This window comes from Nelumbo lutea, chromosome 2 (genome assembly GCF_056320005.1).
Source record: "Nelumbo lutea isolate HS-2025 chromosome 2, American lotus-T2T, whole genome shotgun sequence".
Lineage (NCBI taxonomy): Eukaryota > Viridiplantae > Streptophyta > Magnoliopsida > Proteales > Nelumbonaceae > Nelumbo > Nelumbo lutea.
This window is the reverse complement of record NC_142685.1, coordinates 109,810,559-109,877,543: the sequence shown is the minus strand read 5'-3', so window position 1 is coordinate 109,877,543 and position 66,985 is coordinate 109,810,559. Positions and strand designations below refer to the sequence as shown.

The window sequence follows — 66,985 nt, the reverse complement described above, 5'->3', positions numbered from 1 at the left end:
AAGAAAGGTAAAGATGGCACCAGATTTACGTGGTTTGGTCAAAGTGACCTACATCCATAGGAGAAGAAAGAAAAACATGTTTATTCATGTCCTTGATGAGAGAACTACAAACTGACCACCTTACTAGTGCCGAAATGCCTTTAACAAAGCCTTGAAGCACTCAAAAAAAGGGCATAGATGACTGCTTTGAGCTAGTGTGAGAGAAACCCTTAATGGCAGCAAAGAAGAAGAAGAATGATCCAAACAGAGTAGGAGCAAATCTTGTCAGAAGATGGTGATGAAGTTCTCCCAATCTTTTCAGCCTTCTAATGCTCTCTCTCCATACACATACTACCCCTAGGAGGCACCCCTTTTATAGAAGAAAATAGGGAAGTGGAGAAGTCACAATAAGTGTAGCAGTTTTTGGTGGTGTAATTGTGACTGTTACAACATTCATCTCAAAAGATAAATGCAATAGTTTTTTGTGGTGTAATTGTGACTGTTACAATATTCATACCAAAAGATAAATGTATCAGTTTTGGTGGTGAAATTGAGACTGTTACAACATTCATACCAAAAGATAAATGTAGCAGTTTTGGTGGTATAATTGAGGCTATTGAATTACTTAGCCATACCAAACATCAACAGTTTAGAATCGTTGCTGCCTGGTAGGATGTTTCCTGGAGCAATAGTAACGTTTTCTGTTTGGTATCAATGCTCCAGGAAACGTTTTCTGCACTAGTACCCATTATCCAATGTCACATCACTGCCACCTCACATCCCTGCTGGCAACAATGAGCTGCAGCTCCAGGAAATGCCAAATTTGACATTTCTCCAAGCCATGCCTTCCCAATTTCCAATATATGGCTTGGAGTACCATTTTTTATGGAAAACAGTTCCAAACAAATGCCCATTTCCTGGAGCACCATTTTTTTCAACATAGTGCTGATGTGAAGTAGAGCAACAACAATGATGCCAAGCAGACACTAAAACTCTCAACACCCCAACTTATCATACCCCTTAGTGTCAGGTTCAATTTGAGGTCCGTCAAATCCTGTTTGGTTAGATGTTGGAAGAGGCTTCACCAAAGATAGAGAGTTGTCTCAACGGCTTTACAATGACCACAGTGGCTCTCCAGATTTATAGTTAAAATACTACGATGTCTTGGTGGGCTCCAACTCATAAATCTAAAAGCCACTACATTCAGTAAACTAGGTTAAGATACATTTGATATTTGAGGTTGCCTCAGGCCTTCAGTGAGTAAACTTTATGATACATGGGTATTTGAGGATGAGTATGAGGCTAGGCCTTGCCACAGAGGTTCAAATAGACATTAAATATTTAAACCTAGCTGGGCTTAAACTCAACACAGATTCTGAGCCTGAGCCAAGCCTGAATTCAGGCTTTAAGCCTTCATGGCTTCAGCCCGGGTTGAGTTAGGGGTGCAACTTGAATGAGCTTGAGTAGAGTTTTTGTCAAAATTTGAATGGACCTGACCCAAAGGCCCTAAACCAAAACCAAAACAGTGTAAATCTCATTGGAAGAAGTCTAGAGCAAGAGTAGAGTGAAGCCACCCTCCATGTGTGATCATCACACGAACAACTTGAGCAGTTTTATTCTAGTTGCCTAGTTTGAGGCTTGAACTAAGATTCTAGGTAGGGATGGCAATTTTCCCCATTCTCCCGATCACTGTGGGGATCCACCCCAAATGGGGCGGGGATGGGAAAATTTTCATCCCCGTTAGTGGGGACGGGGCATAGACAGGGAGAGCACTGCCCGCCCCGTGGGGACCCCAATATGCATACATTATATATGTATATATGTATACACACATTTATATATTAATATTTTAAAAAATATGGTTGAATAAGTTTGAATCGTTTCTAATAGGATTGTAAATTTTAATTATTTTATTTTTATTTTTAAAATAAAATAAAAAATAAAAACAAATTTGTTAACATAATAAAAAATCATGGGGAATGGAGATCCCCGTGGGGACGGGGATGGGGATAACCTTGTCCCCATTAGTAGGGATGGGGATTTTTGCAGGGACGGGGATGGGGAGAGGCCATTTCTAATTCTCTCCATCCCCGCCCCACCACGTTGCCATTCCTAATTCTAGGGCTAAACTTTAGAAATGTTGGGCCGGACTTGGGCTGATCTTTGCAACTCCAAAATCCAAATGGCTGCATATTTGTAGTTCTACCCAAGGTTTTTAAAACTGACTTGGAGAATGAACCAGTCAGGGGTCTGGTTCCCGGGTCGAACGGTCGGCCTGTTCTAACAAAAAAATTAAAAAAATAAAAAAATGGTCAAAACTATTCGAATGGATCAAACGGCTAACCGCCCGGGTCAACAGTTTGCTGACCAAAATCAACAGTTTTTGGGAAAAATGGAACCGGTCACCTGATCGGTTCTTGGTTTTTCCAATCCGACCATCCGGTCCAGACCAATTTTGAAAACCATGGTTCTACCAATCTATATATACAAAGGATTTCTGACATATGTGGTTATTTATTTTTAAATTAAATCATAAAAAATATAAAAAATCCATCCACTACTCAAATAAAAACCCTCCCAAGTCTTAATTGATTCTATTAAAATCCATTATTGTCCCAACCCCCCCCACACAAGCTTGCCCATGCATAGCTCTTTTTTCTTTTTCTAAATACTATAAACTCCAACTATTACAATGATTTGTAATAATGATAGTCTCAGGTGCTCATGAAATGAAATTTACTAATGGGGTGCTCACAAATCGAATATAAGCTTTATTAGAATTTGTGCTTCTAACAATCCGTAAGTTGGAACAAAATTTTATTGAAAATAATTTTAGTTCTAACATTCGAGATAAAGAGCACAAACAATCTTGCATATTGATCATAATAAGTAAGATATTTACAATCCCACCCCTCACTCTAATATACACTATTGGTGAAAATTCTAATAAAAAAGGCTTTTAATATTTGGTAAGGTAGACAAAATGGATGGTTGACTATAAATTGAATGGTTAATTTACAGCACAACATACAAGATAATATAATAATTATTAATTATGATAATAAATAGTAATTATTAAAATTAATAACTTATATTTTATTTTGCCCATTATTTTTACTTTATGTTATGATGTTATGAATCCATGCGAAACATCATAAAAATGATTTGCACACACCACATCTGGGGAATTGAGTTCCATGCGAGCATACAATAGGTGATTTAATTTGATATTCGGCACACTACAACTAATTTAATTGATATGACCACACCACATTTTGCATCCCATGGATGGGGCATTGATTTTAACATGAAGAGGACTTTGTTATTTAGGGTGGGGCTCCAAATGGATGATAAGTAAACCCAAATTTGATTTGTTGATATTTAAATACGAAAAGAGTGATTATTTTCACTCTGAAGTAGAAAGCATTTCTTTTTAAACATCAGTTTACCTACTCAAAAAAAAAAAAAAAAAAGTATGAGCATCAAATGGTAATTACCTATATCCTCTAAAATGTTAGTGGTAGTTACCTCCACGAAAAAACTCATTTCAAATAATGTATAATCAATACATAAGTTAATGTTTACAAATAAATTTGATTTAATCTCTTAAATTAAATAACAATTCTACATATCTAATAAAAAACTGGCCTATACTTACAATATAAATAATGGGTTTCTAACAAAATTGATCAGAATACCTGCCCCATACTTAGAGTATAGTGTTGTCTTTTTTAGTATATATCAAAATTATGTTTGGTTTGAAGGAAAAAGTAGGGGAAAAAAGGGAAAAGTAGGAAAACCTATACAAGGTTTGTAAAGGTTTCCCTATCTTTCCCTTCCTTTCCCTACTCTTTACTCCAAACCAAACACAGCCTAAAAGAAAGCCCTTGAAAAGAGAGCCATTCCCTCAAATACATGGCATAATTGGGTACTTTCCACTCTCAAATAGAAACTATATTCCTCATACATGTATTTATCCACTTTCACAAAAAGTGAAAGTTAACTCAACTCTCGGAAAAAAAAAAAAAGTGATAACTTTAAACATATGGTTATTCATAGAAAAAAAAGTATCCACTCCAATTCATTTTTAGACACACGGCTACCTATAAAAAATTATTTATAGCAAAGGATGTGGAGCCCATATTAATACTTGTAATTCAATTTTCTAATTTAAATAAAAGGAGTGACTATAAATGCTTTTAAATTATAAATTATACTTGATTTCATTATTTAAAATAAATAAAAATAAAAATTAATATAATTACCAAATAAATAGTGAACTTCAAATAAAATAATATTATTACAAAAAACATATATGTGTAATTGCCCCCCTACTTAATATGGGGTCATTCTCTAGTAAGGCATAAAACTACATGACTACATAAATGAAGATGTGAGTTTCAATAGGTCCAAAGCCACAAATATGAGGGCCCATTTTGGGAGGGTAAAGCTGAAGATTCAGCTAAATTGGTTTAATGCTTTGAAGCACTCCCAATAAGTTATTCAAAGACATTGAAGCAGGCAACCCTTCACATGGTCAATTGACAAACAATTTTGGACTGTGATTTTTAGCCAAGCATAGCTTATAGGACGTCCATGTAGGGCCCACTTTAGAAATCTAGAAGTTGCTTCACTTCAACCCTATCAAATAGGCAATTGAGAATCTCAACTCCAACTACTAATGACCCATCAAGGAAGGTTGATTTGAAGATTCAACTAAGTGATAGAAGGCATATCATATTAGTATCCATGGGCACAAATATGAGATACACCACGAGTGGATTATATATCTCTTGAGTCATGTGCCTTCGTGTTGGACCGATAAATGGTTTTGTTTTTGTATATTGACCCCTTTTGGATTGTTTTTGGATTAAAAATTTGAAAATTATAATTATAAAAATTTAAATAGTTTTAATTTTAAAAATTAAAACAAAAAACTTAAGATTTATTTTTTTAAATAATATAAAAATAGTTTATTTTATTTATTTTAAATGATTTATATGTTTATGTTACATATAATTTATAGGTTAAAAATGAAAACATGTCTATTATTTGAAAAAATAGAGTTATTATTTATATAAAACATTAAATAAATAAATTTTCCTAAAAATTAATAATTATAATTATAAAAACTGAAAAAATAAGATTAAAGTTTTTCCCAAAAATATAATAAAAATGGAAAATTATAAAAATAATTTATTTTATCTATATTAAATGTTTTGTATGTTTTATTTTACACTTATATATAAAATAAAACACTTATATGTTAAAAACGAATACATATTTATTAATTGGAAAATTATAGTTATTATTTATATAAAAATACTAAATAAACAAATTTTGCAAAAAAAATAAAAAAAATGAAAAGTATAATTATAAAAAACTGAAATAGAATGATAATTATTATATGATGTGTACATGTTAGAGTCTAGATATTGTTGATTGTAATATTTCTCTTCATATAACCTATTAGTATGGATTTCTCGTGTTTATACCTTATTAATAGATTATTTGGCTTTGGATTTAGTGCTATTGATGCATTTATGTGAATTGTATGCATTTCTGTAGCATATCCAAGCATTTCTATATCTTATATCAATATGCATGTTTTTTCCAAAACGTATCTATATATATGTCCAAATTGTCTAATATAATACCTAATACAAATACTTTGATCCTTAGGTTCAACTACATTGAAACACTTGCTAGGGCTTTTGAAACATGACTTCCAACATTCTGGACTAGACCCCACACAGAAACTTCTAAAACTGTGTTTGATCAAAATCCTGAAAAACCAACATAAACGTTCTAAATGCCAGAATCATGATTTTAACACGAAGCTTCTCTAAATAACTTATCCAAAACATGGATGATCAACCAAAGTGGCTCAGACACTGAAGACGTCCCAAATGGAGCCTTATAAAGACTAAAGCGGACAGCCCTTCAAATAGCTAGCCAATGACTGATTTGGGCCCTCCGGATTTTTCACCAAACATATTTCAAAAGTGTCCCTATAAGGCCCATCTCAAAAAACCAAAAACCACCGTGCTTCGCTAGCCTTGCAAATAAATCTCATCAGATTCGGTAAAGGGTACATTTGATTCGATCCAATATCCGATTTGATTAGAACTGTAATAAAAAATATATAATAGATAATATATAATTATATGAATAATATGTAGAATAGGCATATATAATATATAATATACAGTATTTCATAACTAACAGGTTAGATCGAGTCATAACCGATCAGATTGGAGTATATCCGAAATTTGATCCATTAACTAAACGGATCAATTTTCCCAATCGGACCGACTTGTTAGGATTGAGGAAGGTATCCGAATCATGCTCTTATCGGGTCGGATTCGGTTTCAAACCGATCCGACTTATTTGCATATACACTTCACCGTTCAGCTCTCCTAAATGGGTATTAAAAACCCGTATGAACTTGTAAGTCCATGGACGTTGCTAAAAGCAAGGCCCAGGCGCCGGATCATTCATTTCATGCCTTCAAAACCTACTTCTACTTGTCATCTAATCGTGCCTGGTTGATTATTTAACCAATTTTGGAGTTCGGATCTGTTCACTACACACATTGGCACATTGCTGGCCACTTTCATCTAGCCGTACATCGGGAACATCTCACTATGTATATAGCCAATGATCCTGCTGTGCGGCTGGATGAATGTGGCCACTGGCCAGCAATGAATTGTTGTGATGAGCAGATCCGAGCTCCCATTTTAGCCAAAATGGTATCAGACTCGCAGGAAGATACCTGCGAACCTAAACCGTAGAGGATTATTGTCATATGCTTAATTCACTCTACATTTTCAAAGCTTCAACAGTTGGTATAAATGGTATTAAGCACTACTAAAGAGACTAGAGAGGAGGGAGACCTCGATCTCATCGACGCCTCTATAAATCAACTTCCTCAGTGCTTCAGAGTCTGATACCGACTCCAGGGTTTCGACAAATCAGCCGCTGGGAACTGAAGATTCCCTCCGTTTCTGTCCCCAGCTTTAACCCAGCAACACTTGAACGCCGCGATTTCGGTCGCTGAGAGGTGAGATTCAGCAGAAATGGCGAAAGATAGTTTTGATCTGCTGTTCTATTAAGATATCTAGGAATGCGTTTCGTTTGGCCACAGTTCGCATCTTTTTTTTTCGCATTTTGTCTATTTCTTTTTGTGTACATTCGGATATTAGATTTGTTCAATGTTGATGTTTGCTTAGGCTCCTCTGGTCTGGATAAAGCTTACGGGGCCTTAAATGGAAAATGTGGTTCTTTTTCAACTTCATTTGCAGATTTATGTGTGCTTTAGAAGATTTTGAAGAAAATTTTGCGACTTAATTCACTATTAAATGTTGATGATTTAGGATTTATCTGCAGAATTATTTTCATTTATTCTTTTAGGCGTTCTTTATAATATTTTCTTCTTCTGCAGAGTGAGGGTTGAGATTTAAATGCCTAAGTAGGTCTCTGTTCTATGAATTTCTTTTGTTGATGCATTTTTTACTGTACCTGAAGCTTAAATGTTGCTTAAATCTCGGTCTTGCATAAATACGTTCTTGTAGAATAACTCTGATCTTTTTGTTTTCTGTAGATTTCCCTTTGTGGCTTCGGGATTTAATTTATTGAAAATGGCGGCAACTGCGGCTTCTGGCCTGCAAATGGCAACAACAAGGCCCTGTGTTTCTTCATCTCGTAGGATGTTCAAGGCAACCTCTGCTATTGTCTGTGCCGATTCTAAGGGCGTCTCACGTTCTAAGCTTACAAGCTCTTCTCATATATCTTCTGCACAATTGTTCATCCGGAACTTTTCAGCCACTCCTGTTAAACTAAATAAGCTTGTTACAAGGGCAATGTCTGAAGCTAGTGAGAGGAAATCAATTCCAGGGTTGCCAATTGATCTCAGAGGTTTGATATCTCATGTATTTCCTATTCTCTGATACGTATAGATATTTTGTTTTATCTTTTTTAGAGGTTTCTATGTCCTGAATGCTGGTTTATTAACATCGCCATTTGACCCTTCCCCAAATAATCAGTGGCATTCATGTTTATGCCGAAGCCAAATTAGAGAACATGAAACTCATGGTATTAGTCTAATGAATTTTTCTCTTGATGAATTCCATTGACTTCTATAGTTCATTGCTGCTATATAGTAAGCAGAGTCCAATTTTCTAGAAGTAGAATCCTAAGTTTTATTAATGATTCTGTTACATTCTTAGCGGTCCTTTCATGTGCTACATTTTTAATATATGTTTTCTTATTCCCCAGCCCTTTTAGCATAAATAAATGGAGAGCATTCTGCAAAGATGATGAAATGTGTATTTGTACTGGAGAGACACTTACTTTGATGATAACCGAAACTAATTTTTCCATGAAACAAATTATACAGTATAACAGAACCAAATGAGTATTCTTGCTCTCACATTCTGTAGTTGTGCTCCAATTCAGACAATATGCCAACTGGGATTTCTGTGCTAATATTTTGTTTGCAGTTGCCCAATCACCTCTTGTATCTATTTTATAACTGTGATAGAGGTCAAAACCTTAAAAAATATGGCCATACAAAGCAGAGTAACCAAGAAAATGTTCCTGATAGAGTTACTGCTGCATTTCCACGGGATCACCAACCACTTGACTGGAGCACATTTAACACTGCTCATTCAATATATCCTAAAGTTTCATGATCATGACGATCAGATCTGCAGATGTGGAAATATTCAGCTATTTCTTTTCAAATACAATTTAGTAGTCTTTGTCATATTACTGAAACTTTAACTTTTCTTTCCTAACTGATGTTGCACTGAATTTAGTATTATTTGAGTATAATTCCATTTCGGAGAGAGATTTGGTTATGATATGTTTAAGCTATAGTTATCTAATATGGAGTAGTATTATAAGTCATAATTCATAAGTGCTGATAATATAACAGTATATACGTAAACATAAAAAGGTTCTTTTAGTTTTAGGTGACAGGAGCATTCGGAATCTTATGTTCTAGGGGAATGCCACATTGGTTAAAAGGAGAATTTTATAAAATAGTTGTAAGACCAGCAATGTTGCATGGAGCAGGGTGTTGGGCAATTAATAAATAACATGTCCAAAAAATGAGTGTGGCAGAAATGCATATGCTGAGATGGATGAGCAGAAAAACTAGAAATGATAGGGTCAGAAATGAAGTCATTCGAGGAAACCCGAAAGTAGCTCCAATAGGTATAAAATGAGAGATTGTAGACTAAGATGGTTTTGTAACGTGCATAGAAAGCCACCTAGAGGTGGATGGGCACTGAACCAAACAGAATGGAAAAATAGGATTTTTTTTTTTTTTTTATCAATGACTATGAAATGTATTCATTAAAATTAAGAAGAACTACAAAGCAAGGGGGCTAAACAATCTTAGCTCCCTATAACAATCTATGAGCGTCAAATACAATTACAATAAAGCCCAAAACAAAGAGGTTCTATTAACCCCTTGCCCAGCTAAACCATCTGCCAATGAGTTTGCACTTCTCTTAACCCATTTGTACTGATTTTTAACATCTTTAGACAGCCACTTGAATTTTCGTTTTTCATTGTTGTACTTCCATATCCTTGAGTTATCTTCTTTTAACCAGTTCACCACCACTTCAGAATCTCCTTCAATAATCAGCTTTCTAATTTGCATATCCTTGGCTCTTCAAACCCCTTCAAGGGCAGCAAGAATCTCAGCCCGCAGGGAGTCTCCTTCCCCAATTGGTCCTAAAAACATAACTAACAAATTTCCATGTTCATCTCTTATTTCTTCCCCTATTCCAGATGGACCTGGATTACCCATATTGCTGCCATCAAAATTTAGTTTAAGAAAGCCATTAGATGGGGGACTCCAGCAAGAGAGTGATACCTTCTTAGCTGAGGCTAATTCTACAATTTCCTTCCAGTTTTTTACTATCTCATCTACTGAGAAGTCTGCAAACGAGGCCAAAGTTTTCAGCCAATGTATCACCCTAATATGGATTACCTCCAATATTACTTCCAAGGTTCTCTCCTTTTCTGAGAATATCCGTGAGTTCCTCTCCTCCCAAACAGTCCAGCATACTGCAGCCCTCATACATCTCCACATAGCCTTGTCCCTTTTTGTTGGCCGACTAGGCATGAACCCAAATAAACTCTGCACATTCAAAGGGGGGCCGTCGGTCTTTGTAGGCTCTAAAAAAGAACCTTCAAGAATGGATAGCAAGGATAAGGCATAATCAAATTTTGTGTCCCTAATTTCCCTTCTAAAGCCCAAGTTCCAGCTAAACCCAGAATTTGAGTTAGAAGGAACAAGGAGACTGGTTCATTTTTAAGAGTGGAAAGAGTGAAAAGACTCGAAAATTGATCTTTTAAGGGAGAGTCCCCAATCCAGACATCTTCCCAAAAATTGATGAGGTTACCTGAGTGCAAGTCATACCTGATCCATGGAGAGAACAAAGGCAAAATAGCTTTAATAGCTTTCACCCACAATCCCAGAGTCCCATCCATTGTCTGCTACCCCATGAATGCTGCCCACTATCTTCACCCACAGCTTATCCTTCTCCAAAGAAAATCTCCACAGCCACTTCCCTAGTAGTGCCAAATTCCTACTCTTTATATTCCCAATACCCAAACCTCCCTCCCTCTTTCTCCTACAAACCATCTCCCACCTAACCCTATGGTCCTTCTTCTCCTCCCCCGTCTCCCAAAGGAAATCTCTCATTTGTTTTTCTAACCTGTTAGCCACCTTAGTTGGAATCTTAAAGACTGATAAAAAGTAAATAGGAAGGTTAGCTAGAGTAGACCTAATTAAAGTGATTGTCCCACCAAGAGACAAATAGTTTTTCCAAGTTGCAAGTCTCTTTTCAAACCTCTCCACAACCAGACTCCAAAACTCATCTTTCTGCGGGTTATCTCCCAATGGCAAACCAAGGTAATTTAGGGGCCAATTAGAAACTGCACACTCTGGGATGTTTGCACACTCCACTATCTCCCTCTCCCCCATATTTACCCCCACTAGATAGCTCTTCTCAAAATTCACTTGAGGTTTGACATTTGCTCAAAGAGTTGTATAATGAGCTTTAAGTTTCTTATTCTATTTAGGTCCCCTCCTTCATAGAAAAGTATTGTGTCATCTACAAATTGCAAATGAGTGAGTGGCACATTCTCCCTTCCAACTCTCCATCTTCTTATTAAGTCCCTGGAGTCTGCTCTAGAAACTAATCTCCCCAAAACCTCTGCAACCATCGTGAATAAGAATAGGGAAAGAGGATCTCCTTGTCTTATTCCACTCAAAGCTAGAAAGAAATCCACCACTGTCCCATTTATCAAAATGGAATAATGGCATTTCCTAATGCAACCCATCACTCACTTACACCACCTATCTCCGAACCCAAAGTTGACCATCACCTCCAATAAGAAAGACCAATCCACCACATCATAAGCTTTTTCCAAGTCTAGTTTGCAAACCACCCCTTTTTTTCTTGGATCTCTTGAACTCCTCCAAACTCTCATTTGCAAGAAGTATTTGATATGTTATCTGTCTCTCTTTCACAAAAGCTACTTAGTTGTCTGCTATGATTGTTGGAGCACTTTTCTAATTCTAATGGACAACACCTTAGTATTGATCTTATAAAGGTTGTTTACCAAGCTGATCGGCCTATAGTCCCTTGGGTGATTTGCATTTCTTTTCTTGGGAACCAAGGCAATGAATGTGGAATTTAGCCCCGGATTTATCACTCCTTGAGAATAAAAGTCATCAAACACTATCCTTAGGTCCTCTTTTAAAATCTCCCAACAATCTTGATAAAAAGCCATCGTAAAACCATCAGGGCCTGGTGCCTTTGATCTGTCCATAGGGAACACTGCTTCCTTTATTTCTTCCAAATCGAATTTCCTTTCCAGCCATTCCTTTTCCTCCAACTTTAGTGTAGGCCATTCCAATCCTTCAATCCAAACCCTATTGTTTAGGGGTCTTCTAAAGATAGACCTGAAATGATTTGCAAAAGCCCCTGCAATCTCACTTTGATTGGAAATCGTTACCCCTTCAATCTCCAAACTTGAGATATAATTCTTTCTCCTCCTTCCATTTGCCATTGCATGAAAAAACTTGGTATTTCTATCCCCCTCTTTTAACCACTTACACCTTGACTTTTGTCTCCAACTTATTTCCTTCTACAAAAGACAATCCTCTAATTGTTTACACAGATTCCATCTTTGCTCTTTATCCTCTTCTGTAAAACATCCCCTCCCTTCCTTACTATCCAATGCCTCAATTTGAGTAGTCACCATTTGTTTCCTTTCCTCTAGTCTCCCAAACTAACAAATTCCACTCCTTGATTCTACCCTTCAGATGTTGGAGTTTTTTATGGAACCTCATTCCACTCCATTTCACTTACAAATTACCATAGGCCAGTGATCGGATGTCACCCTTGGGAGTGTTTTAGAATTCAAACTTCCCCAATGTTCTTCCCAATCATTTCAAAACAAGTACCTGTTCAACTTGGAACAGATTGGGTTTACTTGGAGATTGGACCAGGTAAAACAACTATGTGACAATGGGATTTCCTTAAGTCCAAAGGCATCCACAAATTGATTAAATTTTCTCATGCTCATGGTTGACCTCTGCCTAGTACTATTTGTTTCTTCCAAGAATATGATTACATTGAAGTCACCTCCTAAACACCAAGGTCTTTCCCACAAACCTCTTATATTAGCCAATTCTTCCCATAGTTGCCTCCTCTCTCTATAGTCATCCGGTCCATAAACATTGGTTAACACCCATTCAAACCCATCCTCCACCTGTCTAAACTTCAAGGAAACTGAAAATTGGCCTATCAGCTCCTCCTTACCCTCTAGTACTTCTTTCTTCCACATTGTCACAACACCCCCTGCAGACCCCCATGAGGGCAGAAATGCCCAATTAATCCCCCTACCTCTCCAAACAATTCTTACCCACTTGATATCAAAATCTGCTCTTTTAGTCTCCTACAAGAGAACTACATCTGAGTCTATTTTCTTAATGGCCTCTTTTATTACTGCTCTCTTCCTAGCATTTTCGTGTCCTCTGACATTCCAACTTATGATCTTCATTCCGCTGTACTCTTGACCCCTTATTCCTCTTACCCTCACTTATTCCCTTTCCTCCCGTCCCTCTTAACACCAAGACTACTATCTCCTTCCACATCCTTCATCAATATTTCCACTTCACTTATTTTTTTCCTTTTAGCCTTAGTTTCTTCTCCCTTTTTTTGTAGAAACATTTTTAAGACATTTGGATTTTTCACTTTATATCCCAACTTCTGCACAAAAGCTGCCATAGAATCCTCACTAGTCAACTCTCTTTCTTCCAACTTTTTATTCCTCCCTCCTTGTTTTGATTCCTCTCCTTTGTCCCCATTCTCCTTAATTTCTTCTATTCTAATTCCCTCTGGCCCTTCCTTCTGTTTATTTCTCCCAACTACTTCCTTTAACAGGCATTCAAGAATCTCCAGAATTCTTTTATTTCCTTTTGCTTCTTCCTCATTTCCTATCTCACCCTCCTGACCCTCCCTGTCTCCACTGCCATCTCTTGCCCTTTCCCCACCTTCACGGGTAGCAGCCTCTGGACTTCGATCTGTATTTGGCACATAGGATAAAGAGCAGACATTAGTATTACAAACTGAAAAGACACAGTTACATGGGTTGATTTGGGGAAGAATGGGATTGCTGGAATTAGAAGTGGAGCCTGTCGGACCCTGAGGTTGAAAATGGGGTTCTTCTAACTCTTTGGTTCGGTTTTGGCAAGAAAACCCTTCCAATTAATTTGGCTAGTTTGTTTAATTCATCAACTTTTAGATGGCCAAGGAAAAGAGGGAGAATCATGTGGAGATTATGGGTGATCATGGGCTGGGCTGGTTTTAGACCTATTTCCTTATATGCATTATATTTAATATATGTAAATATATTATATTATATATGCCATATAATATATGTGCCATTTTATAATATTTATGTATTATAAATATTATAATACAAAATTTAAAATATATGTATGCATGTTTTATCAAAAAATGTATGTATTTATGTATATTAACTATATATATGTTCATCTTTAAGGAGCGGTATAGAACCATGGAAGCTATAGTAGAGTGTATTATGGTGAGAGTGGTGTATTGGATTAAAACCTTGGAGGTTTTCTCAGCTTTCTCGATGGATGACTTCTATAGAAAGTGATAAAACTTAAAAGTAGATGGTACTTTGTCCAAAAAGGTCATAACTCAAATGCAATGGAGGCCACCACATAAAGGTTTCATAAAGTTAACTTTGACAGCAGTAGTTTTGGCAATCTGGGGCCTTCAGGTTTGGGAGGTGTTTTTAGAGATGAGAATGGAGTGGTGAAGGCTATGTTCTCAGAACTGTTTGGGGGATTCTCCAAAAGTGGAACTTTTGGCCGTTTTACAAGGACTGAGGCTAGCGAAGGGCTTGAATCTGGGAAAAATCATAATAGAAGGTGATTCAAGATTTCAAGGGTGGTTGCCAGTTTGTTTAATTCATGGTGGTCAGGCTTTGTGATGTTATAGGAAGAATTTAAGGAGATTAGGTGGTTGACTGGGAACATGGATGTACCAGTTAAGTGGGTAAAAAGATTGGCAAACAGTTTGGCTGATTCTTTAGCCAAACAAGAGGTGAACAGAGAACAAATATTTTGGGCTCAATTGTAAATGGTACTTTTGGTTGGGGATAGGTGGAAGTTTCCAGCCTATCTATGATTCTGTAAATATGTATTGTACATATTCATTTGCTGTTTTTTAGTAAGATTTTCAGTTATCTATAAAAAAGGTTACCGATTGGGTCAACTAGGGGGGGCTTCCTATACAAATCCATCTATTTCTGCTGCATAAAGAGATATTGTGACTGATCCAGACCATCCATTAGATAGGGGATCAACTATTGTCAGGCACATACAGTCCCACAGTGCTTATCAGCCATATGCTCCACCTTGTATCGGTGGTTTTTAGCAATGAATGTTAGCTGCTCAATGTTTAACTTTTTCAAATAAAACTTACCTCAAAAGTGGGCTTATTTTGCACTCATGGAAAGGTATTTTGGACTGAAATTGTTTCCATGAATACAGGTAGGAACAAAGACTTGGTGACTCCCTTTGTGCTCTAAACTGATTTGCCATTTGTAAGATTCCTTGGCTGTGTAGGGAAGCTAAATGGGTCAAAAATCAAAAGTTAATCCTCAGAGAGTTGGGAGAATCAACAGAGGTCTCTCCTATATATATTTATATATTTGCATATATGTATAACTCTTTATAGAAGATGCTTTTGCCTCTCTTTTCTCCCTTTATAATTTATTTCTTTGCTACATGCTCTTCAAGAGATTGTGACATTCACTGTTCAAACAAGCATGCATGCACCTTTGGAAGGCAGGGATACCTTCAACTTCTTGGTGTCAATGCCAAGAACACCTTGCGAGTTGTAATTCCAGTGAGAATTAGCCTTCAATTGGTTGAATACCATGATTATGATTCACTTTAGTTATGGTTACTTGCATTAATATTGATATCTGGGGTAATTCTGCTTAGAACTAGATGCCATTTACGTGTTATGTAACGTGTATGAAAGAAAATTAAAGTACCAATTTGATCAAAATGAAAATTTAAGTACTAATTGTTATGTATTGTTCAAGGCTCCTTTATTTCCTTTACAAAAAAATTGAACAAAGCACTGCAAATTTATCAGTCACCATTTAAATGATTGTTTAGTTGGATATGAAGGCCTACTTCTCTTTACAGGTAAGAAGGCCTTTATTGCTGGGGTAGCTGATGACAATGGATACGGTTGGGCAATTGCAAAATCACTTGCTGCTGCAGGTGCTGAAATTCTTGTCGGCACATGGGTACCTGTATGTAAAACAACATTCTCTCTGCGATCTTTGCTATGATGCAATAATTTCTAGCACCAATTTTCAATATCTGACAAATCTTTTTCAGGCACTGAACATTTTTGAGACCAGTCTACGTCGTGGAAAATTTGATGAATCACGCATGTAGGAAAATTATAATTGATGTTTTCCAATAGCATTTAGATGGATTTGAGCATGCATAATATTATCCACTTATGTAAACTTGATCTTCCAGGTTGCCAGATGGGTCTCTTATGGAGATTGCCAGAATATATCCACTAGATGCAGTATTTGACAGCCCTGAGGATGTGCCTGAAGATGTAAGCATATATGAAGAACTTTGGTAGTTCCTACACTGGGCATTTTGCATTTGAAGGGTTAAGCCCATTAAATTGGTATACAATGGTTTTGTGCAGGTAAGAACAAATAAACGTTATGCAGTATCTTCAAATTGGACTGTTCAGGTATCTTATCTTTTATGATTATTTGTTTGATGTAGAATAAAAGTAATACAAGGTGATCAATGTCAAATGAGGGGAATACTATTAAACTTCTCAGAACATACTCTGCTGTAAGGATATTTGAATGAAGTATGGTCATTCCTGCTTTATAATGATATATGAAGTCTATACACTATATCAATGTTTTAAAATGCAAGAGATGCTAGGATTTTCTAATACAAGAGACGTACACCTCAAGATCTCATTACTTCAAGAAATGTGAACTTAATTGAGAATAAGTGTTTAATTATTCAATGAAGGACTACAATTTTGTTTAAGAATTCATAAATTAACTGCTCATCATATAAAACGAGGAGTAAAAAGTATTAAGAACTTTCTTACAATCCTTTCAACAATTAATAATCTCTTAATATAAAATCAAAATCTCAACTGGGTGTTGAAAAAACCTAAATATCTATACCTATCCAAGAAACCTTAAATGTCTATCCAAATCAAAAACACGCCGGGAAATCTTAAATTGGTCTTTTAACTCTTTCTTTTCATGAGAGCCTTACTTCATTTAATGGACAGAATGCATGTTCTTGAATCTTGACATAAGACACATCAAAGGTTGACACATGTGCACTATAATTGTAGACGTATAGACATGAGTCTCAAGGTTGAGCCTCACTAAAGCCTAACTTTGATTCAAGCCTAAGGGTCAAGGTCTAAGCCTGACATACCCATTTAAAGCAGTGTCTTGTATCATAGTTACCAGGTCCAGAATCTGATAGAGGGGGGGGGGGGGGCATGATCTAAACAGAACTGCTAGTTCTACCTTGTATAACCATACTCCTAAATTTTTGGGGCACTTCTAAATCATGAAATCTGCATAAAAAACAAAAATACCCCAACATATGTAACAAATTTATAGCCTATTAATGGGACTTAGCCATCCATCCCACTTTTGTCTGATACAGTAATCCATATTTGTCCTTCCATGGACCTGATAACTTCATTTAGACCAATATAGCACAAAGCATGCCAAGCAAGCCATTTTCTTATTATTTTCTCATCTATTATGGATGTCTTGCAGGAAGTTGCTGAGTCTGTCAAACAGGATTATGGGAGCATTGACATCCTTGTGCATTCTCTTGCTAATGGACCAGAGGTTCATTCTTTCTCTTTCCACTGGTGTTCTTTTTCTTTCAATCTTTGTTTGCACCTAACAAGTAAACATCCTGCATACAGGTCAGTAAACCTCTATTGGAAACATCCAGGAGAGGATATCTTGCAGCTCTTTCTGCATCAAGCTATTCCTATGTATCTTTGCTTAAACATTTCATCCCAATAATGAATCCAGGCATGCATTCCCTTTGCTATTCTAATCAGGATCAAGATTTGTTCTTTTCCCCTTACATTTCCGTGTATAATTTGCAGCACCAAGCAATATCGTTTGAATTTATTATACATATGGTATTTATATTACAGGTGGTTCTGCTATTTCTCTCACATACATTGCTTCGGAGAGGATCATTCCTGGGTATGAACTTGATACCTTGTTTAGTTGTTTTTTAGGTCCTGCAAATTGAACCTGTTATCAAGGAGAAAGATTTCTAATCCAGATTGTTTTGCACATAGATATGGTGGAGGCATGAGTTCAGCAAAAGCTGCTCTGGAGAGTGATACTCGAGTAAGTGTTTCCTTTCCTGGCTAAACATACTGTTGTTCCTTATGTTATCTCTTTTTTTTTTTGTCCTAATATATTTTTCTCTTTCTTTTTTTTTTGTTTTTTTTCCTTTTGCCTGATGCAGGTGCTTGCCTTTGAAGCTGGAAGGAAGCACAAAATTAGAGTCAATACGATATCTGCTGGTAATTCTATTCTTCATCTTCATAATTTTATTGTTTACACAAAGCCATATTTTTTTCCCAAAGACTTGTCTTCCGTCCTCGTATCATAACATGCAGCATGCATCTCCAGGGCTGTGACTAGGGGTGTATATTTGGTCGGTTCAGTTTGAACCGAGGACCAAACCGACTATTCAGTTTGACCATATCCCTCAACTGAATCGACTGTTCCGTGTTCGGTTCAGTTTGTCATTAGTAACATTTAAAACAAGCAACTCAAAGAATGAAGCAAGCAACCACAAAAAAAAAAAAAGCAACACTGGGTCAGTTATGTGTGTCCTACTGTGATGTGAGACTGAGACTGACCTCTCTCAGACTCAGAATAACTAATTATTACTATTAGTCTTTTGTCCCTACTCTTGAGTAGGGCGTTGTCTTTTGAGTTTCCCAGTCCCATTCACCAGTATTACTATTAGTCTAGTCATGCAGTCCTTTAATTTGTTACTAACTAAAAGTTCGTTTGGGCCCAAAGCCCAAAGGGAGATTCAGGAAAAAGTATAATATATAAAACAGTAAATAAATTAATAAAATATAATACATTTAATATAAATAATTAATTATATGATATACATAACATAGCATTTGGGTTTTCTGTTTGGTTCGGTCAAAATTTGGTTTGATTCTGTTTGATTTTCAGTTTTTGCTAGAATCAAATTGGAATACACATACTGGACCCTTCAGATGACCATAATCACCCCATGCATATTTATATCAAGATCATTATTTTTACTCTTTTATACCACAGTTACTTAATTGCACAAAATTGTCAAGTTGATTTGCTAGATCTGTTCACAATATGAGATGTAATTTTATGCTAAAAGCTAAACCATAACACGAGATGTTTTGCACCTTTGGCTTTGCAATATGGCGGGATCTATTTAGGGGTGTCAATTGACCAGGGTTGGGTTGGACCCCGTCCAAATCAAAATTAATTTTTTAACGGATTGGATGGACCAATAAGACATTGAATCGGACAAGTCCAGTCTCAATGGTCCAAAGTATTTATTGGATTAGATTGGACCTGGTCCATTTGCAATGAATTTATATTGGACTGGGTTGAATTGAACCAATATCCAGTCCATTAACAGGAGAGTATGGGGTGTCAATGGACCTGGCTCGGGTTGGACCCTATCTAAATTAAAACCAATTTCAAGAGGGTCCAAAGCATTCATCGGATTGGATTAGACCTGGTCCATGGACTGGATCGCATTAGACCAGTATCTGGTCCATTGACAGCCGTAGATCTATTACCAACTTTTTTCATTGGTTTTTAACTACTTATATTAGTTCATCGCAAGTTCAAAGAACTTTTTTGGTTGCATGTAAGCATTCCTCAATAAACTTGGGAGTGCTGATAAAAAAAAATAATCAAGTCGGGAAAGATTGCTACTTTTGTTTTCATATACAACCTAGGGGGTCTTGCTAATATGGTTCCTTTTTTCTATTAAAAATTGCCAAGTCAGCAAAATAATTCATTTTTTGCTGATGTGGCACTTGTTTCTCTTCTAGAAAACAATATCACAAATACCCCCCCCTAGTTTACTGAACTTTCTTGGTTTTCAGCTGGGGGTTTTATTAAATGATTAAGGTAGCTATTAAAATAAATAAACGGTTAAGGTTTACGGAAGTTCTAAACTCTCTTGATGCAGGCCCTCTGCGAAGCCGTGCTGCAAAAGCGATTGGCTTCATTGACACAATGATTGAATATTCAGTGGCCAATGCACCCTTGCAAAAAGAACTTTCTGCGGGTAAGTGTTTTGTGTCACTTAACAAAAGCTGATTTTGTTCGTCCTGTTTTTCTTTTTCTTCCTATACTCTGATTAAATGTTTACATTACAATCTTTCTGAATTCGAGAAAAATATCTGGCAGATGAGGTAGGGAACACTGCTGCCTTTTTGGCATCACCATTGGCTTCAGCCATCACAGGGGCAGTTATTTACGTCGACAATGGTCTAAATGCAATGGGAGTAGGAGTGGACAGCCCTGTTTTTGGGGACCTTGATATCCCAAAGCAAAATTAGAGCTAGAAATAGCCACAAGTTGATTAGCAACACCGTTTTAGTCGGAATTGCCTTTGGACTTTTAACTCATCCGACTGACAGTTTTGTGCCAATTATGTCATGAACGTTTCCCTTTGTAGGAACTACATTTTATCTGCTGATTGATGAGCTATTCTTCCACATTTTCGCTTCTTCAAGTTCCTTTTTTTTCCCCTTTTTGGGTGATACCATTCTCACTCAAACAGTGAAGTGACACGTTATAATTGGTAGAGATAAAAAATTGGAAAATTTTTCAATTATTGTACTGTACTTTGGGCTTAGTGCCATTTTAGTTCCTAAACTTTAAAATGTAACAATTCAATACCTGAACTTTCAAAACATGTCAATTTAATCAGTCATTTAATTTTCTTTATTAACCATCCAAATGTTGATTAAAAAAATAGTGTCAAATTCTTTTTTCTAACATCTAATAAAGTTAGGGTCACATATCAGACTTGAGTCATTCTAATGACCCCAACTTGAATAGAAGAAAAAAGGATTTGGGACTATTTATTGTCAACATTTGGATGGCTGATAAAAAAATTAGATGACACTTGAAGGACATTTGTGTTTTTAAATGCCACATAATGGCTGATTAACAATTAGTTTTATGGTAGATACTAGATTAGCATATTTTGAAAGTTTGGATACTGAACAATCACATTTTAAAATTTAAGGACCAAAGTGACATTAGGCCCGAAGTACAAAAAGAATTTTATAAAAATGAAGAATTTCATTAGGATATTTGTCATGTTATTAGCATTAATTACGTTAATACCATCATCAATGCATGACAAACTCCACGTTTATATGGAATCACTATGACCATATACTGGATCATGATTTTGAGTGTCAATCCATATTGACTAATAGCCTAATACTCGATGCATGACATACCATGTTTGCAGAAACTGATGACCAAAAAAAAAATCCTGAAATGGTTCCGTGAATGATCGCTTAAGCAAAGTGTTGATCTTGAGAAGCCTAAGAAAGGGGACAACTTTAGACTGTCCAATTCAGCACTGCAAGTTGATGGACATTTGGCATGATCTACCCACTAAACTAAGCAAAAGATAAAATGGCGCACTCCCTATAACCACCACGGACCATTCAAATAGAATCATGGTAACGTTGCGATAATAGACCTTTTTTTCCGAGCCAGTTTGGACTGCTTCCCGGTGACTTGCACACTTTTGTTTGTGCTTGAACCTGCATGATGAGGGAGGGGGTTTGCTGATCACGGAGTCTCAAAGTCCTAAATAGCCATAATCAGGATCAAGGTATCACCCAGAGTTCTGAATTTGCTTGGCAGATCATAAATACATTGCATACCAACAAGATCAAGTTGACTAGCAAAGGGAAACAAATACAAAAATCATTGAAGAAAATATGAGACCATTCCAGCATCTCCCATTACATGGAATTCGACATGAGCTAAACAAAAGGATAAAAGATGACAAACCTCGGCGGAGATGTCATTTACAAAGTCAACCTATCGGTAGAAGGGTTTAGGGTGTAGTTATCAATCTTTTAATCTATATACACAAGCAGAACTACAATTAGACGCGTTTTGCAGCTCATTACTATACAAACTTAATAGAACCCTGATCGTATTCCTCACCCATTCTCTCAAGTCTCAACCAAGCTTACGCTTACCCTTTCGAATGGCAGCTGGTTCAGCATCATTGCTTTCAGGCGACTCCTCTACAACTGACTGTTCCTGAATGACTAAGCCACGGTTCCGAGACAATTTTCTGATTGGTGTTGTAGGTGCTGTTGCTGCATGAGTGTCTCCAACAGCTTGATCCAAATGAGACTCACTTGGTGTGTTTGTTCGATTTCTATGAGGCATAAGTTCTTCACCAATCCCCACAGAAGTTATCATCAACTGTACAAAGCACGCCAGAACAGTTTATTTTACAAAACAAAGGACAAGTCCAGAATACCACTGGTTGAAATAAGAATTGGAACTTTTAAATGTATTATGGTATAAAAGGCATTTAAAAAATGAGAAAAGAAAGCTACATCTGCAATGAGAATTTCAAGTTAAGCTAATAACCTCCGGTTCCATACCTTCCAATCCCTGAAGTCAAACCTGAATACAAAATGGCTATAGGAAACTTCCCCTGATGCTACTGCATTGGCATTGGGAGCATTCTTTGGAGCTAAGAGGGAAAAACAGAGACAAATACTCATCAGCACTGGACATAACAACCAGAGAGAGAAGGGAATCAATGCATAACTTAGAAAATATCCTTACAAACTAGATGATGACCACTCTCATCCACAGTAATTGATGCTCGCCCATCTTTAACAAGAAATGACAGAGCAAAAATATTCTCCACTGTCTGTGCAAAAGATTTTCTATTCAAGACCAGATTTTCAAGCCCAACTTTCTTCTTCTTCTTCCTCAAGATATCAAACATGGTTGCCATGTTTATATCAGTATCTGTTCTCTCTTCCGCTCCAGCATCATGAAGCTGCACAAGAATATGAAATGTCAATCTGCATATGCAACAAACCTAAACAAAACACCAATTTAAACCACTGTTTTTCATGCATGGATAATGTCTTTTTTTCTCAGTATTGCTCAAGTCTGAGACTCTGAGCATTAACCAATATTGGTTTGCCCTTGCCATCTGAATTATAGGAAGGGCTAGTTATGGACCTAATTTGTCCTTGCCATCTGAATTATAGGAAGGGATCAACTAGATATGGACCTAAACTTTGGCATTTTTTACACAAAGTGGTCACTGACAAACTCAAACCCACACTCATAGATTTGCCATCCCAAGAGTTTACGATTGCATCAAGTGATGGCCCCTTTTTCTGCGACCATCCAATACAAAGACATATTACTATGGAAAAATGTTAGTTTGCAATATATTTAACAATAAACTCAAAATTGAGAAAGGAGGGTAAGCTGGTGTTTTTAACTGGCGGTAAATTGAATGTTGAGAGGTTCAGAGAAGAACACAATAAACCTGGCTAGGAACAGAAGTTACAAGGAGCATGACTTACTTCAAACCATGATTTCAACCATTAACCTTAACTTGATAAGAGGTCTACTATTTACTTAGCAACTCACATATAACTAGAATCTTCAATACTCTGAGCCATGTCAGGATAGCATATGGTAAAATAGTACTTGAAAATACGTGTTTTGAAGCTAGGAAGGGGGAAAAAAATGCATTTTACCTCTTCTGGGCAAGCACTTTCAGTTGGCCTAACACGTTTTCGCTGAGCCGCAACCCTCCGCTGCTTCACCTCAGTATCCATAGGTCCAAGCCTTTCAAAAAAAAAAAACAATATAAGATAAAGTTAATTGCAGTATAAGAAACTAACCATCAAGTAAACATTTTAACACTCAATTACTGATCACAAACTGAAATCAATACTTACATGGTGCAGCATCCATTAACCCTCCTGAAAACGTCTGAGACTGCAAATCCAACTTCCCCCCAAGCCACTGAATTCCGGGCATCCTCCGTGTTTCCACTCAACCCACCGTGTTGGCCAAAATTAAGCAGAGAAGTTACGAAATCTGCAGCGGTCGTACCTTCATTGCCATGTGACTTAACAGAGGTTACCAGTGTGCTAGCAATATCAAGCAAAGCTTCTGCATCCGCCACTTGTTCCCTTGGTTTCTGAACTGAAATTGCAGGAAAACATAGCACAACAAAAGATTTAATAAAAAGAAAGAACCAATAGCAATTCAAAAACAAGTAAAGGAAACGGCATATTTCAATTCACTAAGGGTGTGCTATCATGGTCAAATTTTTTTCTTTTTGATCGATAAAACTTTCATTAATTCATCAATAGAAGATTTACAAAAGGAAGACAAACATGCTTATCTTCCAAGAGCAACAAAGAACCTCAAGAAAAGAAAAAAAGAAAAGAAAAAAGAAAAAAAAAAACACACTAAAGTTACAACTTGGCCCAAAAAATGAATCCCTTTCTGCCCCTTGTTTAGCTAAACCGTCAACTGGGGAATTAGCCGAGCTTTTAAACCAACGTATCTTAACTTCCATCTCCCGCACCAGCCACTTGAATTTCCTCCTCTTATTATTATACTTCCACCACCTCTGAATCCCATTCAATGATGTTCAACTCCTTAGCTTTTTGGGCTCCTTCCATAACTGCAAAGATCTCAATTCTAAGGGAGTCACCCACTCTAATTGGGACTGAAAACATGGCAGAAATGACCCCATTTCCATCTGCTATCGTGGTCAAATTAGTAGTAAGAATAGTTTGTTACAAATCATCCACCACTTGTTACAAAGATTTTGTTTCATCCACCACTTGTTACAAAGATTTTGTTAAACAGTGTATGAATAGCTTCAATAAATGTTGTTATTCTAAAGACGATAGCAATCAACAGCAGAGGAGATGATATGGATAGAGAAAAGAAATATATACAGGAAACGAAAAAGCAACAAGAATGATACAATAAAGGGGACGAATAGAGAAGTTATAATTCAGTACCTAGTTGATGCAAGTTTTCAACTTGATTGATAATCGTCCTGAATTTATCGGAATCCACTCTAGAGATATCATCCCTTTCCTCTGCAAAAAAAAACAAAAACAAACAAACAAACAAATTAGACCATCAGCAAAATCACAAACCCAACCATAACAATGCCTCCAACAACAAACTTTTTTGAAGAAAACAAACAGAAAGACCCCCTCACCGTTGATTAGGTTCTTCATGGCCAGGTAGTGGGACCTAAGAACCCTACGTTCCACGACGCCCTGCGAAGCCGAATCGCTCGTCTCAGCTTCTCCGTTCTCCCCTCGGCCCCTGCTCCCCTGCTCGCGCTTGACTATCCTGGGGCCTCCCATGTCGGCTCTACTACTACTTCCGAGTTCCCTCTTCACAATTCTCGGCATAACTTCAGCTTCTCAGCCAAAAACCTAATAAAAGAAAGGGTAATGAAGTTGAGCAACTCGGAGATTCGAACCCCTCAATGGAATCCCCCCAATGACCGAAACTGAAAGTCTGAAACCCCTTAGTAGAGAGAAATCCCCAGTTGAAAACCCTAACCCTAAGGAAAGAGAGAGAGGGAGAGAGATAAAGATTTCTGCTGCAAGTTGAATAAATCGAAAATGAAAGTTCTGGTTCTAAGTTTGAACTACGAATTTTGAAGATATAGGGCTTCCCGCTTCGGTGAAACTTTTGGAAGAGGAGCCCTCTCTTTTTTTAAGTTTCTGCGTTCTACTCTCTCTCTCTCTTAAAATCAAAATTTTGTAAGAAGACACGAATGCTCCTCTCTCCGTCTGTCTTAGAGAGAGAGAGAGAGGGGAGAGAGGCGGTGTAATAAAAACACGTGGACGGTTGAGATTTTCCGGCTAGTGTTGAAGCACGATCAAGTTGCTTGAGCCCCAAGCCAATGCAAACTTCCACAGATTAACCCGCAGTAAGCGACTAGTAAGTTGTACAGATGCCTATTGGTAGGGTATGATTTATGAAGGACGGTCCAATCGTCGAACCGTTCGAATAGCGGCTTATAAGGACGGTCGACCATCACACTGCCGCCATATTTTCTGGTCCGGTTTTTTCAACCCAGGTTTTGACCTAAAATCGTTAATTTGGTCAATAACCGTTCACCCAGTTGACCCATCCGATCCAAGTATCGGGTCAGAGTTTATTGTCCCATTGATATATGCGTTTCAAGGAGGCATAAAAAAAAATAATGACCCTTTATCTCAGGGTCAGAATTTCTAGGCTTAAAATAGATTTGAGTTAGGTGCCAGCTTGAAATTGATGCCAATTTATAGGAAGGATAGGTGCATAGAGTGTGAGTTTTAGACATTTTGAATGTTTATAATTTTGCAATGGAAATCAAAAATTTGCATTGAATCTGTCCGTATTTTTCCTTAGAAAATAAAAAAAAAAATCTTTGGGTCTCAAAATTCAATATTCAACCTTTTTATAAATATGAAAATAGAAATTAGAGAATTAATATATATTATATGTAGAAATATATTATTTTAGAGTTAATTATTTATATATATTATTTTTGTTTTTTGGTATTTGGTGCCATGCACCATTAATAATTTCCCCTTCATCCCTTTTCTCCTAAAGTGCGGGTTATGCATCAACTTATATGTACCATAAACCTTCAAAGCCTCATTTTATATATACTAGTAATTAAGCATGTGTGCTGCATGTATACTTCTTTTTATATTAATTACTTGAATTTTAGATATATAATAGTTACGATAAAAATTGAAAATTAACAATATGGTAAAAAAATAAACTTAAATACTTGTACTAAATGTGCACTTACAGAAATTTTAAATTACAATAACAATTATTACTACTACTACTACTATTATGTTTTGTATTCCATTTATGTCTTAAATGAAAATAATTTTTTTAACAAATATTTTTGTTTAATATGATGATTATATAATATTAGAAATGCTCCAAAATGTCTTTGACAAAACTCTATACATTTTTACCTTTTATGTTCTATCTTTTTTAAAATATTTATTATTCAATTATGACATCATGAATTTCTTCAAAAAGTTGGATCATTGATTAATTCATTTGACCCAAACCACTAACTCATGGCCCATAAAGAAAAATAGTTTGATTTCTAGGTTGACATTAAATTTTGTATTACATTTCAATTATTGATAAAATTTTATCTTATGCATAATATTTATTTCTATTGAATATAATGAATTTATAATATTATATATATATATATTTTATATATATGTAGTATATAATATTTTTATTTTTTATAAATATATAACATTATATCTTATGTATAATATTTATTTTGTGATTCTTTGTATATTTTATTTTTTAAAAAATTATTATTTGACTATGACATCATTTCATTTTTTTGCTGTTTTTTATTTTGGCATTCCATTTTCATCATTTACAAATATACTTCTTACATTTCATACTTATTTTTTTTTCATTATAATGAATATACAATATTAATTGGATGTCTAGTTCTTTTTATTTGTTTGTATTATATATTTTATTTGTTTCAATTTTTTTATTATTTAATTATGGTACTATTTATTAACAAATTAGACCCCAAAATGGTTGAATTGCTTACCCATCACTGAGAGGGAAGAAAATGATTTTGTTTTCAAGTTATTTTTAAAATATTTATTTTTATATTATTAAAATTAACATTGTGGATTTAATTAGTACAATTTAATGATGAAAAAGATATATCTTAAATATATGATTTAATAAAAGAATATACCTTAGATGTGAAATTCAATGAGAGATAATAGGGAAACAGTTTTACTACCAATTGGTTTTAAATTTACTTTTCATTTCCATCACTAATAAAAACATTTCTTATTTATCATCAATGTTTTCAACCTGTTGTTGACCTGGCCGATTGAACTGTTTGAATCGTCACTCAGCCTTAATTCTAGGTTTGATTCTTTTGAAACTCCCACTTTTGGTTAAAAATGTCTAACTTGGGTGGTTTAACCATTGACCCGTTCGACCCAATAACCAAATTGTAGGTTGCGCACTAAATTCTATGCAAGCTTTTGGAAGCCATAACTTTACACTTCGATGTCCAATTGGGGTTATCTTTTTTTTTTTTGAGTAACTTTTCAAAATCTATACATCCCAAGGGCATTTATGCGCCTTGCCTTGCTACTTTCACGAAAAAAAAAATTGGCCCCAAATTGTAATTTTTAATATTTTTTATAAATAACAAATCTAAAACAGAATTAAAAAAATCAATAAATTTAACATAATATATATATATATATATATATGTAATATATGTAAAACATAATTATTACTATTTATTAATGATGCTGCACAATCTGAGCACTCCTAGCTGCTTGTGACTTGGCTTCTGACTAGAACGGATGGAACTTGAGAGGAAGGAGAAGGTGAAGGGTTCCCGGGGGGTCTTCACGGTGGGAACACTCCGATGGCTAAGTTAGAACTGCAGAAATCTCAAAGAAAGAACAGAGAGTAAGAGTATTGAAAGTGCTTAAGCTTCAATACATTTGCTTCGTGGGAGTTGGAGTTCTTTTATGTCGGAGCTCGGTCATACCTGGCATAACTGCCACCGCCCTAGCCGTTACTTCCAAGGCAGGTGTGGCAGGCGCAGGTTGTTGCTACAAACTGCTATCGCCAGGTATGGAATTGACAGATGTGTCATGCTTTTCAGAGACGACAAACAGAACGCCGCCTGGCAAGGGATCAGAGCCCTGCCACCGGGTTCGGTAGGTACAGATGTCAGGCAGGCCTCCCCACAGCCTGCTGAGCTACTGTACGCCGAACTACCTGGGGCAGGTTTGTCTCGGTACCGAGGTGCCTGCATTGGAGGTGGTAATGCCCCGAGGTGCTTCTCCCTCAGGATACTTAGCCAAAAACCGGGGTGCTCCCTTCTTAGGAAGGGAGAGCTCAGAGCCCCTTAGGAAGAGCTCGGGCCTTGGAAGGAGCTCGGTACCTCCCACACTTGGTGAGAGTCAAGGTTAGTCGGGTGTTAGTCCTCGGCGAATCTCTTAACCCGCCGAGTGGCTAGCATTGGACTCGGTGTGTCTCTCCCGTCGAGTCGCGGTTGTGCTGTCAGGCTGAGTTGTTCACTAAGTCAGGTCACGCACGCGTGTCCCCGTGCTACGAGATTGGGCCGAATCATCCTCCATCAATTGCTCCCCACTCCCCGTGCTGGGGGTGGTGACCCAGCGCGGGGAGTTCACAGTGCGCCGGGTGGATTTGGCTTGGTACTCATGCCACCCTATCGAGTAACTTGTTTGGTCAGACCGGTCTGGTGTTTGGTTCATTCGAAAGGAAAAACCTGGGTTGCGTACAACATACGCGTGGACGTCACGCGATTTGGACTTTGCAGATGCCAAAAAACGCGCTAAACTGATTTTGCCTTGAGAGTCTCGCAGCCGATTTTCTTGAGGGCCGTTAGATCGCTTCGATCGTGGCTGTTGGCGCCCGAGCCCAGCGGCTATAAATAACGGGGGACCCTAGTCATTTTCTTTTTCCACTAAGTATCTTTCGTCTGCCTTGAGCTCGCGTTTGGAGTCTTCAACTTGTGTCTTCTAGCTCGGTTGTGTCTTTTTCCCGGGGAGTCCCTGAGCTTCCCTCTTTCCTTTTTTCAGTTCATTTCGTTCCATGTCTAGTGGGGATAGTCTTTTAGACGAACCCGAGGTGGGCACCTTGGTCAGGGTGACCCTGCCATCGCCCGGCCTTCTCACGAGGCACGGGTGACCTCGGGTAAGCTGGCGTCCACCTGCCGTCGAGGTTGGGCGCCGGATCAATTCGGTCCTTCTATTATGACGCTGGAGAGGCTCCAGCACCTCATCCAGCAATTCAACCTGCCTCAGGAGTATTAGTATAGTCTTCCCACCGGCAGCTTCCCTTGGAAGCATGGTCCAGATGAGATCATGATCTTTAGGGAGCAACTTGTTTGCGGGCTTCGTCTCCCTCTTCACCACCTTATTCTCGAGGTGTTGACACGCTTCAGCATCACGCTAGACCAACTCCACCCCAATTCTATTTGGAATGTGGTTGGGACCATCTCCCTTTGTTCCGAACACAATTTTCCCTTAGATGCAGATATCCTTTGTTCAATTCTGTTAATAAAAAAGAGTGCCTCGGGCGTTCCCCTGAGCACAGGCCAACTGACTATCTGTCCCCTCACTCGAGCTTGAAAATGCTACATAAATTCCCAAACAAGGTCCCGACCTGGAAGCGGGACTACTTTGTAGTCCGGAGCAGCATGGGGTGGCCCTTCCTTACCAGCTCGAGGGTGGCCACCCAAGCTCCCAACATTGCTCTTAATCGGAAGACGTGGGAAACCTTTCACTCATGGGCTCAGGTCAGGTTCGATCACAGGGACTACATTGACGAAGGGAAGCTCATTCAGGAAAGTTTGAGCCCAGGTAGGTCTATTTCTACTTCAATGTCTTGCTTAATCAGCCAAGTGTTTTCGAGCTTACTGACGCCGAGCTCTGTTGCAGGTCCCATGGAGGAAGAGAGAATTACTGGTCCGAGGCTCCTTCACCAGATGAAGAAGAGGAAGAAGCGAGCTGCCAAGAAGGCACGCATGGAATCCCCAAGGACCCCCACCCCTGAACCAGACCTTCCGCATGTCCCCTCTTCGGGGCCCAAGCTCCCACAGGCTCCCATTTGGAGCCCGAGCTCCCTACTGCCCCTCCAGTGGTAGACCTAGAGGGGGATTTACCGTCTCAGGAGCCTAAAATGGCAGCAAAGTTGATTGTGGAGCCAGCCGAGGCTGCCACCAAAGTCCCTAATCCTGTCGGGGTTGTTGCCGAGGCTTCTGAAGGATCAGCTCACCGTGCCGCAGATACGGCGGCTTCCAGCTCGAGGAGCCAGGGGGAGGAGGAGAGCATCCCGAACCCCGAAGTCAGCCTTGAAAGAAGTAGAGGGGATGTCATCTCCGCAGAGGTTATAGACTGGGCTGACCTCACCCCTGGTCAGCTCGGGGCTCGCACTACAACCCACGCTATGGTGGTGAGTTCGCACTCTAAGGGTCATCATTTTCCCTTTCTTTTGTTCTTTCCTCCCCGATACTGACCAACCTCCTTTTGCCAGGTGATTACTGTCGTGCACGCATTGGCCTTTCAGTCTGACAAATACCTGAGGCGCGCTTTGGCTGCGAAGGAGTCATCTCGCATAGCTCATACTGACCTGAGGGCGGCTCGGTGCAAGATTCATCAGTTGGAGAGTGATGTTGCAGCTTAGAAGGGCTTATTGAGGTTCTGCTGTCAGAGAAGGAGGAGTTAGCTCGTGAAAGGGATAGGCTGAAGGCCGAGGCGAACGGGCTTAGAGCAAGCCAGGAAGCCCTGAAGCTCGAGGTGGAGAGCCTCAAGGCAGGTCAGAAGGCTTTGCAGCTCGAGGTGCAGGGACTCAAGGAGGTCAAGGGGGCCTTGGAGCACGAGGTGGAGCACCTCAAAGCCGACATCAAGGAGAAGATCGAGATCTTTGACAAAGCTCTCGGAGAGGCGAAGGCCTAGGCTGTTATTGATTACGTCAAATCGCCTAGGTTTGACGACGTAATGTCGAAGGCTTACCGTAGGGGATTTAAGCTCGGTAGGTGGTGGATAAGGTGCGCGTACCCTGACCTCGACATAAGTGCCTTCACCACCTGGAGTATCACGAATGACATGGCCCGCCAAGCCGCGGATGACCTAGACTCCGACAATGAGGGCGGCAATGAGGAGGATGTTGCTACTGACCTGTCTGACACCCTGAGGAGGCCCCCAAAGAGACTCCGAGTAAAGTTGACAAGCCTTCAAAGTAGTTGCGTGCTCCTTGTATTCCAGGCCTGCGGGCTTAGTTTTACTTTCTTTTTTCTTGGTTCTTTGTACTGGGGATTTTGCAATGAAAGCACACTTATGTATTGAGAGTACATATTTTGTTAAGTGTTTGTGTAGTTCTCTTCTGCCGAAGTGTTTGTTTTATCCGAGCTATTGAGTTAGTGAATTTAGCTCTTGAGGTGGGTGACCCTTCATCGCTGTCACCCCAAACTGTTTTCTCATACTCAGTAGGAGTGATCATAGGATTTTAGCAACGCACGCCGAGGTAGGCATAGTAAGGCGCGTGCCCGACCTGTCTACTTGGCCATTTAGGTTGGTGTTTACCCCTAGCAGCGTATACCGAGGTAGGCTAAGAGTCAAAGAGTTCGTACTCTAGACGCCTTTAGTCCTTGGTATGCTAAGCCAATGCTGGCGAGGCGGTAAAGTTATGCACAGTGCCGAGGTCTTCAGTTAGCTCGGCAACTTGGTCCTTTGGCTCTAGGAGCGACCCGTGGTCTACTTAATTCAGTATTTTATGGGTAATGTTGTCGTAGTAAGACACAGTAAGGCAAAGTAAGGCACAATAGTGCATATGCCCGAACCGTCTTCTGGTTGCATGCCGAGGTGAGCTAGTGCATAGCCCCTTAAATTTACCCGCGTCACAGAAGTGATCCGCTCTCGGAGTTTTACCGTGTTGAGGTCTTTGTTAGCTCGACATTTTTTCCCTTTAGCTCTAAGAGTGACTCATAGTCCATCTTCCTAAAGTCTGCCTCTACCGAGGGGGTGATTGGGGCTCGTGTTGTCGAGGTCGTCACTAGCTCGGCGAATTGACCCTTAGGCTCTAGGAGCGACTCGTGGTCTACCCAATTCAGTGGTTTATGGGTAATATTGTCCTAGGTTGACAATATTCCACGCTCGAGGTACTTGTTTCCCTTCTAGGGTTTCGAGTTTATAAGTTCCTTCCCCGAGTACTAGCTTTACTCGGTAGGGTCCTTCCCAATTCAGACCGAGCTTGCCAACGCCAGGCTCAGGCACCATAATCTTGCAAAGAACTAGGTCGCTGACGTGGAGAGTCTGCTTTTTGACCTTGGCGTTATAGTATCGAGCTATCCTTTGCTAGTAGGCCGTGGTCCTGATGTATGCGAGGTCTCGTACTTCGTCTAGCAGGTCGAGGTTGGTACGCAGCTCGTCTTCGTTTGCTCTGTCTTCATATGCTTCGAATCTCATCGAGGGGACTTCAATCTCAGCTGGGATGATTACTTTAGTGCCGTATGTAAGGTTAAAGGGGGCTTCTCCTGTGGCAGTTCTTTCCGTGGTACGGTAGGCCCATAGTACACTGGGCAGCTCGTCCGTCCACAGCCCCTTAGCTCAGTCCAGGCACGCTTTTAGTCCTCAAAGGATAGCTCTGTTTGTAACTTCCGCTTGGCCGTTCGCCTGAGGGTGCGCCACCGGTGTGAAGTTCTGCTGGATCCCCATGTCTCGGCACCAGTTTTGGAACTTGATATCTTTGAACTGCTTCCCATTGTCTGAGATCAGTACCCGAGGTAATCTAAAATGACACACTATGTTCTTCAAAAAGAAGTTCTGCACGTTTCGACTATGATTGTCATGAGAGGTTCAACTTCGACCCACTTTGTGAAATAGTCCACTGCCACCACTAGGAACCTTCTTTGTCCTGTTGCTGGCGGGAATGGCCCGAGTAGGTCGATCCCCCATTGTACAAATGGCCATGGGCTAGTGAGGTATTTCAGGTCGGTGGCAGGCAGGTGGTGGATGTTAGCGTGCTTCTGGCACTTGTCACATTTTTTGACAAGCTCGGTCGCATCTGCTTTCATGGTTGGCCAGTAATACCCCTATCGTAGTGCTTTCTGAGTGAGGGCCCTACCACCCAAGTGTCCACCGCATAGGCCTTCATGAGTGTCACAAAGGACAAGCCCGGCTTCCGAGGGTCGCATGCAACGGAGGTAGGGGAGCGTGTAGGATCTTCGGTACAACCGTCCGTCTATCATGACGTATTTGGCTACCTGTCGCTCTACCCTCCCGGCGGCATTACGATCTATGAGGAGGGCCCCGTATAGCAGAAAGCTCATGAATGGGTCAATCCAGCACGACTCTACTTGAACGATGGGAGCGACCTCCTCTGCCCTTGAGAATGCTAGGCCGAGGTATGTTTTCTATATACATAGTCCTCATGGTGTATCTCCCATGCTGGCTAACCATGACAGGGCATTGACCTTAGTGTTCTCTGATCTCGGGATTTGCTGGATGAAGTGTGACCGAAAGTTGAGCAGAGTCTCTCTTCCTTTGGCTAAGTATGCTACCATAGTTGGTTCGCGAGCTTCGTACTCACCCAGAACCTGATTTACCACGAGTTGGGAGTCACTGTAGACGACGATGTGCTTGGCTTTCACTTCCTTTGCAAGGTCCAACCCGGCTAGCAACGCCTCATATTCTACTTCATTGTTGGATGCCGCGAATTCAAAGTGTAGCGCGTACTCCAGTTTCACACCACTTGGTTCGTACAGAACGATCCCAGCTCCACTACCTTGCCGATTTGACAAGCCATCTATGTGAAGGATCCAGGGTTCTTCATCCCAGTTTGGCCTTAGCCTAACTAGGAGAGACGCCGTGCTGGTTGCTTCTTCACGATGCTCGAGTTCAACCAGCCCGGGAACTCCGAGCTCTCCCATACTGGGGGCCTGTTGTTCTACTGGCCTGGGGTCTTCGGAGCTAAAGGTGCATTCTGCGACAAAATCTGCCAAGGCTTGGAACTTGATAGCAGTCCACGGTTTATACTAAAGTTCGTACTCGCTGAGCTTGATGGCCCACTTTGTCAACCTTCCCGAGATCTCGGGCTTGAGCAGAACTTGCCTTAGAGGTTTATTAGTAAGGACAACGATGGTGTGAGCTTGGAAGTATGGGCAGAGCTTTCGGGCTGCTATAACCAGTGCATAGGCTAACTTTTCTATCTCCGGGTACCTCGTCTCTGCTCCCTGCAACACTTTACTAACATAATAGATGGGTCATTGGACCCGATCTACTTTTCTTATTAGTACCGAGCTGACCACCTCGTCGCTCGCCGAGAGGTATAATTCTAAAACATCACCCACTTCAGGCCGGGTTAAGACTATGATGCTGGCAAGGTGCCTTTTGTGCTCGTCGAACGCGAGATGTCACTCTTTGGTCTATTCAAAGCCTTTGCTTTTTATGGCCTTAAAGAAGGGCATACAACAATTTGCTGACTTGAACAAAAAGCGACATAAGGCGGCCAATCGGTCGTTCAACTTCTAAACCTCCTTTAACTTTTGAGGTGGTCTCATTTCTAGGATGGCCTTGATTTTGTCCGGGTTGGCCTCAATGCCTTGCCGGTTAATGATGAACCCTAGGAATTTACCCGAGGTGACACCGAAGACACACTTGTTCGGGTTTAACTTCATATTAAATCTACGCAAGATTTCAAAGACTGAGTGTAAATCTTGTATTAATTCATGTGAAAATTGGGTTTTGACGACCATGTCGTCTACATAACACTCTACTTTTGCGCCAACAAGTGACTCAAACAACTTATTAACAAGTAGTGGACTTCCCTGATAAAATCGGTTGTAAGGAGTTTCCCGACCTCCTCGCCGACTGCCCTCCATCGCTCCGAGGCTAGGTTGCGTTTCCTTTGTTTAACGGGCCTAATTGAAGGATCAGTATTAAGTCTGTGAGTGATAATTTTGGGGTCTATGCTGGGCATTTTTGTTGCCAACCATGCAAAAACGTCTAAATTTTCAAGTAAGAAACTTACTAGTTGAGACCGCAAGGGCTCCTCAATAGAAGTGCTGGTCTGAAGTACCTGCGTTGGATCGTCTGTCGAGGTCGGGACGGGGATGGTCTCCTCAGTGGGTGTAGCCCACTCTGCGAACTGCTCTGCGGGTCGTCCCAGCTCGAAGCCGTTAGCTACCTTGGCTTTTCCTTTGAGGGCGGCTACGTAGCATTTGTGAGACTTGAGATGATCGTCTCGCGCCACTCTGACTCCAAAGTCTCTAGGGAACTTCATCTCTAGGTGGTAGGTGGAGACTACTGCTCGCAGGACGTGGGTGTTGCGCCGACCTACTATCGCGTTGTATGGAGAGGGGGTTGCGACCACCAGGAACTCATGATCGAGCCTTACCACACTGGGCCAGGTACCGACCTCCACCGACACAGTGACTTTCCCCAAAGGCCTGACCTCCTTGCCGCTGAATCCCACCAGTGGAGTGCTTGCGGGCTTCAGGTCACCTTCTGGGATCTGAAGCTGATCGAAGGCTGCCTTGAAGAGGATATCCGTCTGCCCGAATTTACCAGGACACGCTTGACTTCGAAGTCGTTGATTTTGACATCGATGACGAGCGCATCATCGTGGGGGTAATGGACCCCTCGTGCATCATCTTTAGTGAAGAGGATCAGCTCCTCCACCCTTGGCCGCTTTAGGGGGTTTAGTTCTTCTTTGGCAGCTTCGGGGCTGATGACCGAGCTGCTGCCGAAGTGCAGCTTGCGACAATCGATCCTCCGATGATTACGTGGATGGTCCTTCGGACTGGTCTCTCGTCTGGAGGCTGCCTCTGCGGTTTCTCTACCTGTCTGTTGGACTCGGGGGTTTCTTTATTCTGCTCCCCGTGCTCACCTACTTTATTATTATTGTTGCTATGTTGTACAAAACTTCTCAAATATCTGCGACGAATGAGTTCTTCTATCTCATCGTGAAGGTTATTACAATTTTCGGTGCTATGACCGTGGTCTCTATGGAAACTACGATACAAGTTTTTGTTCCTAACATTAGGGTCGGCCTTGAGCCGAGGTGGCCACTTCACATATGGGGCGTCCTTGATCACCATGAGGATCTCGGCCCACTTCGTGTTGAGGGGTGTAAACACCCTCTCTACTGCTGGAGCTCGAAAAGGCTGAACTGGCGTTGCCCCCCAAGCTTGATCCTTCTTCTTCTTGTAGTCACTTGGAGCAGGGGGTTCCAGTTCCCTTTTTCTTTTTTCGAGGGCGTGCTCGCCCTTCTGGTTGATCTCATCCTTTGTTCCTATGAACCAATCAGCGAGCTCGAGGAACTCGGTCACGGTCTTGGGCTGGTTGACGACTACATGCCATCTGAACTCTTTGTGGGTGATACTCCGTTTGGCTGCAGTAAGCCGAACTGTAGGGTCCAGGTCAGGTATCTGTAGGCAGACATCATTAAACTGCTTGATATAGTTCCGGATGGACTCCCCATCCCTCTGGACTATGCTGAGGAGGCTTTCTTGGGTCCTTGGGCATCTCTTACTAGTGACGAAGTGGAAGGTGAAGACCTTCATGAACTGCGCCCAGCTCCTTATTGTGCCCGGTGAGAGGTTTTGGTACCAGGTGTGGGCCACTCCTTTGAATGTAGTGGAGAAGGCCATGCACATGCAAGATTCACTCACCCTGGCCAAATGCATCTGGGACTGGAAGGCGCCGACGTGGTCGTTGGGGTCGAAGGACCCGTCGTAGTTGTCCAATGGTGGGAGCTTGAAGTCCCTGAACATGGGGACTGCGAGGAGCTCAGGAGACAGAGGAGAGGGGACTGAGAGAAGTGGTGCAACTGTCACCTCTCCCGAGCTTATTTCTATTTTGCTCTTGAGCTCGGGTAGATTGTGGACGGTGGCAGTTCGGCGAGCCCGGCGGCATCTCCGCTGCTTCTTGGTCGGCTCAGCATTGGTGCTACTGGCTTCTGTATTGCTGAGCTCGATGGGCCCAGGGGGAGGCAGGGATGGTTGTCGGTAGCTGCGGACAAAAGGACCCTGCTCCAGGTCATCGGCTAGCACCTCGAACCTGTTCTCCGTGAGCAGAGGCTCAAACTGTGAGTGTCGGGGTGATGCCGACCCAACCGGCTAGGAAGCCCCCAACCTGACCGCGGGCCGTGCAGCGGGGGTAGGGAGTCTTCCCTTCCTTCTGTGAGATGATACCGAAGTCTCTCCCTGGCGGGAAGGGAGTTCATTGCGGCGCTAAGGCTTAGTTGGATGTGCAGCTAGATGTCGGGGAGGGAGTGAAGGGAATTGTTGTTGGTATTGGTACTGGGATACTTGGTGCAGCATTTGCTGCTGGTGAAACTAGAGTTGTTGAGACTACTGCATCTGGGCCTGCATGGCCCGCATGCACTACATCAAGTCTTCAAGTTGGCCTTGGCTGGCCATCGGAGGGAGAATGGTGGGTTCGGCGAAGGTCGTCCCGACTGCAGGGGTGGCGGAATAGATACGGGTGCCACCATTGCAGGTGTGTTTAGGCTAGGAATCCCGTCTGCAGAGAGGGGGACGGTGAACTGCCTGATGCAAACGGTGGGCAGTTGGAGCTGCTCCTTGGGGGTGTTTCGACATTCGGTGTTGCTAGAAGAAGCCATGGATATCGGTGGTGCTGGTGAGTAAAAGAGAGAGAAGTTTCGCAGAGATCGGAGGGAGGCTTTTGGAAGTGTTTCCCACAGACAACGCCAAATGATGCTGAACAATTTGAGCACTCCCAGCTGGTTGTAACTTGGCTTCTGACTGGAATGGATGGCACCTGAGAGGAAGGTGAAGGTAAAGGGTTCCCGGGGGGTCTTCCCAATGGAAACACTCAGATGACTAAGTTAGAACTAGAGAAATCTCAAAGAAAGAACAGAGAGTAAGAGTGTTGAAAGTGCTTAAGCTTTAATACCTTTGCTTCGTGAGAGTTGGAGTTCTTTTATGTCGGAGCTCGGTCATACTTGGCATAACCGCCACCGCCCTAGCCGTTACTGCCAAGGCAGGTGTGGCAGGCACAAGTTGTTGCTACAGACTGCTATCGCCAGGTACAGACTTGACAGACGTGTCATGCTTTTCAAAGATGGCAAACAGAACGCCACCTGGCAGGAGGAACGCCACCTGGCAAGGGATCAAAGCCCTGCCACCGGGTCCGGTAGGTACGGATGTCAGGCAGGCCTCCCCACAACCTGCCGAGCTACTGTACGCCAGACTACCTGGGGCAGGTTTATCTCGGTGCCGAGGTGCCTGCATTGGAGGCGGTGCTGCCTTGAGGTGCTTCTCCCTCGGGATACTTAGCCGAAAACCGGGGTGCTCCCTTCTTAGGAAGGGAGAGCTCAGAGCCCCTTAGGAAGAGCTCGGGCCCTGGGAGGAGCTCAGGACCTCCCACACTTGGTGAGAGTCAAGGTTACCTGGGTGTTAGTCCTCAGTAAGTCGCTTAACCCGCCGAGTGGCTAGCGTTGGACTCGGCGTGTCTCTCCCGTCGAGTCGCGGTTGTGTTGTCAGGCTGAGCTGTTCACTGAGCCAGGTCATGCACACGTGTCCCCGTGCTACGAGGTCGGGCCAAATCACCCTTCATCAATTAATAAAATGTATTTTTACACACATACATAGTATTAACGTAGAGCGATTTGACTCGTTTGACATTGACAGTCGAACTGGTGACCTGTGACTTGAAGGCAAAAGCAAGTTGGCATCCAAGTTGGTTTTTTAAATATTATTTATCATGCTTATTATTATTTAATATGTCAAATATATGATGTTAAAAACGTTCTATTTTTTAATTTATATATTTTTTGTATTTTATATATTTTTGAATTTGATTTTTTAATTGTGGCAACATGGATTGACCCATTTGACCGAAATGGTTTAATTTCTTACCACCACCTAGATGAAAACACTATTTTTTAGGGTAGACTTTAAAAGTAAAAGTTTTTTTTTTGTTATTGAAATTATTAATTTATTATGTATGTATTTAATTATAGAATTTAATGATGAGAATAAACAAAAAAGCCTTAAATATATGATTTAATGAAGGCGAATGCAAATTAATACCTTAAATGTTGGATTTAATGAGAGATAATTGAATGCATTGAATATCTTAAAATTAACTCTTTTCAACTCATTTAATATCAATAACTAATTACCCTATTTGCCATCATTTTTTATCAATAAATTTAAATATAGAGGGGTAAATTTTATCATCACAAAATTCCAGAAATATTCTTGAGGTTATTCTTACTTTTTAAAGTAGTGTGTGTGTGTGTATATATATATATATATATATATATATATATATATATATATATAGCTTAATATGATGGTTCTATATGATACAAACTGTTTTACATGCCTTTTAATTTTTTTCAAAAAAAAAATCCCAAATGTACATTTTTATTGTATCTTGTTGGTATGAAAGGTCAAATTAAGATGTTTTCCAGTTTCAATGGGAGAACAAGGAAGACTCAAACCTGAGATTGTAGCTTTGATTTATTATGTATTTGATATAGCTTCTGTTTATTCACTAAATGTTTGTACTTGATTTATTTGTGAAATTAAGAAAAATAATAATTGAATCATTTATTGGCAATTAGATGCCATTAGGCACCATATCAGCAAAACAGTAAATAAACGTCTATCTATTGGGGGAAGTACTAAAATAAAGCTTCCTTCAACAGTAGACATGCACATAAATGGAGTCATGCTTTTGCAAATTTGTATGCCTACAAATCAACATAATGGGCTAAATGCTAAAGTAACGCCTATATGACAGCATTTATTGAATAAATGCCCACAATTCCAAATCCATGAGAAACCATACGAGAAGATTACAGTGACAAGCTGTAATAGGTTTGGTTTATATAGAAATAGGAGCAACCTTTGCAACAGATTCGTCAACCAGAAAACCTCCCTTCCTCTTGAAAAATGAAATTCCCATATCCAATTAAAGATGCATAGAAAAAGAAAAAGGAATTTTCAGAATATGTTTGAAGCACCCAGTTCCGTATGGAGTGCAAAATCAATAAGTAATTGAGAAAAAACCAACGAGAAGAGAGATAGAGAGATCAAACCTATAAGAGATTTGAGGGAGCTAGACCCCCTTAGGAATGAAATCAAAGGATGACAATAGAACTGAGGTTGCTACTACGCCCTTCAAAATCGCTGCCATATCTGTAACCAGAAAGAGAAAAGGGATGATTCAACATCTTGTATACAACAAACGGAAGAAGGAGCAGATAGACTGAGGAAGGAATAGCAAAGGTGTTGCTGGCCTCCGCTCTCGGCTCTCTTGGCCTTGGGTATATCTACTTGGCTGTTGACCGAAATTAAATGGACTTACTTCCAACAATCATCTTTTTTTTTTAAGTGGATCAATAAAAATAATATTTTTAATAAAATTTCAAAAATAAATTAAGTTTTTTAAAATAATATTAATTAAATGCAAAACACTATTTATTGTTTAAAACTTTAAATCCACTCCATCTCCTCTCAAAAAATCCTTGATTCAACGCTTTCCCCTGCTTCTCCGAGGATGTCATGTTTCTGTCATCGCTGCAGCTTGAAAGGAACGGGGACTTTTGTCAAACACCCCATTGATGCTATTTATGCCTTCGTTTCTGTTTCTGTTCCTCTCCAGCAACTCCAACTTTTCTGTTTTCAAGCAGAATTCTTCTTTGCGGACGCAATAGCTCCTCTACCTCCTACTCGGCGGAAATAAATGGCATCAACGATATTCTATCAATAGCCACCACCGGCATAGCTGTTCTGTCACTTTGCTGGGGGCTCTGCTCTTGTCTTTCATAAAGTTCTCGTAGAGTTCCATAAAAAAAAAAAAAATAAAATCCCAGTACACACAGAGTCAAAGAGAGCTTGCTAGAATCGAGAAAGCTAGCACAAGCACCAACTTGATGATGGAGAACCTTCATAAGATGCCGGAGACGATGGCCGGAAGATGGATTTTGTCATCATAATCAGAATTGTTCAAATAGACGATGCAAGCCACCTTCAGAAGGTTCCAAAAAATATGCTACTGGAACAGATAAGCTGGAGATTAATCCATTAAAATCGATTCCAATATGGTTGTCGTTGATATCACTGAATTCGGGGTTCCGGATTGTGTCCAGCTCGATGGCAACAGTATGATCGTCTGGATTGTTAATGTTGGTGATATTGAACAAACCGAGAAATTGGCTATGCATGGCTCCAGGCAGATCTTTTGAAGGTGAGATGACAGAAGCAATTAATCGTGAGTTGGTTGTAAGCTCTTAGTGAATGCAACAACAAAAGTAGAGAAGGAAAAAACACTACCATTAGAGGAGTTCCACCAACGGAGCTTCTGCTTACTCTGTCCACATCTTAGGGGAAGACTTCGGGTTATCTGTTTTCTTTAAACCTGGCAAATTCTCCCCTTCTTTTCTCTCTATTGATAAATCAAAGGTACGATATTTCTCCGATGTTAATGGTAGGTCGTGGCATTCCCAGTTCGGTTCCACTAGCAGTGGGTCGCGGATGAAAACTCAAGGGAGGGAGTCCAATGGCGACTCATTGATAGCCTAAATTTGACTCTGTGACAACCCAACAGCCCTCTGAGCTACCGCTGGGTTGTTGGAACAGAGTACGAGCTGGAGTTACACACCTCGAAGCTTTCCATTGGCCCTCTAAGCAGTGAAGCCGCCTCAATGATCTGCCTGCCAACTCAGGGAGATTGAGCCTCACCAACCGCCCTCCAAGTTGTAACGCCACGATGCCATAAGCGGTGGCTGCCATCTCCGCCGTTTCGAAGCTACCCAACCAAATTCTCGTTTTCTTTGTCCCAGTCCGGCATGAGTCGCTTTGTCTCAGTCCAGTGTATTCGGATGAATACAGAGGTAGAGGAAGAGGAAGACGACGAACAATATCATTGTCCTTCTTTGATATTTTCATAAAAAGTTATCCTATTTTTATTATTTTATAAAAATATTATCTTTTATTGACGTTCAGAGTAAAAAGTTGCCTTATCTTATGGTATATCTTGAAATTTTAATTAACAGTTAAGGACATTTTTGTCTTTTACAATTTATCTATTAATAAAATATAATATGTTGGGGCAATGTTTTAAACGGACATGAAGGCCAAACTATTTTTGCCTCTAGATTGTAGGTCACCTATTTAACCGGTTGGGTCGAACATATATATAACCTGGGACCCAATGGTTAAACCAATCAGGTCAAATGATTCTTGACCAAGTTAACAGTTTTTTTATCATCTTTATGAACTTGACTGAACCAAATGTAAAATCTTAACTGATTGACAATTCAAATGATTCAATCGGCCAAATCAACAACGGATTAAAAACATTGTATTGGAATATATATCATGATCCAAACCCATCACTTACAAGCAAAAAATGGTTCAGCCTTCCAACTGATATTTAAAACATTCATAAGGATACGATTCTTTGAATATCATGCGAGATCCGCTAGATCAGACTGGGACATAATCTGCATCCGACTATTATCGTGCTTAAAGTAACAAAAAATAGTTTGCAATGCCTTAAAAAATAACTATTTATTTTATATATATAAATAAAATAATAAATTTATTAGTTATAAATTCTATTTAATTATATATAATACTTACATATATGGACAAATTATATTATATATATAATAAATATTTATTAGACTATAATTTGAATCGGATCCAATTATTAGTCGAATACAATTTCTAGGTATCGGACTTTTTATATCTTTTTCCTTTATAAAGGGGTTGTTTGGCAGTTTATTTAGGAAGATCTTCTGGTATATCTGATAATCAAAAGAATCATTGAGTTTTTGCACGAAGATCTACATAGTCCGAAGTTTATAATGTGTCTTTCCATGTAAGAATAAAGTCCATGTAAGAATAGAGTTAGAAAAACACAAAAAGCTCCATTTGGAGCTTCCCGAAATCAATCCAAAATGGATTTTTCGCATCTTTTTAATGCACTGACTTTTGGTGACTAAACTTATTACAAACCAAATAGAAAAAGACTGAGACATGATCTGCCCGGCTTATAAACATCTGAAAGACTGCATGGAAAGGCATTTCAAACGAGGCCAAAATTCTCTATTGTGGCATGTTCAACCCATTTGTCTGTCCGATAGGTCTGTTCATAGGTAGGGGGGCCATAAACATTTTGGACTACTTTGGGCTCGAGCCTGGTTAATTCAAAATTTGGCAAAAGCTTAATCAAAGACTGATCCATGAATAGGTCTGCTATCCCGAAACATTTGTTCATAGTTCCACAATAATCAATGCCTTCAATTCCCCATTTCCCAGTCTACCGTTTATCAGGATCCATTCACCATGGACCTATGAACCTTACATATGTCGATCCACGGCAATATTTTGTTCTTTATTTTAAATTGAAAAATATGAAAAAAAAGACAAATAAAAAGAAATTGTAACAAGGTCGAGGGGTTTTAATCTCAAATTTAAGAAGAGAATGTGGAAGGTGTGTGTGGACCCTCTAGGCCTTCAACCTAGAAGCCCATTTGCCATAATGCATATATCATATGGTTGAAAGTGATTAATAATGTCGAATTGAGACGAGAGTTACCCTTACCCATCCAATGGTTGGCCCCAATCGTGTAATACATGGCATGTTCTGAACCCTGGGTTTTTGTTGGCTTCCTCTTCATAATGGAGGGCTGCAAATGTATCAGAAGCTTTTGATGGATGATAATTTGACCCGACCTACGAAACGGTGATACATGGACCTGACTCAGCACGAGTAACATCTCAACATCATGGCCTATTATGACCAAGTAATGAGCCCATAAAGTAGCTCGCCGCATCGTAGCTTGTAAAGAAGGAGCTCGCCACAACGCGAGCTCTGGATTCCCCGAGCTACTTCGAAGGGGATATTCTGAGGCAACTTTATCTCGCGAGCTAGGGAAACTAGCTCGCTCGGGCCCCCAAGAAGATAAGCCATCCCAGAGACCAATTCTACTAAGGGTAACCCTGAAGTATTCTCAAGCTCGCTACAAAGTGGTTCGCAAGTGCGCAGCATGAGCGTTCCTCAGGAAGCTTCTATCTGACAGGCCATACTGATCAGACTGCGCCACGTCCCTTAACTGACGGCGCAGTCCTTGTCATTTCGACAGTCTGCGCCCACATCTCTCAATAGGCGGAGGCATGCCTGCCCCTTGGAAACGTGTAACTCACCCGGGCAAGGAATACGTTGCAACGACCACCTGCGCAGCCCTGGCAGGTAACGGCTGTGGCAGGGGTCCAGTGGCGGTTACGCCCGATCTGACAAGAACGCCCCTATAAAAGCCCTCAAGGCAGAGGGGAAAAGAGATCTTCAGACTTTGGAACACATTAATATACTCATACTCTAAATGGCATACACCTGTGTTCGCGAGCTAATCTCTCGAGCACAGTGATAAAGCGCGACCTACACTCTTAGATTTAGCACTCTTCTTTTCTCTTTCCCTTGCGTTCTGACTTAAGCATCAGAGTATTCCCATCAGGTAAATCCCCGGGAATCCTTCTTTTTCATCTTCTCGGGTATCGTCCATTGCCAACAAGGATCCAGTTAGCAGACAGCTACCCTATCCAACCTATTATAGGGTAGGGTCTGGTTCCAAATTCTTGGAACCGACCCCCAACTAGGCTGGTTTCAAGGTCTAAGGGTTTATCATACCCGAATTGATCGATGAACTGGCCTTGGTGAAATTAGAATTGAACTTGCCTTAAAATAAGCCCTATAATACTTTTGGGATGTGAAGATTAGAACCCAACCATTCATGGTTACAAAGGCTATGGGTATCACTTGATTATTGAGTTACTTAAGTGATTTAATCATTTGTTCTTATTTTAATATTTGAATGTTTGTAATAAATAGTGTAAAAGGTAATATTTACAAATTTTAAATTTAATTATAAGCTTTTAACCATATAATGGTAATCTACATATTAAGTTATCCAATTTAATCAATAATGATGATATAAGTTTTACACTATATATTATATTTATTAAAAGTCAATTTTTTTAAGAACGTGCTTTTTTTTGTGAAGGAGGAGAGTAAAAAAGTATAGGTTCCATGGGTAGACCCAGGAACCAACCTGAAACCACCAAGGCCATTTTTGACTTTCACATGGTAGGTTTCGGTTCAAAAAACCCGGAACTAACCCCTAAAGGGTAGATTCTAGGTTCTATCATGGAACTAAACCGAACCGACCCATGTTCATTCCTAATACACATAAATCCAAGTGTTTCTATTTTTCAATGTTTATTTGATAAACAATTAAAGCAAACAAAGGTTTCATATTCATGCATAATAAACCAAACAGTGTTTTTGTTTTACCGATAAAAGCCCATAGAACCAAACATAACCATAGTCTATCAAATTACTGGCACATAAAGATGACAATGGACATGACATGGCCACCAATAAGGTTGCTAATATCCAAAACTTGTCAATGGTTCATAAGTATGAACTAGCGGGGACCCATGCGATGCACAAGATTTGTTAAGAGAAATATAAATAATAAAAACATATAAGAGTACACAATTGTTTTATTTTTAAAGTTTTAAATGATTAATAATTATTTACATTTTGAGTTCGATAATGATATAGAAAATATATGATGTCTGAAAAATTTTTGACCAATTAACTGGTATCATAAACGTGGTAGCCAATAGGTGTTATTTATCAAAATTCATGGGTGGATTTCCATTGTTCAAAGCTATTTCGATACCATATATTTCCAACATCATAGATTTTCTCTTATATACTACTATTAATAATTTTTTTACAGCACATAAATAATAATAATTAATTTCAGTCGGCGTTGTTCATCATATTGATGAAACCAACCAACTGGAATTGAGTTAGTTGATTTTCTAGTTTTTTTGGCCAGCTTGGGTTCAACAATTTCCCATCGTGACCATGTTAATCAGTTTCACTTTAGGCAATTGTAAATTGACCAAAACTAAACAACCCAACCATCGATATATATATATATATTATTTTATATTTTTAATATAATTTTTTAATAAGTGAGAAAATTCCCATATTTCTGAGTCTAAAATATTTTAAATCATGAATTTAATTTCAATTTTATTTTTTAAGTTTGAATCTTTTGAACCGACTAACCAAACTGAGAATCGATTCAAACTGATACAACCCGAGTTGGACAAATTTCACTAATGGTTAGTTGGTTTCGGGGTAGGGGCGCAAATGGATCAGATCATCGTCAGGTCCTATATCATTGGATTTAGATAGCCCCATTTCGAATCTTTTGATTTGATCAGAAATTGTATCAAATTCTGATCACCTCGCCCTTATTTGATTCGATAAGATTTGATTTGATATATATGTTATATATATATATATATATATAACACATAGATATGTTACTTATTTATTCATTTATAAATATATTATTTATATTGCATTTTTGTAAATTTGTTATATTATTTAGTTTTTATAAAAACATGAATATATATGATGAAAATAGTTGAAAAGCTACATGTAGTTTTTGTTATATTTGGTAAGTTTTTGTTTGGTTGGCTAAACAACCAATAACTGAATTGAACCAACATGTGAACACTCCTAACTTTATCTAAATTCATAGTCTAATCTCTAATAAATAAAAATAGTTTAATCTCCAATAATTATTGAAAATTTATAGCAAAAATACACAATTATTGGAAATATACTGGTAATAAAAATACAATATTTTCAAAAATACAATAAATACTAAAAATTGTATCAAATTAGTCAATAAATAGTGTAATCTCAAATAATAGTTTAATCACTAATAAATATTAATCAATAAATTATAACAAAACTACAGTAAATACAGTAAGTACAATAAATTAAATGTAAAAAGTTAAATAACAGTAATTTACTCCAATAATTATTGAAAATTTTCTATTAAATAAAAAAACAAAAATAAACTTATACATAATTATTGACATTATATTTATCACAAAAAACAATTAATAATTGCATGAAATATAGAAAATATTGATTTTAGTATATATAGATATACAATAAATATAGATTAAGATTTTAAAATTATTATTAATAAACTTTAAAATTTTAAGTTATTTTCTATAATTATTAATTGATATAAGTGAAATTAGTTATTTACAATACTATTTAGTTATTTAAATAATATCATTATTTAAATTTTAAAATATTAACTATTTATTGAATTTATCAATCCACAAAATTATATTTTATACCATTATTACATAATTTCGTTATTAATTTTGTAAAATATTAAATTATTATTAATTTTAATATTATGTTATAATTAATTTTCTAGTGTTAAGAAGTTTTTAAATTTTATTACATAATTTCATTATTTTAACTATTTAAAATCTAGTTATGTTAAATATGTTGTTAGTGAAAATATCTACTTATTTAAATATTTAAATAATATATAAAATGTTTACAAATTTTCATTATTTGACTTTTAATTATTTTAAAGTTATTACATAATATTAAAGATAAACTAGCGGGGACCTTTGCGATGCACGAGATTTGTTAAGTTAAAGATAAACAACAAAAACATATAAGAGTTCGATTGCTTTAAATAATAATTAATAATCATTTATATTTCATATATTACTTTTAATAAATTTTTATGATATAAAAATAACAAAAATTAATTTTAGGTTGGGTTGTTTATCAAACATAGGGATGGAAAATTTTTCCATTTCCCAAATCCCCGTGGGGATCTGCCCCAAATTGGGCGGGGATGGGGATGATTTTATCCCCATTGGCGAGGACAGGGAGAGCACTCCCTGCTCCACGTGGACCCTGATCCCCACTAATATATATGTATATATATGCATACATTTATATATGTATATATACACACATATTGTAATTTTTTAAAATTTAAACTTAATTTTTAAATTTGATTTTTAAGTTTAAATATTTTGAATTGACCAACCAAACAGAAAATAGACCCATACTGATATAACTTGAGTGACCAACCCCCCAACATGACCAGGTTGATTTGGTTAGCTAACTACAACTAAGGGTATGTTTGGTTCGCAGGAATGGAGACCCGGAATCGGAATCGGAATCCAACTGTTTGGTTGAGTGTAGTCGGAATCAGATTCCCACTTGTGCAGAATGACATTCCCCCATTTAAGGGAAATCCCACCCCCTCGGAATCGGATTCCCATTCTAGCCGATTAAACAAAGAAAAATGAAAATGACAAAAAAAACTTCAAATCCCCGATTCCAAGTTTCCAACCCTCTTTTTCATCTCTGGTCACTCCCTCCTTCAAACCCTTCAACAATTCAGTAGCTGCATTCTAAATCCAACCTGAACTACTTTGACCAGGTAAGTGATCATTGATCTCCCTCCCTCCCTTCCTCCCTCTCTCTCCCTCTCTCCCTCCCTCCTCTCTCTCTCTCTCTCTCTCTCTCTCTCTCTCTCTCTCTCTCTCTCTCTCTCTCCTACTCTTCTTTTGCGAAATGAAAAAGGTGGGCATTACTTCCATTTTCGTGTCTCTAAGTCAAGCATGGAATTGTGCTTTCATGGCGACGACATCAGGAGGGCGCAAAGGAGGAGCAGGTGGAAACTTTTGAAAGAAGTCATTTCGGAGAATCACATCAAACGCCTTAAGATAGGCCAACGAGGTTATTCTTTTCAATCCAGCTTTTAGAGAGGCCAGCGAGGTTATTCTTTTCAATCCAGCTTTCGGAGAACCACAACTTCCTGCTGAATCTTGTCGATCCAGCTTTGAGGATTATACAAAAATTGCGCAGTTATTCTTTTCGTCTATGTTCCGTAAGGGTCTTCCTTCTCTGCCGCCCGTTTCTGGGTTGATTTGTCCTCATTTATTTGATATATTTTTTATTAATGGCGTCCCTCTAGTGAAAGGATTTTTTAGACAAGTACTCCTATTATTTAGGTAGATAGGACAAGAAGTAACCACATCTAGGCCTCATATAAAACAATATAATAAACCGCTATTTTCTGATTAGATTAATGTGGGAGATGCTACATCTCGAAGATAACCAGCCAAAATGAGCAAACGAGCAAAGGGTTTTATAGATTTTTTATTTCATTATATGTTTTTTATTAAGGGCAAAATTGGAAATCATGGTTGATATCCAGTTCCAGCCTCTTCATGAACCAAACAACATCAATTGAATCTAATTATGATTCCTGTTTGAACCAAACAGGTAGGGGGAATAGACCATTCCGATTTCGGTCACGAACCAAATGGACCCTAAACTAAACCAACCCGTGAATAATGGTTTAATCTCCAATAATTATTGGAAATTTTCTATTAAATAACAAAAAAAAAAATTATACATAATTATTGAAAATATATTTATCACAAAAAATAATAAATAATTACTAAAGTACAATAAATATTAATTTTAGTATAGATAAATATATAATAAATAAAGATTAAGTTTTTAAAATTATTAATAAATAATAACTTTTTAAGGTTATTTTCTAGAACAATATTATTTATTTATGGAAGTAATATCATTATTCAAATTTTAAAATATTAATTACTTGTTGAATTTAATAATACATACAATTATTGTACTACTATTAATACATAATTTTGTTATCTTAACTATTTAAAATCAAGTTCTGTTAAATACTTCATTATTTAAAATATGTAGTTATCTAACTAAATATTTAAAATATTAATTTATTTATTATAATTGAAAGGTATTCAATAACATTTAAAATATATTATTAATTTATTTAAAATATAAATGTTAATATTCTGTTATTTAATATACTTAGTCATTGAACTATTTAAATAATATTTCATTTTTAATGTTAGATTTTTATTATTTGAATAACATTTTGATTGAATAATCAAGAAAGTCATAATTTATATTGTTTGTACATAATTTTGTAATGAATTTTGTAAAAATATATAATTAATAATAATATGAGTATTATTAAAATTATTATAATTATCCTTTTGTCTTTTTAATAAATATTTAAAAGTTATTATAGAATTTTCTTAGAATATTTAAGTAATTATTAAAATTTTTAATTCAAAATTTCTTTTGATAGATGTAGATAAAAAGTGGGTGAGAAGATAAATAATAGTTAGAGATAATTTATGAGAGAAACTCCCTATGAAATTAGAGATAACTTAGGAGAAAGTTGGAGATAGTTGGGGCGGGGTTATTTAGGAGAAATGGGAAAGTAGAGTTTCTAAATGGTAGTTTTGAAAATGATATGGATTAAAAGTAGGAAAATTCCCATATTCCTTATTATAAAATATTTTATATTGTAATTTAAAAAATTGTAATTTATTTTTTAATAATACCATTGTAATTTTTAAGTTTAAATATTTTGACCCAACCAACCAAACCGAAAATTGACCCAAACCATGGTTTCGGATGACCAATTCCCTTCCCAGCAAAGTCAGTTTAGTTGGCCAAACAACCTACAACTGAATTGAACCAACCGGTGAACACTCCTAATTTTTGCTAAACTAATAGTTTAGTCTCTAATAAATAACAATAGTTTAATCTCCAATAATTATTAAAATTTTTCTATTAATTAAAAAACCAAAATATATTTATACATAATTATTGAAAATATATTTATCAGAAAAAAATCCAATAAATATTAATTTTAGTGTATATAAATATATAATAAATATAGATTAAGATTCTAAAATTATTATTAATAAACATCAATTTTTTGAAAGGTAATTTCTAGAATTATTAATTGATATAAGTGAAATAATGTTTTGATTATTAGTACATTAATAATTGCAAATATTATTATATTTTCTAGTATCTTTTAAAAACTTGTTTGAATGTTATTGCCTATTTTTTTTAATTCGAAAGCTTTAATACCTACAAATTATTTAAATTTATTTTTCTTTATTTCAATAATATTTAAAAAAAATTAAATTATTTATATTTTACATTCTTATTATCAAATATTATTGAACCTATCATAATTGTTTTTGTGTTTTGATAAAATTTTCAAGGTTATTATGTAATTTCTTTATTTAATCTATTTTTTTAAATAATATTTAAAATTAGTTATCTGCAATAGTATTTATCTATTTAAATAATATCATTATGTATTTATTTCAATATTAGTGATTTATTGAATTTCATAATCCATAAAATTATAAGTTATACTATTGTTACATAATTTTATAAAATATAAAAATATTATTAATTTAAATATTTTGAAATTATTATAATGATTTCCTACTTTTAATAAAACCTTTTGGTTTATTACATAAATTTGTTAATTTAAATATTTAAAGTTGAGTTATTTTAAATAGTTTGTTATTTAAAATATTTAGTTATTTAATGGTTGGTCAATTTCGAGTGACCAACTCCCTAATCGAACTAGATCTGTTTGGCTAGCCAAACAATCCCTAACCGAACTAAATTGATTAGTGAACTTCAAATTATATCTAAATAAATAGAATAATATTTAACAAATAACAATAGTTTAATCTCCAATAATTATTGAAAAATTATAGCGGAAATACACCATTCCTGAATATATGTTTATGACAAAAATACAATAAATATGTAATAAAATGCTTTAATATCAATAAGTTAATTAATCTACTTCCACTATTTCAATAATATTTATTTATTTATTTATTTTTATATTCTCATTAAAGTTACTATAGAATTTTGTTATTTAATCTTTTTGTTTTTTTTTAAATGCTTAAATTATGATTTAGTATTCAATTTTGTATATTGAAAACATTTAAAACTTAATTAAAAATAGTATTAAAACATAAATAATACCTTGCCCCACCTTGAATGGGGCAAGTTTTCTCGAATCTTAAATAGGGATGGGGAAGAGAGAGGGTGGGGATGGGAAAAATATTTTTGCTCCAAATCTGGGATGGGGAAGCGACAAGGTTTGCATATAATTCCCTAAACCCAATGGTAAATTAGTAAAATCTTAGTCTATTTGATATTGACTTTTAAAATATCTCTAAGTTTTTCCTCATATTTTTATAATCATAGGATCCCAAAACTCCATTTATAAAATACCCCCAAATTGTTACAATTCAATTCCTAAAATACCCCAAATTCTCATAATCCCATTTGTAAAGTATCCATAAATTAGATCATTTTTAGGTGGATGCCTCAAGTGAGGAAAATTTGGAGTTATCCCATCCCCAACAGGGAATGGGTGCCTCACCTTCAACCCACCCTACCATTGGGGAGGGTGCAGGGATGGGGTAGTCTATCTTAACTATATGGACGATGGACATGGAGGGGTGCCACATCCCTTGCATCGCACGGGGCCCTGCTAGCTGTAATTACTTTTGTACTTTTGATAAATTTTTTAATGTTATAACATAATTTTGTTATTTAATTTATTTATTGTTTTTGAAATAATATATAAGATATAATTTCGTTATTAATATGTTGATATTTTAAGTATTTAAAAATTAGTTATTTATAATATTATTTAATTGTTTAAATAATACCATTATTTAAAATTTTAGAATACTATCGATTTATTAAGTTTAATAATCCATGAAATTATAATTTATACTATTATTACATAATTTCGTTATTAATTTTGTAAGATATAAAATTATTATTAATTTAAAAGTTATGAAATCTATTATAATTATTATTCTACTCTTTGAGTTTTTTTTTTTAATTTATTGCAATTTTTTGTTATTTTAACTATTTAAAACTTAGTTATTTTAAATATTTAAGTAATATGTAAAATATTTAATATTTTTTTACTTAAATTTTATTTCTTTAAAGCTATTATGTAATTTTAAATATCTTGTTATTATTTAGATATTTTTAATATTTTGTTATTTAAATAATGTTTATTTATATTTTTAAATTTCATTTAATTGTGAAATTTTAATCATCCATAAAATTATAATTTATATTTTTATTATTAATAGTATTTATGATATTATATATCCATTATATTAGACAAAAGTAAGTATGATAGTTGATAAATATGAATTATTTTTACACAGAAATATAACAAAATAATGCATAAAATTTTAATTATCATTTAACATAATGTAAATCATGTGCATTTTGCTTGAAAAGTGAATATAACCCCTCCCCCCCAATATGGGGAAATTTTAGTTGTGTGGAAGCATTGTTCTTTGCACAACATTTAGGTATTAGTAAGTGCGCATGTGTGTTGCACATGCCAATTTTAAAGGAGGATGGTGATGATAGTAATAAAATGATTTCAAATTTTCAACCATTTATTTCTATATATAATTGCATTTACTATTGTTTAATATAATGAATATATGGTATTAGAGATGTGTTCAAATTATTTCTACAAAATTTATTAATTTTTATAAGTTTTTTTGTATTATTATCTTTTTTTCTAATTTTTTTTAATTATGACATCAATGGTTAACATATTTGACTTAAGATCTTGTAACTATTGGCCATGAAAGTGAGACTAACTTCATTTTGGGCTTGTTTTGAATTTTGTATTTCATTGCTATGATCAATAAAATAAAGCTATATAGCATGATGCCTCTCCCTAATCCAGAGATTCCATCGGTGTAGAGGATGCCGTTTCTTCTCTCCCAAGGTGTTTTCTGTTGTTGTTGTTGTGACTTTGTTCTTTATGGAGAGAAATAAGGAGATTTGGACAAGATTATTTGATGATTTGGGGGATTCTCGGGTGGTATACACCGTTCGGACTTGAATCCGAGTAACAATGGTTGTGTGGACGTGAAGGACACTGTTGCAGAGGGTTTTTTTTTTTTTTCCTTCGTACGTCAGTGCCGGTGTCAGATATTACCAACAATAGGTTGATCCCTTTTGTGTTGATGTCGGTGATGAGTTCAACGTAGAACTAGTCTATGCTTGAGAATAGAGTTAGTATCATTTGCCTAAACTGAAAATGGCATTTTAACAAAGACTCCAACTCTTCAACAGCCGAAGTATTGGAATTGTTACAATTTTGTACCACATGAATTGGGGGAATTTCGATCTTCAAATTCCCGTGATCCAAAAGGCTTCTATCAATTTTACAAGCGAGGATATTGCTTTTAGTTGTTCATGTTCTAATCATTGATTGAGCGTGAGAAAATTTTCGTTCACACAAGGTTGGACATTGCTTGCTTCTCATAATTGCAAGTTTTAATTGTGGTTTCAGATCGTGTCTATGACAAGCTACAAGTACAAGTTCGGGTTATGTTCATGACAAGAGAATTAGAGGGTTTTCTTTGCCAAAAAAAAAAAAAAGAATTTGTATCCCACTAAAATTTTATGCAAAAAATAAAAAATAAATTCATTCAATTTGTCTTCATTAATTTTTGTGCTCCAAATTTAGCGTGAAATTTGTGTCGACTATCACATGTGAACAGTTTATGATGGAATGTTAACGGTAGGGGAAATTTTAGGTAGTTTGTCAGAAATAGTAAGGGTAGCATTAGTCAATTTTCAAACAGTAAAGGTATGCTTAGTCAATTAGCTAAAACAAAAAGGATAGTTTCAGAAATTTATGCTTTTAAATTTTGTATTTCATTTCCAACATCAATAAAAAACAATTATTATTTACTATACATACATTTATTTAATATGATTAATATAAAATATTAGAGATGTGCTCAATGTTTTCATAAGTTTTAATATTTTTTATATTTATTTATGTTTTAAAAGTTTTATTATTTAACCATGACATCATAGGCTGATCTAATCGATTTGGATGGTTGAATTACTTACCACCACAATGGAAGAATGGTGTCATTTTTGGGTTAGTTTTAGACATGGATTTTATATTGCTAAAAGTATTGAAAAAATAATAATTATTAGTGAAAATTTTTAATACCTTAAATAATAGTTAAAATTAATTTATTTGTTGTAAAATAATAATAAAATTTATTAGTGAAAAAATAATTTAAATATACGATTTAATGAAAGAGAATGATAATTAATACCTTAAATAATAGTTAAAATTAATTTTATGTGCATAATAGTAAAGAAAGATATAGATTTTTTAGACCTGGCAATTGGGTTGGGTGGGTCGGGTTCAAGTTCGAATTGGGTCAAGGTACTTCGGTTTGGGTCGGGTTGAATTTCGAATTGGGTTGTCAAATGCTAGACCCTAACCCTAAATGTTCGGGTTAGGGTTGATCCATGGGTCAATTCGCGTCATCCCCCAAAATAATTGAAATTTAAAAAATAAAGAAAAATTACATGAAAAATGTCAAAATTAAAAGAATTAAACTTGAAATTCTAAATATGAAATAAAAAACATGAACATTTAACAATTTAAAGAGTAAATATAAAAAATTAAAGAGTGAAAACTTCTAACAATACATAGATAATCCCAATTAAATTTGACAATCGGATCAACCGGTTGACCTATGACCCAACCCAGTATTTTAGGGTCGGGTCATTTCACATTCGGGTAGATAAATATGAGACCCTAACCCTACCTTTTTCGTGTTGGGTTCGCGGGTTGGGTTTTTGCCAGGTCTAGATTTGATTGGTGAAAGATTTTACTCGGGTAATGTCTTTTCCCATGGATTTTTCTTACCTTTCCCGTATCATAATGGAAAATTGAGTTTGATTTTAAAAGTAAAAATATCCGACCTGCCGGATTCGAACCAGCGACCTAAGGATTTCTGCTTACAAACTACAGTCCTCCGCTCTACCAACTGAGCTAAGGTCGGATTTTGCTAAGTAGTCATTATTTTATTATATTAATGATAATATTTAATCTAAGGTTCCATCCAACCAACTAGGCCTCAATTTTTTTCGAAGCATCGTTGACCTCGACAGTATCGTTAGGACCGAAAACCGGTCACTCGAACACTTCCGGTTTTACCCCAAATCGTCATTTAGCCCCAAACCATTGAAATGGTAAAAAAATAGTTGACCTGGACAATTGAACCATCGACTCGTTCGACCCAGGCAACGTTGTTCAATATTTATATTTATTTTGATTTATTATTTTGTTTTAAAATAAAAAAACAAAAAAGAAAACGACAAACCTCTCCTAACTAAACATTTGATGACTCCTCTAGTCCTCCCTGTAAGGTTTTGTTTTGCCAAGACCCAACATCTTCACAAGCTTCACCGAAGAAGACGACGGCAAAACACCGACACCTACATTCCCGAAGTCTGAACAACTACCTGCCGACGACCAAGATTTGTAGCAGGAGTCGGCGAACAAGGTGGAAGACTATTTCCTTTGTTACCGAACATCTCTAATATCTTGAAATGAAAAGCTTCTCTTGAAGGGAACAACGACGACCATTGTGGACATCCAACCTCCTACGAATGGCAATGGGGCAGGGTGGGGACGGGTAGCCTCTCCCCATCCCCATCCCCGTCTTTGCTAATGGCTAATGGGGACAAGGTTATCCATATCCTATTTCCCATGGGGATCCCATTCCTAGTGATTTTTTATAATGTTAATAAATTTCTTTTTGTTTTTTATTTTTTTTAAATAAAAATAAAATAATTAAAATTTATAATCATATTAGAATAGATTCAAATATATTCAACCATATTTTTTAAAATATTAATATATAGATGTATGTGTACATATATACATATATAACATGTACATACATATATACATATATATTAGTGGGGATCCCACGGGGCAGGGATTGGGATCCCCGTGAGGCAGGGAGTGCTCTCCCTGTCCCCACCCCATCCCCGCTAACGGGGATGAAAATATCCCCATCCCCATCCCCGCAGGGGGAAAATCATGCGGCAGATCCCCACAGGGATTGAAGAAATGGGAAAAATTGCCATCCCTACAACCTCCAACAACCGATCTTAGCTGCGACTACCAGCGATCATTCTAGAAGGAGTAGAGCGGCGACTATAAGGTAAAAAACTTGTATGAGATTGTGTTTTTTTTTTCCTCTGATTTGATCATAATATCTGTGCATTAAGCCATTAGTTCATTCCCCTTTTTTCTTTTTTGCAATACTATGACTTCTTGCATTAGGAACCACCATTTGCACTGGCAACCATTCCAGTAGAGCTGAGAACCACTACAGAATCACATCCATTATTTTCAAATATTGCTTTTAAGTAAACTGGTATATTACCATTTTTTTAAGCCTTAAACTTTGGATTTATTAGGAGTGCAAATCGGGTGGGTTGGGCCGGGTTTATGGCCAACCTAGATCCAGCCCTAAAATTTGGGCTTAAGGCCCAAGCCTGAGGTCGAGCCCAATTTTCCCAACCCGAGCCTAGCCCATCCTGTAATTTGATGCATTCGGGTTGGTCAATGAACCCACTCTAAAATTATACATATATAAATATATTTATGCAAATATATATGCATATATTTATGTATGTAAATATGTATGCAAAATATCTATACAAATGTTGTATATACAAATATTTATCTATGTATATATATGTAAATATGAATGCAACATTTACATATATACACATATATCATATGTGTGAATCAATTAATTTTATTTTGGCTCTTTAGCTAGTTTTTTGAATGCTCAAGAACATAAAATAGTTTTTTGAAAAAGTAGAAACTAGAAAGTTATAACTGAAATTCATTCTCTTACAAACTAGAAAGTTAGAATTGAAATTCATTCTCTTAATCTCTTAGAGTAGTTACTTTCAAAAAGAGAAAAGTGTTGAAAACTTGAAATGCTCAATGTAGTTTTTTATTTCAATTTATTTTATTAATACAGAAAAATATATACTTCAGACTGATTTCATTTGATTTGTTTGATAGTATATATTTCAGCATATTAAGACAAAAGTGTTGAATTGTTTAATAATGTATTTCAGCTTAATTTTTGGTTGTTTATCTGATTTCAATTTAATTTTTGACAGTATATATATTTCACCACTAATATTTTTTCCTCCCAAGTGCTGCTCCAAACATTATGACTGCATTATTCTCATACAAACTGGAGGAAAAATATCTGTATTTTTTTTTTGTAATTTTCCATGTTTTTTCTGTATTTTTTTGGAATTTGTTCTATATATATATTTTTTTATTTTTTTTGTATTTTATTATTTTTATATTTAGATACTTTCTATTTTTCATATGATATTCTTTTTTTCTATATTTTTCTGTGTATTTTAAGTATTTTATTTAATCTTTATGGTAATTATTATTATTATATATTTTTTGTTTTTTAATTTATTTATGACGTCACGGATTGAACAATTCTACCCTGATGGTTGAACTGTCAAGCGAGAAACAGCAGCCAAAACGATTCCATTTCTGAATCGATTTTTAAAACCTTATTTTTCACTATATGCAGAGAATCCTAAGAGTTAGAATTGAAATCCCATTTAATTTCGCTTTCAACTTCCAGATGAATCATACGGCATCAATTAAAATCCGATTCCAATTCCCGTTTAATCCAAAGTCCAGAAGGCAACCCTAAGGTCTCGCCAATTCCCAATAGGCCGTTCCAATTCCGATTTCAGTCAGGGAGATGAATTCCAATTTTGATTCTGACCAGAAACCAAATGAACCCTAAGGTCTCGCCATGCAAAATTAAAGGACATCATTTCATAAAAGCATCCGAAGTAAATCCAAAGCCACGGTGGTTCCGCTCCTTAGGCTCAGTTTGGAAGGAGAACAAATAGTATGCAAAATCTTGTATTCTGTATGTACTTGCACAGTACATATTTGTATTTGTACTCCTACCAAACTGAGCCTTAATGGTTGCTAGGGTGCAACTTGGGTTGGCCCAGTTAGTATTTTGTAATGCATTGGATTTAGGCTTTCGGGTCGGGCCATCCAAGTTTTGGCGAAAATCTAACCCGAACCATATAAATTGCACCTGGATAGACTATTGTATCCTTATTTAATAATTTTATCAGCTAAGAAAAGCAGTAAGCCATTAAATTGAGCAATTTCAGCAGTTATCAAAAGTCCTCCACATCTCTATGAGACTAATTAATGGGTTTTGGATTGAATCTTAAGTCATATATTATGAATAAATTGGCATTATTCAATCAAATTGGCTAATGATATTACATGGGCAATTACCATATCACAAACAAAGTAGCTTGAGCAAGTTGAGTAGTGACTTTAGCATCCAAACCAACTTCTTTTAAACTTAAACATATTAAACATTATCCTAATGGGTTTTATTGGATCATTTGATTTATATCCGATTCAATTATAACCATCTCGATTCTCTTTTCTTCTGAAAGAGGCTGAAGGCCAAATTAAATTCATAAATCAATCTCGAGATACAGACTCAATATACGATAATCAAGATCAATGGTTATAGCAAATCTTAGCTTGAGTATGGGCAGCCGTACTACAATTTCTATACACAAACCAAATCAAGATTTAGTGCCCGTTTGGGAGGGCTTTCGGGATTCAGCTTCTAGCGTTCCAAGCTGGTCCCCACACAGGAATGTCAGAAGCTGTGTTTGGTGAAAATCTCCAGGTAGTTTTTCTTGAACACAAGGTGCTTAACAACTACAGCTGAATCACCTCACCTCGCCTCTAATGCTTAAACGGACCCTTAATTAAACCGAAAGAGCCTACTGTCAGCAACCTAAGTAGATACAAGACACAGAGGAGAGGTGTGTGTCTCTGACCACAACACATTGCAATTCAGATCCCCTACCCACATGAAATTATAGATGTACATTGGGAACATCTCCCCATGAATGGTAAGATGCAAATATGGGAGATGTTCTCAATGTACAACTGTAGTGAGGTATGGATAGGAGATCCTAACTAAACACATGGCTAGCCACATTCATTGAGCCTCACAGATATGCTGGCCAGGTTTACCCAATTAGGTGTTAAAAAGCCATTAGGAACATCTCTTGTACTTTATTTTGTGTTCCGAAAAGATGCAAATAAGTGTGAATGCAAATATGTAGAGTGTAAAATTGTCCATATAAATTGTAAAATTGGGTTAGTTTTGTATTGCTTCTTACCAAACAGACTTTTAGATGTAATGGATGAAAACTCAATTCCAACAAATTCCCACAAGCAATAAATCTGAAAAAAAAAAAGAATAATCCTATCTGAAATATCGATAAGGAAACTCTTCTCTCCCCACCACAAAAGCCCAAAATAAGAACTCGCTAGTCTATTACAAATATGCTTTTGATTTATTCCTTCATTAGGTTGCATTTGGCATATTTTATTTTAACGATTTATATCCTTTTTTATGTTAAAATGTGTTTATAATACTGAATTTTTTTAATTATAAAAAAAAAATAAATCGTTAAAATAAGGAATGTCAAATGCAGCATTAGGGTCTAACTGAACTGAAAATCCTATTCAACGGTATTTAGCAATTTTGATGGTTAGGAAGTTGAATAGCAATTAATCTGTTAAAATCAGTGTAGACTACTTCATTTAATGGTCCGGCCATCAAAGCCATAAGCGTTTATCCATACTGACCTCAGACAATGGTCCCATGACCCATTCAATGCTCGGTCTCAATCCTGCAATATTTGGCATTTTCAGCCCTAAAGCTCTCGTGTGGTTTTTCTGCTGCCACGACCATATTAACGGTGGCCTTCAATTGCAGGGGTAAGGATATCTTTTTGTCATTAATGGGGAGATGTTCTAATGTGAAACCGTAAGTATTTGTCGGGAGCAAATATGAATTTTTATTGAAAATGTTAAGGAGTCCAGATCTCCTGCCCACGAGAGTTCTACCCATGTTTATCGCAATTATACATGGAGAACATCTCATCCTCTGCATAGTATTAAATTGGGGAAAATGCTCCCAATTCACAGGAGATAGTGTATTGTGAGTAGATTTTCAGGGAGTGATTTCTTATATTTCGGAGACAGGCCTTATATGAAAAGCCCAAATATTATATTTGAAATCTGATTGGGAGGGCTTCTGCATTGAAGGCTAGGTGTTTTGGAAAAACTACATGAAGTAACTTTTTTTTAGCTGCTTTTTTTGTGTTCGAAACACAATAATCAGTTTTCTGATTTTTTACCATACACAGTTTCTGGTATTCTTGTGTGAGCTCAGCCCAGTTCTTCCAAATGGGAACTTGGTGAAAATCCATAAAGCCAACAGTGATTTTTGTTGGAATCCAGCTGACTCTCCCGTAGAGTTAGGTTGTATTTGGCACCGTTGTTACTTCTATTTGTAAAACATGTTAGGTTGGATAACACAAATTTTACGAGAATATATTTTTTTCTACCACAAATGCTTTAAATTATCAATACCATACCATTAAGAGGGTGTTCTATAGCATAGATGAGAAATTGGGTTGTGCGTTTTCATTGACACCATTGGTGTAGTTTGAATGAAAACAAACAATACTCCAACAAGGTAGTTGTTCTATACCGTGGATAAAAATGTGTGGATTAATCCACACTACACCCCCATGGGTGTTCTGCAAGGTGTGGCATATTCCGGTCTACACATTGCATTTGATTCCATGCATTTCAACTACAACATTTGAGTTAATCTATGACGTTAATCATTAAAAAACAATATATTATTTTTTGTAATATACATAATAGAAAAATATTAGTAAATTGCTAAGGATTTTAATAGTTAATAAAAATAATATTAGTAATAATTAATAGTATTAAATAACAAATAATGATATTAATATTAATTAAAAATGAGTAGTAATATTAATGATAATTGATAATATTACAATAAATTTAATATATTTAATAATAATTAATAATATCAATAACAATTAATATTAATTGTTAATATTAATAAAAGTAATAATTGAAACTTAATAATTAATAAAATAATATTAATATTAATTAATAAACATGAGTAGCAATGCCGAGTGGTTCAAATAGAGAAGAGTAATATAGCATGAGAATAAACAAAGGATGAATACTTACTAATTACCATCGATGATCCGGTGCAGCATTGGTTGGAGGAGGAGGAGTCGCAAGTAGTTCAAACTAGGTTTGCTAGTAATACCCGAAAATCCAAGGCTTGATCTAACATCCGATCCGATTATCTTAGATTCAAATGATATATTTATGTAATCGGATCGGATTAGGATGTTACAATCTACATCTGATTAATAATCGGATTGGATTCGGATTTGACCCAATTCGATCCGATTAAAATATGAAACCAATTATTATAATATTTATTAATTTTAATATATAAATTTTATATAATTGTATTTAAAATTATAAAAATATATTATATATGAATTTATATATAACAATTTAGTATGTTATATTTATATTAATTTATTATATATAAAATTTGAAAAATAAATAAATTTTATTTTTCTGGTATATTAGAAAATTTATAGTGTAGTCAAATTAAATCCGGACCCGATTTGAGTCCGTTAGGATTTGAATTCGAATCCAAGCCAATTGGATTTAGATGTAGGTTATCAATAATCGGATTGAATGTGGGTTTTGTTGCATCAGATCTGAGTCCGATCCAATTACAACCATATATCATATAAAGAAGAATAGCAACGACGAGTAGAGAAGAATAGGGGTGCTCACGATTTGGTTAACCGAAATGTGGGGCTTTTTCTTGGACCAAACTGGTACTACCAATTTTTGAAAAATCGGTAACTGAAACCAGTCGATTAATCGGTTGATCGGTTCGGTTTTTTGGTTTTTTATTTTTTATAATATATATTATAAAAATATATAAAAATATATGTATAGTGGTCAGTTTGGTTAACCACCAGTTTTCTATATTGGTTAACCAAAACCGAACCGGTACCTCCGGTTTTTTATAAACACCTAATTGAAACCAAATCAATTGGTTCGATTAATTGATTTTTCGGTTCAGTTTTTCGATTTTTTTTTTGTTCACCCCTAGAGAAGAATAACAACGGCGAGCTTACAAAGAAGTGTTGCAACGATAAGAAGAAAATAAGTCTTATACTAGGGTTAAACATTCATGCGAAGTATGAGATCATAATTCCATATGCAAAACGATGTGGTATAGATGCTTCCACAAGATAAACCTGTGGGTGAAAAAATGGACTGTGGTGTGGATCAATCCACGAGATAATGTGCATCAATCCATATTACAACCAATAAAACACATGGCATAATCCACACCACCGAATACCACCTAAAACATCAAATTTGATGTTTTCACTATAAATGCCTGTTGGATTATATTTTTTTTTTGGCCCAAGAAGTTAAGTAGGGCCCAATTGGGCTCACTAGGAGGAGAGATTTTTTAGGTCAGACCCAATGTGTTGGCCTATTAGCCCAAGTAGATACTAGCATGGTCTAATAAAAAGGCTAATTAAAGGAAGTGATTTAAATCACTTGATTTTCAAGTGCACCGGTCTTATACAAAGATCGAATTGGAAAGAAAATCACAAATTGGAACTTGTCACTAAATGACAGATCGACAAATTTTTAATTATGATTTGGTAGATCCCATTTAAAAGGCAACTAGAATTTGATATGGGCTTAATTGATCCAATATAGAAGGAAATAATGGCTGGTTAATGGATTCAATGATACGTGCCCCAACCCCTTTTGCCAAATGGCACTTGATCCCCAAGTGTTGGGATTTTAGTCAAACTACTTGCCTTAATAAGGTATGTTGGAGATTGGTAAATTGATCACCGAATCATCAAAATTGGTGGGGCCATGTCAATCAACCTTAAATTATGGCCAAATAAATGGCAAGCATGAAAAAAATTCAAGTTTGAATTTATTGGGAGGATTCACTTAACAAGGAAAAGACTATAAATTACTCCCTCCTTCGGCTACCCAATTCCTCTCATTTACTTTCGTTGCTTTTGATAAAGAAGAAGAAATAGGCTGCATCAAGATCAAGGGAAGAAGAATCATAGTTTCGGCTAGCTTTGAAACCATTACAACTCCGTGCTACGTCAGTTGAAGGATTCCAGCCTTTGAGTTGCTGCAATCAAAAGTTTCATCAAATTACTATATCAAAAAAAAAAAAAAAATTCTCCTATCTTGTGCACATATAATTGATAATTGCAAGTTCTTTCTACATTTTTCGGATCGTGTCCGTGATAAATTATAAATACAAGTTCGGATTGCATTTGTGACAAGAGAATCAGGGTTTTTTTTTTTGCCCAAGAAAAAAAGTTTGTACCCCACTTACATTTCTGCAAAAAAAAAAGAAAGAAAACTTTGAATTTGTCTGCAATGTTTGTATTCCAAATTTATGCATAAAATGGTTGAACCATCAAAGTTTCAATGGTTGATTTGTCCCATCGGGCGTGCCATAAATTTGTCAACACAAATTTTGTGCGTATATTTGGAGCATAAAAAAATGATGACAAATTTAAAAAAATTTAATTATTATTATTATTTTTTTGTAGAAATGTAAATTGAATACATACTCATTACAGTAACTCAAAGGCTGGAATCCTTCAATCGACGTGACACGGAATTGCAACGGTTTCAAAACTTCAATATTTGAGGAGCCGAAATTATTATTGTTCTTCCCTTAATCTTGATGCAGCTTGTCTCTTCTTCTTCTATGTCAAAAGCAACAAAAATAAAGGAAAGGAATTGGGTAGCCGAAAGGGGGAGCCAAAGGAGGGGCCTCTCCTTCTACTCTTTAATTTATAGTGTTTTCCTTGTTAAATGAATCCATCCAATAAATCCAAATTAATTTGAATTTTCTTGCTTGCCATTTATATGGCCATAATTTAAGGTTGATTGACATGTGACCCACCAATTTTGATGATTCAGTGATGAATTTACTAATCCCTAACATGCCTTATTAAGGTAAGTGGGTTTGACTAAAATCCCAACACTTGAGATCAAGGCAAAAGGGGTTGGGGCCACGTATCATTGAATCCATTAACGATCATTATTTTCTTTTGGATCAATTAAGCTCATATCAAATTCTAGTTGTCTTTTAAATGGGATCTACCAAATCATAATTAAAATTTTGTCAATCTGTCATTTAGTGACAAGTTCTAATTTGTGATTTTCTTTCCAATTTGATCTCTATATAAGACCGGTGTACAAGTGATTAAATCACTTCCTGTAATTAGCCTTTCTATAAGACCCTGCTAGTATCTCTTTGGGCTAATAAGCTAACACCCTGGGTCCCACCTAAAAAATCCCTCTTCTTAATGGGCCCAACAACCCCTTTTTGATTTTATTTCATATTGGACTCTACTCAATTTCTTGGGCCAAAAAAATTATATTCCAACAATGCTAGCATTGATACAGTGATAAGATAATTTTTAAAAAATTTGTATTGATCAACCTAAGTGTATGTAGAAATGGCAATGATACTAAACATAATTTTATTTTATTTAATTTATCCATAAATTATAATATTTATATATAAAATATATAATATAATATAAGTTATTACATATCATATTATAATATTTATATATAAAATATAAAGAAGATAACATGCATAGTTTCATTAACTTGAGTCCGGATCTGCTCTTCATAGTGCGCGCCTCACGTCAACCTCAAAAATATCTCCCGTCCTTCAATTTATTATTCATGAGCGATGTTCCGAATACAGGGTGAGATGTGTCTGTGAATCGGTGTGAGACGCGCAATATGAGGAACAGATCCCAAAATTCCAATTAACTTGCAATTGCTGATCAGTCAATTCAATCAGGATGCAGCAGCTACTGCTTGCCTCGTTCATAAACACGTGACGATTCCCCAAATTGACACGCTTTTGCCGGTGAAGGTGAAGAACTTCGTAATTGCCAAAAACCTAAAACGACTCATCCACTGCCATGTGTCTGTCATTTCTAATTTTCCTATCCAGTGTCTCAGCATTAAAGCCCATTTTCTTTCCCAAATTACGAAGACAACCTTCAGATCTGCTTCCTATTCCATTTTAGTAATTCTAGACAAAATCAAGGATGTTTCCAGTACCCACAGATGTGGTGGTAGATGCCATCATCCACAGACACCCAAGGCTTAATCCGGCCAAATTTGGCGTAATCTCCGCTAAATCGAGTACTAGTTACAGCAGAGTTCCCTACTTATTACATACGGCTACGAGGAACAAAGAAACCAGTTCAGTTCGGCATGTGCACCACCAGCCACCACCAAGTAATACTGTAATACAGACACCAAGAAGGCCTCTATCAATGGCGATTTAGGGTTTGTTTTGAGCAGAGAAGGGGAAAACGATGAAAGCTTCTCTCAAATTTCGAGAGGATCAAAAGCCCCTTTTCAGGGCAAAAGTTCCTCTTTGTATATTGGGGCTCCCTTTCCAGTCGGGCATCTCGGCCGGCGACTCCAAGGAGCTGTGCTTGAATCTCGGTACTCTCTTCGAATCAGGCCCGTCGCTGAGAATCGCCTATCGTCCCAACGATTCATGGAACCCGTTCAGCCTCGTCCTGAAGACCGGAATAGGAAACTTCGGATCCCCGTTCTCCGCCCCCATGACGATGAGTGCTGAGTTCAGTCTCCTTCGCCGTGGTAACCCTAGTTTCTTCATCCAGTTCAAGCCTCAATTCGGCGATTTCTCCGTCAAGAAATGCACCAGTTCGCCGATCGTCTTGTCGCAGTCGTCCGTGTTCGCCCCCAAAGTCAATCCGAAAGGAAAGGATATCGACTCGGAAGCCGAAGAGTCTGTTGACGACGGAGAAACTCCGGCAGCGAACGGCGTATACAGGCCTGAAAGCGTATCCTTTTTCGCTCAGAAGGTTAACGGTTTCTCGCCAGAGGCTCATGATTCCGCCAACGCGATTGACGGCCTGTTTTCAGGAGTGGAGGTTTGCGCGAGAACCATCCTGCCGGTGAGAAACCATGCTATTCTGAAATTCCGGTGGGGCCTCAAGTTTCC

At 37.0% G+C, this 66,985-nt stretch overlaps 3 protein-coding genes and 1 non-coding gene across 5 annotated transcripts in view; 2 read left to right on the top strand and 2 right to left on the bottom strand.

Moving 5' to 3' along the window:
- The first annotated feature begins 6,646 nt into the window (after window positions 1-6,646).
- On the top strand, window positions 6,647-20,396 carry MOD1 (NAD(P)-binding Rossmann-fold superfamily protein). The gene is made up of 13 exons (XM_088967525.1): window positions 6,647-7,042; window positions 7,583-7,896; window positions 15,758-15,867; window positions 15,956-16,011; window positions 16,103-16,187; window positions 16,284-16,331; window positions 17,404-17,478; window positions 17,559-17,670; window positions 17,799-17,850; window positions 17,949-18,000; window positions 18,122-18,179; window positions 19,865-19,963; window positions 20,086-20,396. The coding sequence occupies exons 2-13, from the start codon at window positions 7,620-7,622 to the stop codon at window positions 20,235-20,237; spliced, it is 1,176 nt and encodes a 391-aa protein (XP_088823651.1). The 5' UTR covers window positions 6,647-7,042; window positions 7,583-7,619; the 3' UTR covers window positions 20,238-20,396.
- Window positions 20,397-21,614: 1,218 nt separating this feature from the next.
- On the bottom strand, window positions 21,615-25,543 carry LOC148872713 (Nse4, component of Smc5/6 DNA repair complex). 2 transcript variants are annotated; one of them, XM_088971734.1, is made up of 7 exons: window positions 24,947-25,543; window positions 24,741-24,821; window positions 23,658-23,907; window positions 23,454-23,544; window positions 22,516-22,735; window positions 22,329-22,420; window positions 21,615-22,143 (listed from the first exon to the last, which is right to left on the bottom strand). In XM_088971734.1, exons 1-7 carry the CDS (start codon window positions 25,143-25,145, stop codon window positions 21,892-21,894), a joined length of 1,185 nt encoding a protein of 394 aa, XP_088827860.1. In that variant the 5' UTR covers window positions 25,146-25,543; the 3' UTR covers window positions 21,615-21,891. The 2 variants fall into 2 exon arrangements, with proteins under 2 accessions (XP_088827860.1, XP_088827861.1); XM_088971735.1 differs by having other exon boundaries at window positions 22,315-22,420; window positions 24,947-25,537.
- Window positions 25,544-55,853: 30,310 nt separating this feature from the next.
- Window positions 55,854-55,939, bottom strand: TRNAY-GUA (transfer RNA tyrosine (anticodon GUA)). Its single transcript is given in 2 exon segments — window positions 55,854-55,889; window positions 55,903-55,939. It is a non-coding gene; the product is annotated as a tRNA-Tyr (tRNA).
- A 9,409-nt stretch (window positions 55,940-65,348) lies between these two features.
- Window positions 65,349-66,985, top strand: part of LOC148872711 (uncharacterized) — a 2,300-nt gene continuing 663 nt past the window's right edge. Inside the window, exon 1 of the mRNA XM_088967454.1 lies at window positions 65,349-66,985. This exon is cut by the window's right edge and continues 663 nt beyond it. Coding sequence (XP_088823580.1) covers window positions 66,327-66,985 — 659 coding nt within the window. The 5' untranslated portion in view covers window positions 65,349-66,326.

Coding starts and splice junctions, on each gene's coding strand:
- MOD1 (XM_088967525.1), top strand. CDS start 7,620: ATGGCGGCAACTGCGGCTTCTGGCCTGCAAATGGCAACAACAAGGCCC. Junction 18,180..19,864: donor AGTCAATACGATATCTGCTG/GTAATTCTATTC, acceptor CTCTTGATGCAG/GCCCTCTGCGAAGCCGTGCT. Junction 19,964..20,085: donor GCAAAAAGAACTTTCTGCGG/GTAAGTGTTTTG, acceptor AATATCTGGCAG/ATGAGGTAGGGAACACTGCT.
- LOC148872713 (XM_088971734.1), bottom strand. CDS start 25,145: ATGCCGAGAATTGTGAAGAGGGAACTCGGAAGTAGTAGTAGAGCCGAC. Junction 23,545..23,657: donor GTTAATGGATGCTGCACCAT/GTAAGTATTGAT, acceptor TTTTTTTGAAAG/GCTTGGACCTATGGATACTG. Junction 22,144..22,328: donor TTGACTTCAGGGATTGGAAG/GTATGGAACCGG, acceptor TGCTTTGTACAG/TTGATGATAACTTCTGTGGG.